Genomic DNA, 72,089 nt, shown 5'->3' with positions numbered 1-72,089 from the left:
AAGTTATAAATCTCTTTTCATTGTCTCTGAATATTTAGGGAAAGGCTAGTTGCATGTTAAGACTTAAGAAAACAGTTATATATAATCATAGGTCTCTTTGATTTTTATTTTTTTCCTTTTGTACGTCTCTAAATCCATCATTTGTATAGAAATGTTGGTATTTTATTGAAAATAAAATTCTAAACCAAAGTTTTTATTGAAAAAAACTCTAAAATAACTTTTTTATCCTACTAAATCTATCCAAACTTTATTGAAAATAAAACTCTAAAATAACTTTTTTATCCTACTAAATCTATCCAACTTTTTTAATCATATTCTACAAAAAATATATTCAAATAAATCCTATGTGTCATATTAAAAATTAATTGTCGCCTACGTGGCGCGACACTTGGTGAAAAGTTGAAACGCCAAGTATCGCTATCTCGTGGCCTAGCTAAAAGTTTAGTTTTATATATTAGTTACTAGTTTTGTTCTCTCGGACGATGCCCGGTTGTTTATTCAATTTTAATAACATAAACTTTTTACCTATATGTCAATTTTAAAATATATATACAAATAGTGTTAGATAAGTGGTGTATATCCCTTTTGATTTAGGATATTTTGACTTCGGATACCACTGATTTTTATATCATAAAAATATACTTCCTCTACAATATTGCAACGAGGATAAAATTACGCATCCCAAAGCACATTTTATATGTTAAATATTTATAATTATATAAGAGTGAAAATTATAAAAAGTTGATATTGCAAAAATATTTTACGAGGTGAATCTAACAAGATCCCACAAGACTATATTTTACTTTACGTATAAATCATAATATGTAGACAAACAAGTGTGATGAATAGTGAAAAATTCCAGTTGTTGCAATATTACTAGAATGGAGGAAGTACATTGTATATGAGAAAAATTTCTATTTTATTCGAATTTGCTACTCATGGGTTAATAATTACTTGATAATCATATTAAAATGTTTAGCTTATAAAAACATATCATTTTTTAAAAGTTATAATTAATTTATACATATCAAAGATTTTCACTGACTTAGTATCATGCGTGTCACACTGATTCTTATTTGTTGTCTACATGACGTGACACTTGGTGAAAAGCTAAATGCCAAGTTTCTATGTCTCATTTTAATTGATTAATATATATTATTAATAAAGCTTGTTTTGTACAACTTTTTAAAACAATCGGGTTGTTTATTGAATTTTAAGATTAAACTTGTTATCAAAAATATCTAGCTATGTTATTTGATTTTTAATTCATGGATTAATAATTAATTATTTGACAATCATACTTGTAAAATAAAATACTTCTTACATAGTACTACCGCTCATAAAGATATGGGTGGTTTCAGGAAAGAGTTTGTGCTATCTGTTAGTTCTTGAAAGTCACTCAAGTAGCATGGTAAGAGCAATTAGAAGAAATTAGTTTAGAGTGACACCTATTTTCATATTATTTGATAAAATTTCTAGGATAAGTTGGGATTTTAAGTATTACGTACTTTGAATTATACCAAAGTTTTTTACTTGGAAAGCTGGGTTTGGCAAAAGTGTAATGTAGGGCTGCAGGAGTAATAATGTACAACTATAAAGAACGGTTGTCTAAAGTTGTGATCTCTTTTCATTTCCTCTGAACATCTAGAGAAAGACTAGTTGCATGTTACAACTTAAGTGACCAATTATATATAATGACATGTCTATTTGAATTTTTTCTTACTTTTTTGGGGAAGGAGAATGGGGGTACATAAAATTGAAAATTCTAATTCATGCGATGCTCGGGTTATTTATTGAATTTTAAAATAAAACTTTTTATCTAAAATATATACTCCCTCTGTTCCTGAAATTTTGACTCACTTTGCATTTGCGCGGTCTCCAATGAACATCTTTGACCATGAATATCTTCAGTTATGTATAAGTGAAAATTATAAATAGTTGATATTTAAAAATTTTATAATAAAGGGAATCTAATAAGATCCCTCATATTAATTTATTTCTATTGTATTAATATGTGGTCAATGTTATTTTATTTTGACCGGATGAATAGTAAGTGAGTCGAACTTTCAAGAAAGGAGGTAGTATGTTATTTGAATTTTCTACTCATCGATTAATAATCACTTGATACTTGTCCGTATATGGGTATTTTATGGATTAATAATCACTTGACAATCTAAAAAAATTAAAAGTAATAATGAACAATTAAAAAGAACGATTGTCTAAAGTTGTGATCTCTTATCATTTGCTATGCACATCTAGGGAAAGGCTAGTTGCATGTTAAGACTTAAGAGAACGGCTATATATAATAACAAATCTCTTTGATTTTTTTTATAATTTTTTTTCCTTTTGTACCTCTCTGGATCTGCCATTTTGTGTAAAAATATTAGTATTTTATTGAAAATAAAACTCTAAAATAACTTTTTTATTCTACTAAATCCATTCAAATTTTATTGAAAATAAAACTCTAAAATAAACCTTTTTTTTTTTAATCATATTCTACAAAAAAATATATATTCAAATAAATTCTACTTGTCATATTAATAATTAATTGTTGCTTATTACATGGCGCAACACTAGGCGAAAAGTTAGATTGTCAAGTGTCGTTGTCTTGTGGTCTGGCTAAAAGTTTAGCTTTATATATTAGTTACTAGTTTTGTACCCGGGCAATGCCCATATGGATGATAAAATTTAAGTATAAACTTTTTGGCTTGAATGTTAAGTACGGTCATATAATCCTATCTGATAATGCAGGATATTTAGACATACGATATCATATCGTTTATTTATATAATAGTGTACTTTTTTTATAAATATATTTAATTTATCAAAAAGAATTATTCAAATAGTATAAAATAAGATATTCATATTATCAGATGTCTCCGAAGGGACTTATATCTATATTATTATTGACTTGAAATTATTTTTATCAAACTTAAATTATTTTACTGAACTAAAAGTATTTTTACTGATTAAAACTTATTTTTACTAGTTCTCTATTAATTTTTTAAATGAAGTAAATATATTATAAATGGATCTTATTTTAAGGAAGTTTTTAAAACGAATTTTATGGTGAAAATAAAACTGAGTTATAGGATACTTCCTCCGTTTCTTTTTAGTTGACATATTTCTTTAGTCATGTTTGCCAATGCACAACTTCAACCATTCATATCTTTAATTACTGATAAGCAAAAATTATGAAAATTTGATATTTTGAAAATATATATCGTGACGAATCTAAATGACTATATTTTTCATTACGTATAAAGCATAAAAAACGGTCAAAAAGAGTGTCTGAATAGTGCTAAAGTCAACACGTGTCAACTTAAAAAAAAACAGAGGTAGTATTTATTAAAAGTTAGTATGATTAATTTTGTATATATGAAATATTAGAAGTATATTGATAATAAAACTACATACAATAATTTTATCTTTAAAAAGTTATCCAAAATTCACTTACTTAGCATCCTATGTGTCACAATAAAACCTATTTGTTGCCTATATGGCTCGACACTTGGTGAAAAACTGAAATTCCAAGTGTCGTTGTCTCGTGGCCTGGCTACGAGACCAACTTTATTTATTAGTGACTAGTTTTGTGCCCGGGCGATGCCCAGATTGTTGATAAAATTTTTAAGATAAACTTTTGGTTTGAATGTTAAATATGGACATATAATATAATCCTTTTTAATAATGCAAGATATTTAGACATACGATATCATATAATAGTGTACTTTTTGTAGTTTTGTTTGTAAATAGATATCAATGTTATTATTGACTTGAAGTTATTGTTATTGAACTTAAATTATTTTTACTGAATTGAAAGTATTTTTACCAAACCAAATTTTTTTTACTAATTAAAACTGTACTTATTTTTACCGGTTCTCTATTGTTTTTTTTTTAACTAAATTAAATATATTATAAATATATTTTATTTAAAGAAATTTTTGAAACAAAATTTATGATGGAAATAAAACCGAGTTATATGATATTTATTAAAAGTTATGATTAATTTTGTATATATGAAATATTAGAAGTATAGTGATAATAAAATTCTATACAACATTTTTATATTAAAAAATCTTTTCAAGAATCGCTTACTTAGCATCATATGTGTCACAATAATACCTATTTATCGCTTACGCGGCACGACACTTGGCGAAAAATTGAAATGTCAAGTATTGCTGTCTCGTGTCCTGATTGCAACTTTACAGTACATATATGATCTTAATAATAAATTGACAATTGGATATCATGTTGATCAACCCATAACTAAACAAGTCAATGCCACGATCCAAGAGGCACAGACACCTTGCTAAGACAAATTGATGCCGATTTTTAGTGGTTTCCAACTAAAATTCCAATCTTAGATGAATGGTAGTTTAGATTTTGCACAATTTGGAGATAGAGGAACTAAATCAAAAGGATATGAAACAATTTAATTTAAGCAAGATCAAATTATAAATAAGATATGGAGTTATTATTCCTAGCCAAGGTTTAATAACAACTAAAATTGGTAGCCTTCTCGGCAAAATAATAAAATGCAATTCTCTTGCGGAAAACAATTCGTACGAATTGATCAAACTATAACTCAAAGTCAATTTATCTCTGATGAAAATGAATTATGGAACTTTCTAAAAACAAAAGATAAACTAATCTCTAAACTAAATCTATCAAAATAAAAGATAAATAACAATTAAATATTCTCGACAGGTTTTGTGTGTGGCTGGCCACACGGTGTGACCAGCTAACATACAAGTAACCCCTGACTAACCTAATTTTGTGCCCGGGCGATTCCTAAATGGTTGATAAGATTAAGGATAAAATTTTAGCATGAATATTAAATACGGTCATATAATCCCTTTTGATAATTTATATAGTAGTGTACTTTTTATAGTTTTGTTTGTAAATAGATATCTATGTTATTATTGACTTGAAATTATTTTTATTGAACTTAAATTATTTTTACTAGAGTGAAAGTATTTTTAGCAAACAAAAATTATTTTACTCATTAGAACTTATTTTTACATATTCTCTATTTTTTTGAATAAATTAATTATATCTATGTTATTATTAACTTAAAATTAATTTTATTGAACTTAAATTACTTTTACTGAACTGAAAGTATTTTTTACCAATATTCACTATTAATTTTTAAAATAAATTAATGTATTATAAATGGATCTTATTTTAAAGAACTTTTTAAAACGAATTTTATGATGGAAATAGAACCGAGTTATATGATATTTATTAAAAGTTATGATTAATTTTTTACATATGAAATATTAGAAATATATCGACAATAAAACTCTATACAATATTTTTATCTTAAAAAATCTATCAAAGATTTGCTTACTTAGCATCATATGTGTCATAATAATAACTTGTTTTCACCAACGTGGCGCGATACTTGGCGAATAACTGAAATGCCAAGTGTCGCTGTTTCGTTTCCTGGTTGCAAGACCAACTTTATTTATTACTAGATAAAAGCCCGTGCGATGCACGATTTTTCATACATATATCTCAAGAAAAGATATATCCTATATACTCTAAGTTTTTTTTTAATTATTTGATTTATTTTACAATTTAATAATTTCAGACCAAAAAAAAATAATAATAATAATAATTTAACTAAATTGATATTGCCAATTACAAAAGTATAATTTTTTTAATGTAATTTATAATGCAACTTAATTTATTATTGTATTGTATATTATTCATTGTTGTTAGTTATATGACAATAAAATGATATCTTTCAAAAAAAATAAAAATAAATAAATTGTTAATATGTTATTTCATTGATTACATATTAGGGTAAAATCTTTAATGTGAAAAGATAATAGTTTTTTATTTTTAAAATAATTTAAATCCTAAATCATTATTCGTTGCTTTTTACACTTGAAATTAAACTCTCAAATCTATATATCATTTTTTATATTTCTTGTGATCTCTTGATATCTATATATCATTTTGTATATTTCTTGTGATCTCTTGATATCTAACAAATTATCTGTCTTTTCAAATTTTTAGACATAAAATGTTTAAAGATGGTAAATTTTTTTTATTGCGTTATAAGTTTTAAATTTTTTTTATGAAAAAAACATCTTATTAATCGGGTATTTAGATAAAACCATTAATTTCATAAGATAATTTTTATTTTTATTTTTGAACGTTAAAAATAATAGTTATTAGATGTAATATTTCGATGTAAAAAAATTTGTATTAAAAAAAATTTCGATAGGATCACCAACTTTGTTCACACCGATAACTCTTCAATCTAATAGAAGTGGATAAATAGAACATGTTAGCAAAAATAAATTTTATATAAAATTAATCTTTGTAGTCTTATAAAATAAATTAAAATATTTACCAGAAAGTGAATAATTGTTGTGAAATTCATCTAAAAATTGTAATTATACAAAATTAATTCTATGCATTGGAATTTTTCATCGTCCCCAACTGCCCAAACAATAGTATTTTGGAAAATTGAATCATTTTTGTCGCTGACAATGCGTGCGATATTGCTTCTTATTTGTAACGACTGAAAAGTATCTAATGGAGTAAATTTTTCCTTCAATCAATTTTGAACAAAATTGTAGAACAAAGTTGACTTTAATTGAGGCATGAACGTAATCACCCTGTAATTAAAAATAAAAATTTAAGTTAATTTTATGACTTAATTAAGCTACCTAAATCACAAAAAATTTGTTTTAATCATAAAATTAATTGATAAAAACTAAAAGGTTCATTAAAAGATTAAATAATTGTAAACGATTTATAAAGATATAATACCTTCTCATCCAATAGGATCATCAGGCAAGAAACTTGTACTTTGATATTCCAAAGATTTTTGCTCGAATATAATTCTTTGATTAAATTAGATCTGCATGTAAAAACAAAATTCAGTAAACAAAACATAAACATATAATCATTAAGTATCCAAAATAAACACAATTTAAGCAATAATCACAAATATACATTTAAACATGAGTTTTAAAAATTAGGCTAAGAATTACCCAGCCATTAATGACCTAATAAAACTGACACAAAATTAATGACACAAAATTTGCTTGATTTGGTTTTGTATTGATACGAAATTTTGTTAGTGTCATATGATGCGTCAATTTATAATGGTAAATATCAAAAATTTAATTCAATTATAATTAAGTAATAATTTTTATTTCTTATCATAAACAATATCAAAATTTATCTTATAATAGTAGGTATATAAATCCTATATCTAAAGATGATTATTTTAAAAGATAATTTTTAGTTTTTTGAATAAATTAAATCCTAATAAAACAATATTCGTTGTTTTTACTTACGTAGCAAAATTCTTAAATCTCATTCGTCACTTTTGTTTAGGTGACAAACGAATTTTTTAATTCCAAAATAAAATAGAAATCTAATTTTTAATTGGTCAAAAATATACCTTTGCTTATGTGGCACGCCGAATGCTCTCCAAAAATTCCTACTTTATTTATATATATATATATTAGATTGACTAGTTTTGTGCCCGGACGACGGCCGGATTGTTGATAAAATTTTAGGATCGGATAAACTTTTTGGCTTGAATATTTATTAATACGATAATGTAATCCCTTTTGATAATGCAGGATATTTAGACATACGATACCCTATCGCTTATTTATAGAATAGTATACTTTTTGTAATTTTTTTTGTGTATAGATATCTATGTTATTATTGACTTGAAATTATTGTTATTGAACTTAAATTATTTTTATTGAGCTGAAAGTATTTTTACCAAACCAAAATTATTTTTACTGGTTAAAACTTATTTTTGTTGATTCTCTATTATTTGTTTTACTAAATTAAATATATTATAAATGGATCTTATTTTAAAGAACTTTTTGAAACGACTTTTATGATGGAAATAAAACCGAGTTATAGGATATTTATTAAAAGTTATGATTAATTTTTTATATATGAAATATTAGAAGTATATATAGTAATAATAAAACTGTATACAACATTTTTATCTTAAAAAATCTATTCAAAAATCACTTACTTAGCATCATATATGTCACAATAATACATATTTGTCGCCTATGTGGCGCGATACTTGACGAAAAATTGGAATGTCAAGTGACGCTGTCTTGTGGCCTGACTTTGAGACCAACTTTATTTATTAGTGATGTGATATGATATGATATGATATGATATGATATGATATGATGGCTTTGACTTACCTTAGCATGTTGCATGCATGAATTCCTCATAAACAAAGTAGGGACTGCTGTAGACTTCTAGAGTCTAGAGTGAGTATGTGGGACGGAGTAATTTCAATTTCGCACGGCCGTTCTCACTAATTGACATATTAAAATGTGCGTCGATAATAATTTCCAAAGATTCATTGCATGGCCTAGGACTTGGGTGAATGTAAGCCACAAATTCAAGCATCTCACCTTATTTTGACAATAATATTGCATACATTCCACTGTAATTGGCTAGAAATTGCCTACTCGTGGAAACGAATCGAAGTTACATTTTATAAATTTGGAAGAGTCAATTGTAAGTAAAATAACATTTGAAAGTCAACGGCTTAGATTGTATAGTAGTTTGCAACCATAAAACTTGATTTTGTGAGCTCATTCTATTTTCTAAATCCAACTCGTTCAATTATACTGTACATGACTTAATTACCTAAATTCTATTTTAATGACTCCATTTGTACATGTAAAAAGAATATATTATTATGCAATTTAATTTGTTTCACAAAAACTATATAGATTAAATAATACAGTACCAAAAATAAAATGTAAAATTATTAATTATCTACCAGCGTGAAACTTGAATCATATCAATAAAATGACGTATGTATAGTAGAATTTGCATATATTTGTTTGTTAAAAATTCATACATAGCAATAATAAATATAGAACTTCCAAAATTAAAGACAAAAGTGAGAAGGAAGAATTACTTTTATAATGAAATATCTAATGTAAAAATATCATATATGCCCCACCAACCAACGATCTCAACTTATCAATGGTCTATAGGTGACTAGAATAAAATAGAAATTTTAACAAATAGAAAATTATAAAGTCTACTTACACACAACTACAAAAACCAAATACAGAAATAAAGAAACTTGGAATATCCTATTGTATATCCTATCATTTGTATGAACGAATTTTTTATTCTCTCTGTTTCATACAGTTGCCCTGCATTCATGTTTAAGAAAGTTGTTAATATTGCGATTTTATTTTTTTATTTTTTTTATTTTTAATGATAAGCAAATACAAGTATTATTCATCTTATCCATAAATTCCACTTCTGATGGGCTCTTCTTACCTCAACTAACCCACTTTTTTATTATTATTTATCGTCATATATAAAAGACTAGTTTAAGTCCCGTACAATGCACGGTTGCTATTAAATTTTATAAAGGGTTGTTGTTGAATTTTTTAAAAAATTATGCTCGTAATACTAATTCAAAAATTAATATAACTTGAATTATATGCCTATACCAATGTCAAGATTATTGACACTTAGATTTGATTAAAAAAATAGATCTATGAGATTTTTAATTTAAAAAAAAAATTAAAAATCTAAGAATAGAACCCGCGTGTGGTGCGTTATTATTGATACGACTTTTAAGAGTAGAAAAATAAAGTATATATACATATACGAAGTATTCGTATATGTTAACAAAATGATTTTATTTTTAATTGAATTAAACATTATTGCAAAAACAACATAATTGGAAGAAAAAAAGTTGATAGTATTATTGTATAGGGTAGTATAGTTTAATAATATTTACCTAATATATGTTCATTTATTTTATTTTTAAGAAAATGCCTAATATAAAATACTGCGTATATGTTAAAATATACTTCGTATTAGTTTAGTGTATATGGAGAATTATTATTGTTAAGAATGTTATTGGAAAGAAGATATTTTGGATTATTATAAAATAATTTTCTTGAAGAAACTGAGGAAAAAAAAATGTAAAATGGGCGGGAAAATATTTAACTAGAAGATGACATGTGTCATTTCTAGCTAGTTTCGCTTTTAGTATATAGTTTTTGATGATTCGTATATGATCACCATTTCTTCCCCTTGATTTCTCTTTTTGATTCCTATATATTCAAACTACTACCTCCGATCAGTTTATTATTATTTATAACAAAGGAATTTTTTATGTCTCACAAATGATACCTATTTGTTGCAAATTATAAGAAACGGGAATAGTAGAAACAATATGACTAGACAAAGAGAATATTTATATTTTATTTTCTTCTCTCAAAAATTACTTGTAAATAAATAAAAACACTCACACTTCATTTACTTGAAAAGGCAATAATTCAAAAGTCCAATAAAGAAGATACCCTTATGAAAACAAGACAATTGGGGCGTTGACAAAAATAAATCTCATAAAACAAAAGTATAATATTAAAATGTGAATAGTAACCTATATAACATCATTTTCATCAAATGGCCCCCTCCATCACTATATAATATGTGATCGAATGAGTTGCATTTATAATGAAGCTAAGATATACCCCAGTTAATACCCTCAAAATTATTGTGTGCTATATCTTCTTCCAATTTCCTCTTTCTATTTAAGCTCCTCATCTTTCTTCCTTATCTCTTCAACCCTCATACATACTAAAAATCCACAATCTTAAAATAAGCACCTTGTTCTCTTATCATACATTTATATTCGTATTTCTTTGCCACTTTCAATTCCTCTACAACTTAACTCGTATCTTTTTCTAGGTGATCGATCATTATCCCACACATATAAGATTCCTGACCTAGAATTTGGACTCGAAATTTGTTTTAGTGTTCCCAAAACTTTTCCATCAACGGGTATCAATTTTTTTATTTTTTTTTTTTGGTTGGAGGAAGGAATATGAGTAACCCGACTAAGCCAAGACTTCAAGCCGTGTTCCATTTGGTTTCTTACTTGGGTGATGTATTCCAAAGTCTTTTATAACCCAAATTCATTTGTTTTTTTGAATCCAAGGTGTTTGATTTCTTTTTCTTTTTGTCACTTGACACACGTACGATTTTGTGATTTGTTACGAAAAAATAATGGAGGGATTGCAAGATAAGAGAAAGAAGGGGAGTGTGCTAAAAAAGACATGGGAAAGATGCAAGTCTATAGGTCATGGTCAAGTACTAGTAAGGGCACCTTCATCAAGTCTTCTTTCGATACCATCGTCACCCGATCGTAGTCGTATGGTGAAGAGCAAATCATGGTCAGCACTTTGCCCTTCGAGCCCTCTTAGCCCACGACTCGACAAATTATCTGGATCGAATAATAGGAATCCTCGGGTGAGCCCTTTATCACCCAAGGGTTGCTTATCGGTCTACGTGGGGCCCGATAAGCAAAGGTTTGTGATCAAAATTAGTTGCACAAACCATCCCCTCTTTAAGGTGTTGCTTGAACAGGCTGAATCTGAGTATGGGTTTCATGATGGCCCTATAATGCTTCCCTGTGAAGTTGACTTGTTCGTCAAAGTTTTATATGAGATGGAAGCAAATGATCCTGAGGATAGCACCAACAGCACACGGTGTAGGTTTCCTAGAAGAAGCAGCTCGTATCACCTTCTCACCACGTCTAGTAGACTAATTGCTTGAATCAATCACTATTCAATGTGTTCTTTGTTCGAGACTAATTGTCACGTTGATGGTGTTATTTGATCTAGTGACGTGAAAACTAGCTAATAAAGTTTCGACAGAGAGGTAGTAACTTTTTTTCTTTGGTGTTGATTTGGTGCCATAAGTTTATATTTTGGGTGACGACGTATCTAGTGTTAGATATCATTGTTGAGCAACCTTCAATGTACTAAGAACAAGATTATTAGAAAATGTGCAATTTATTAGCTATGTAATCAATCGTGGGATGCAAGTGTAAAATATTGGTAATTTGGTATTGCACAATTAAGTTATATAGTTATATATATACTTGGATTTATACATAGATACATATGCATAATATATATATTTTTTTCGGATTGTTTAATAATATCAAACATTATTATTGTCCTTGTTTTAACAATAATCTCATTCAAACTTTAATACAAAGCCCCATTCCATAGATAATAAAGGCCGTAGAATAGTAATTGTTGCTTCTATAAGAAATGTAATTAATAAATAATACTCCCTTCATCCCTTTATTAGATGCCTATTTCTAGCATTTATTACTCACATAATAAAGAGAAGTAGACATCTGATTAAGAGACGGAGGGAGTACAAGACAGCGCAAGAAAGAAGGTTAATTGAGCTATTAATATGGTCAAATGCATCAATTACATTCCTCATCGTCAAGCTCTTACAATTAATAAGTTCGTGCAATAGATTTATTGGATTGTCCATCTATGATATGATAAAGCAACTAAGAGCAAAATATAGGAAATAGTGAAAACAACATCTTAACAAATTAAAATCAAACTTCCCAAATTCAATCAAAAAAATCCTGACTTTACAAAGAAATATGGTACTCCGTATAGAAAAGTATTGATATCAAATCTTAGGTACCGCTAATATGTTACGCTTAACTACTACGAGCAAAATTCTATGTTCAACTCTATGCTTGAGTCACCACATCATCTATTTTTAAATTCCTTTAAATAGTGACAAATATTTAACAACTATAAAACATATTCATGGATTTCAACCAAAAGCTTGACCTAATGGTTGAAACTCAAGATCAATCTATATACTCTATCATTAACTTCACTTAACTCTATATTATCTAAACTTATACTAAATGTCACTAACATCATCTTAGTGTTTATTAAATATATGGAGTACGTAAGAGCTGGTAAAAAGTTACGTGCATGCAAGAATTTAATTAATATAGAAAAAGCGACACTTATAAACTAGGACTTTGGCCACAACTCACAAGGCTTGTGTTACTAACACTGTGTAATTGACTACTCGTAATTGTGTACTCCGTATGATGCATGTAGTGAACTAGTGATCTAAGTTATATATATATATATATATATATATATATATATATATATATATATATATATATATATATATATATATATATATATATGATAACAGCCAATTATAAGATGAAAATATTGTAGATTCTTTGTTTTTATATTTGTGAAATTGAAAGAACAACAAAACCTAGCTTATTCTTGTTCAAAAAAAAAAAAAAAAAAAAAAAAAGCTAACTTGGTCTAGAAATATAAAACTAACCAAAATATAACATGATGTTATAAGAGATGCAAGAAATATCAACAAATAACAATTAAGAAATTCTACGTGGTCCTTCACTTATGGTGAGCTAATTACGTGTGTCTATGGCCAGACGAGAGGTTGAGTTTATTGATCTAAAAGATAATACAAATCGAAGTACATATTACAAAGAGGCTCCCGTGATGATTGTTCGAAAGAGGATGATAGATTCAACTTTCAATTTGAAGCATAGTCCAACAGAACAAATGATGACAAAAAACCTATAGCTCCAAAAAATTTATACTTGTATTTTTTATATTGTGGATGTTTAACTCGGAAGTCGGAACTAATTAATTTGGTCACCAACTAATAATTATAAGTTAATAATTAAGGTGTTTGATGTGATAATTTTAGTGGTTAGTATGTTCTTTGTAGCCTGTGTGAGTGTATGGGTGTTTATAAATTTATAATAATATGAGAAGTCAATGAGCCGACTCATTTGTTAAAATAAGTACTACCTCCATTTTATACTTTTTACAACTTTGGGGTATTATTTGTTGGATATGAAATATTCCAAAGTTGTAAAAAACATGAAACGGAGGTAGTAGAATAAATTTATACACTTTGTATAAAGTAAGGAGTAAGTTATTTATTAATGCTATATAATATACTTCGTATAGTCCAAATAACTATCAATCAATCAAATACTACGTATAAATTACTATCTTTTTTCTTTGAAATTCTTCTCATTTATCGCCACATGTTTATTTTAATGCTATAAAAGATACTAAGTAAGATAGTTTAACTTTTGGTACTACACTTGCATTGTTTAAAATTGTTTCATTTGATTGTGTATGTTTTTAATGAACAATTTTAATCTTTCATGTTAGTAATCATTTGATATAATTTTAAATTTATACACTGAGACATATACACATATCTAATGATTTAACATGATTATGTTTTCTTTATACATATAGTACTTTTGTAGTTCTTTATATAAATCTCCAATAATAATCAAATTAAAGCATATAAACAATGTCATGAATACAAACTATTTGACACTGTAAATTTAAAATATTGAAAATATTAATTGGCAAATTAATGAATACAACAATTTCTAAAAACAATGATTAGATGTATAGAGAATTTTTAGCCTTTAATTATTGTTACTATCTAAGTACGCAGTACTAATCTAGAAAAAATAAATATAAAAAACAGTGATAGATCCCACGATTTCTACATCCTATGAACTGTAGTTGGACTATACTTGTTTGAATTATTGATTCACAAGGATAATTTTAAGTCACTGGTCCATTTTCAAATCTTAATATAATTGACGTATTGACATGTGGCATTATTAATATTTTGTTTTGTATATAATTGTACTAATTAAGTTGACATTTTTTTATGCACTTTATGTGGCCTATATTATTAGGACGGAGCACGGGGATACTTTACAATCGTTTTCTTTTTTATTTAAATATCTTTGGCGCAATTGTCCCTACGACAAAGTCACATTGATGTATACTTTGACAAGGGCCAAAATACATGATCAATTCTTGTTCATCTTACCAAACCAATATGCTCTTTTGATTGTTTCCATAATAGTTAAATAAATGGTCCTAATGAGATTTCATAATACACCAATTGCCTAGCACTCAAACAATTCATTAATAAATGGAAATTTTGTTAATTACTACCTTAAAAACAGAGGCTTTGTGAATTACTACTCCTAAAAAAAAAGTTGTTAATTACTACCCCTAAAACCGATTAATTCAAGTGATTGCTACCATTTTCCCTAATCAGGCGATTTAAGCTCTTAAAGATATCATTATCTGGCTAATTTATAATTAGTTACTTTTAAACCTTAATTACCTAACTAAACCCTAGAACCACCTCCACACCACCATTGCACCACCACCGCCCACCCACCACCCACAACCGAACCTACCTCCTCCAACTCCCCACCACGACAACACCCCTTTCTCGGTCCCCACCCTAAAACCACCATCCGCCCACCCTTAAACCACCTCCCTTTCACGAAACCCTCCTCCCTACCTACGGTGGCCCTGACCCCCTTCCCCTCGCCGAAAAACCTTGCTCGGCCTTCCCTAATCTGCCTCCACCCCCTTTCCCCATTAATCACCACCCTTAGGGTTTCAATTTTAGGGCTTTAGGGTTTTAATTTTGGGACTTTAGGGTGGTGATTAAGGGGAGAAGGGGGTGGAGGAGGCTTAGGGAGGGCCCAATAAGGTTCTCCGGCGAGGGGGAGGGGGTTAGGGCCGCCAACGGGTGGGGAGGGGGGATTTTTCGAGGGTGGGAGGGATGATTCGGGGTTTAAAGGTGGTGCAATGGGTGGTTTAGAGGTGGAGTGGATACCTGGGTGAGGGTAGGCTGCTTATCAGCTCGCCGGCAAGGGGATGATGGGGTAAGGGGCTGCCGGAGATGGTGGGGATGGGGTAAGGGGGTTGTCGAAGGTGGTGCAGTGGTGGTTTAGAGGTGGTGTTAGGGTTTATTTAATTAATTATGGCTTAAAAACATCTAATTACAATTTTGCTAGACAATGATGTCATTAAGAGTTTAAATCACCTAATTAGGGGCTGATTAGGGAAAAGGGTAGCAATCACCGAATTAATCAGTTTTAGGGGTAGTAATTAACAACTTTTTTTTTTAAGGGTAGTAATTTACAAAACCTTTATTTTTGAGGTAGTAGTTAACAAAATTTCCTTAATAAATATACGTTCATAAATGACGATGAGTGACTCGTTAGTTTGATAGTAAGTTGTACATTAAACAAATACTTCATCCATTCTTTAGTTGACACCATTTGACTTTTGTACTACTCACAAACTCAACTTTAATTAGTTTTTGTGATTTATAGCTATGATAAAATATAGTCACGTGGGATCTTGTTTGAATCATTTCAATGTATATTTTATTAATATCCACTTTTTTTTAATATTACAATGTCGATAATTGAAAATATTAATCGCTAAAATAGTGCGTTGACAAGTGTGATAATAGAAAAGTGTCAACTAAAAAAATGCGGGTAGTATAAGACATGTAAATATAAAGACAAAGGGGTTATTCAAGCGCACATTAATTTGTATAGATTAGTGTCATCATCAAAAATAATATTATATAAACTTTATTATATATTAAAAAGCGTTCCTAAAAACATTTATGTGTCACGTAGCACCCTCGCCACATCATCATTCAACTATGAGCATATTCTAATGAAAAATGTTTATCATGAGATTTGAACTCCCAACCACTAAAATATGCATTAGAAGTCTTACCATCTCATCTATTTGTTTAATCATGCTTTTATGTTCAATTCATTAACACATATATGGATTGGAGATCTGAACATTTAACAGTTGCGATTTTAAAAAAATTCGATTCTATAATCTGCTAATAATACTCATCTAGGTCATGCGTACAAGAAAAATTAACTGTTGTTATAAATCAATTTTATTTTTTTATTTTATTTTATTATTTTGACATTAATTATGTCTTTATTTTCATTATATTATAAATTATAAACGACGGACATGTTTTTATAATTAGTCATTGTTGTTTCATAACTAATTTATTCAAAGGTTTTATATTATGAAAAACTATTCTAAATAAACAAATAATGAATAAATAAATAATAAAGAATAAACCTATCTATTAAATTACAAGTGTTCAAGGTAACAACTCGGAGCATTGCCCGGGCCACACACTAGTTTCTATGTTTAAAACGTATTTTTATTTAGATTGATTCATTTAATGAGTCATGGCTATTACTTGTCAATATGCTCATATGTATGAAAAAAACATGCATATTCATATGCGAAGATTTGTGTCAATGTTTTGTAGCTTCAATCAGTGGTGGATCTAAGAGGATACATAGAGGTACAGTTATACCTCATTTCCATAAAATGAAAAAAATGTAATAAAACAAGCCAATTTTATTAAATAACTGGTCTTTTAGGTGCTATCAGAGAATCAACATAATAAAAATGAAAGAAAATGGTGATATGTATAATCGTTATTGTTTGTGATAATTATGCCAAAGTGTACTTTCGGCTTTATTTGTTTTGTGATTTTTAATTTATAAAGTACTCTCGACCTCTGACCCTTTTAGCAGTCCCTTTTGTTGGTTATCTTTCAATTTTTTTGTTTCCAATACATATTTTTTTTTTTTTACATATTTACCTTCATATTTATTTATAAGTGTGCCTACCTATGTGGGTTTTAACTTTGAAGTATTTTTTAGCTTGATCCCAGGAAGCCCAAATTTTCCTGGGGCATCCTTTATCATGATTCTTACATCTTACCCTAACTCTGTCCCTGTCATTTCTAAAGTATGGCACATCTCTTCCTGATTGTATGGAATAGTCACCCAAAGCTTTCCTAAACATTGCTGCATTTATATATATAAGATTGTCCCACATAAAAATCAAGCTCTGCGTCATCGATCTCTTACTCTGTTGTGTCTCCTCCTGACAACCTCTCCAGTGTCAGGTGCAATCAAATACCCACAATCTTCATCATCATCTTCCCCCTCACTATAGCTACCATTGTCACTCCCTAATTCCCATTCATCACCAACATTTAGTGTTTCTTTCCCTTTTGATTCAGCAACCCTCTGTAGCATATATACTTAACTCTTCCTCATATGATAACTGATCAAGTTTATCCCGCGTAATCCTATTCCTTGCATTAACATACTCTATGTCATCCTCATCAGTTCCCTCACTGTCATAATCTACCTTATTCACAACATTACTCCTAGGATTAGACTTACCAACCATCCCACTAGTCAACATATTCAAGAAAGAACCCCCACCTAAATCAACACTACCACACTCATGCTCAGTGTACACATGAATGACCATGTACTCTAACAGCAAACAAAGAAATGGATCAAATGTACTCCTCTCAAATCCCAAATACCTAACTCCATCCTTTAATGTTTTCCTTGGATCCAAAAAATGCAGCTTTACTATGTTAGTGTATGCCAAAGACTCAATCAATTCCTTGACAAAAGTATCATCTACATCCATTGGAAGGCCATCAAACACTCTTACTCTACCCCCAATGTAACTCATTTCACTACCATCTAACCATTCCCCACCACGGGGAACTATTATGCATGGACTGAGGTCAGACATTTGCTTTTTTGTCAATGCACCAATAAAACAAAACATTTTACCATGCACACCACATATATTGATCAAAACTACTGTACAAAGTGATTAAATGGATCAAGCTACATATCAAGAGATCATAAGCATATAAACAAAGTGAAATATTTAAACAAGAGAACATAAAAGTACTTGTCATTGATCATTCATTCACAAAATATTAGTTCCATACATTCATTTAGGCCTCTACTAAGAAGCCATTACTTAGCAGTTACATTGTCATGGTAGTGACAAATTACAAAAACCTACTCCAAATTTGTCACTCCAATACTACTATACCATGACAATCATCTAAAAACCAACTAAAATAACTTAAAATCTTTACAAAAAGAGTAGCACAACTCCAAAAACCTACTAGCTACTCACTAATCCCTCCCCTCCACCTACAACCAGCCTACTCTTCCTTGAACAACAGGGGGAATCCATCAAAATAGATGGTCATGTCCTTGTTGATCCAGACATGAAAGTCACGACCATCATTGAAGACGAGGTCGTTGAGGATCCACGTGTTCATAGAAGCCCTAGGGCCTAAGAAGGGTAGGGTGAGTGAGAAGTTGTGGAGATGCCACCACAGCTTCCACTTCACGCAGGTGCGCTGCACAGCAAGTCTTGCACCCCAATCAAGCTTGGGGAAGAGGTGGGTGACGAGGAGATCATGCTAGCTCCATAGAGAGTGCGCGTCAACCAGTGCTTCCATACCTAGGTCAAGGACACATGTCAGAGTATAATCAACTAAGGACAAACTCAAGTTCAAACCCACCATCAAAGGCCCCTGTTCTACCCTTCTCTTAAAACCCTAAGCATAATTCAAAATTCAAAACCCTAACAACAAAAACCACCAAAAAAACAACAAAAGCAACAACAAAAACCCTTCCATAAAGTCGCTATCACATAATCTGAGTTAGATTCACAAAAACAAAACCAAAATTCTCAAAATTTATTTTACCCAAACATGCTCTGCCATTAAATTGAACAAGACAAACAAAGTACAAGAACAAGAATATACCTTCTTCAGAGTACAATCTTCGTGCTTTTGCGGCTGGGCTCTCAACAGTAGGCCACGACATTAAATTCATTGTTGTTCTTCAAAGGGAAAACTTCAAAGGGTTTTTTTTTTCTTTTTTTTTAGCTCTGTTTTTTGGCGGAATATGGAAAGATGAAGAAAGCTGCTATAGGATTCTTTGTTATAAAGGCTAATGCCTTTCCCGCGCTTCGGGTATTGTGAAATGTAATGATGGCTTCTCGTTTACCAAGGTGAACTCCCGGTGGTTCCTCAGTTTTGATTAGATACTCTAATTTAAAAAAAAAAATCAAAAGTTTAGGGAGTTTACCTGGGGTAACCGGTTACCACCGGATAAATTACCTCTGATGACCGGATGAGTGAGTAACTTGCAAGCTTTGTAAGTTTAGGGAGTGAAGTGCAACAATTAGCTAAGTTTAGGGAGTGAGTGTGTAGTTTACTCCCATAAATTAACAGATCTTACAGGACGTTTTTCCAAAGTAAGCCAATTTTGGAAAATATTCACCAAAATGGTTGCGTGGCAAAGTATTTACCAAACTAAGCTTCCAGGCTAAAAAGCTGTCTCGATTAGCGTTTTATGCCTGGTTTTTTTTTATAAAAAAAATCAACTTAAAAACGCTGTCCCAAACAGCGTTTTTAAGTGTTGAGTTTTTTTTTTAAGTTTCTTTGTTATTTCAGAAATTGTAAATATTTTAAAAATAAAAGACATAAAACGCTGTCCCAGACAGCGTTTTATGTACAAAGTTTGTTGTACCTAAAATGCTGTCTTAGACAGCGTCTTATGTTCAACATAAAACGCTGTCTGTTAATTGTGAGTTTTTAATAAAGTTAAAAAAAAAAAAACACACATAAACGCTGACTGAGACAGCGTTTTTGGCTTTTTTTTTTTCCTTTAAATGAAACGCTGTCTCAGTCAGCGTCTTTTGCGTTTTTTTTATTTTTGTGTTCGCAGGTTCTGTTCTTACTCTCATTCTCACTCTCACTCACTCTCACTCTCACTCCTTCGTAGAAGCGTCAATGCCCCACCACGGTGAACCACCGGCCTCGAAGCGCCGCTGCCGTCCCTATTTCCCTCACTCATCCACATTTACTGCTACCGGACGTCGGTGCTGCTGCCGCGAGACGGTGTTGCTGCTGTCCCTATTTCCCTCACTCACCCACTCAAAATCCTAGTAAACCCTAAGTTCAAACTATTGTAATGTTGACAATTGCTATTAGTTGTTGAGATTGTATAAGATTCTTGCTAATTATTTATGAAAATGTGGAAATTTTTTGATAATTTTGTATGGCAATGTAGTACTTTGTTGATGAAATTGTTCATGAAACTGTTGAAATAGTTGAAATTGTTGATGAAATTGTTTATGAAATTGTTGAAATTGTTGATAGTAATGTAGTACATTGTTGATGAAATTGTTCATCAAATTGTTGATTGTAATGTGGTACTTATTTGTGAATAGTTAAAATTAGTGATGGTATTATGTGAAATATAATTGTTGATAATTATAGATTATTGGTAAGAAGACGATTATTTCATTATTGATAATTTATCTACCATTTCATATTAGTTTATTGTTTAAAATAGTAGTTTGTTAGTAATCGTTTTGCGTTGCATCCTAAACTAAGAGTTTATAAATGGAGTTAATGCCTAGTTTGTGGGCAACTTTTTTGACCTCGCTATAAATTTCAATTATGTTAATATGTGTTTTGGTTATGTAGAATATGGCTGGACAAAATGTAGCGTTGTTATGTCGGTGGGGAGGTGAAATTTTGTGTAATGGATCAAATGTTGAGTACAGTGGAGGAAATATGGAACTTATAACACTTGAACCGAACATGACTGTGAGTGATCTGATGAATGAGGTTCACAGTTGTATTGGCTCAAACCCAATGACTATTGAACTGAACCTTAAAATGAGGTGTGATACTGGTCATGGGGTTCAAGTGTTACCTGTCTCTACGAACAGACATTTGAAAGGTTTGAGGAGCATGGTTGGAATGAAGGGTTTTCCCAATGAGATATATGTAGAAACAGGGCCTATATGTACCCAACAAAGTACTCGGGCAGAACAACAAGCTACATATGTCTCTGATTACAACACCGCGTCCTTCCAAGAGCCCGCAAACCACATTCCATCGAATGCATATGGGATGGGATCTTTCACTCGAATGATGCAGGACGACCAATTTCACTTGCCTTTTAGTTCTCGTATAGCTTCACCAGTACATGCGGGGGGATGTGTGACAGTGTTCGGCCAGCCTGGTCCGTCGTCATAGAACACCGTGGCATCTTCACCGATGCAATTGCATAGCTATTCTCCTATGCAAGGTGATCAGGCATCACCGTTTTGAGAAGAGCCAAATCATTTTGATGATGTTGTGAATAATGAATTGTCGATGTATGATGTGTATGCGGAAATGGATGACGAGGACGAGAACGGAGAGGAGGATGATGAACCTGCACAGATGGAAGATGGTGAGCCGTTGGTTAGAACTCCCATACCTTGGTTCAGTGAGGTACCCGAGAACTATGAAGTTGACCAGTATTGGGCCGAATCGGGTAGCCACACCTCTTTTGTTCCCGGGGGAGAATTTGAGAAGGGAATGTATTTTGAGAGCAAGAAACTACTTCAAGAAATGGTGAAGATGTATTCTATTCAGAGGAATCAATTCTGCACCACAGTGACCTCGAATGATGGTGTCCTACATCTGCGATGCAAGAAGAAATGTGGTTGGATGCTACGGGGTACTAAATCGAGTGAGCACTCGCGTGGTTTTACCATAGTCACGTACAAGGCCCGCACCGAGAGACATGTGTCACTGAAGTACTATCTACTGATCACCCACACTTGGATTCGTCCGTAATAGCCGAGTATGTGAAGTCCTTTGTGCGGAAAGATCCCTCGTTGAAAATGGAATTCATACAGGAACTGATCTTGAAGAAATTTCATTTCAATATCCCGTATCGACGAGCGTGGTATGCCAAGGAGAAAGCTATAGCTGAGATATTTGGGGATTGGGAGAGTTCATACGGCAGACTTCCCCACTTCATGCAAGCACTCCTACGGTCAAACCCGGGAACATGTGTCGTATGGAAACACAAAGCTTTAGTGGATGGTGTATACTACAGCAACATGGAAGTGTTTGAATGAGTGTTTTGGGCCTTTGGTCCTTGTATCGATGGCTTTAAACATTGTATGCATGTTATCTGTATCGATGGGACGCACTTGTACGGGAAGTATGAAGGAACACTGTTGGTTGCTATGAGTGTTGATGCAAGCTTCCAAGTATTTCCTATTGCATTTGCGGTGGTTGAAGGGGAAAACACTTCCAGCTGGGCTTGGTTCCTAGGTTGTATTCGAGATCGTGTCACGCAACGGGATGGCCTCTGTGTTATTTTTGATCGGCATCCTAGGATCATTGCAACAATGAATGATCCTAATGTTGGATTCACCCATCCCCGAGCGTATCACAGATTTTGTGTCCGCCACATAGCTTCTAACTTGAAGACTCACGTGCGAAGTAACGACATGAGAGACATGTTCAAGGCTGCTGCGTACCAAAGGCAAGAAAGAAAACTTCAAGCTAATATGTGTTTCATTGGTGAGGCCTGTACCAAGGCCATCGAGTACATTGCTCAAGTCTCGTTCCCTATGTGGTCTCTGTTTCACGACAATGGTCGCAGGTATAGTATATGTACTACTAACTTCTCGGAGACATTCAACAATGTGCTGAAGGGAGCTTGGTTTCTACCGATTATGTCCCTTGTCGAGTTAACCTTCCACAGAGTTAACAAGTATTTCACTTTGAGAAGGGAGTCTTCCGAGGCTACGTCTGATCAGGGACTTCCATACCCCCCAAAGGTCACTGCCATCGTGGAGAAGAACACCGCTAAAGCCATATATCATAGAGTGGATGCCTATAACCGCCGATTTAATATTTAACAAGTGACAACAGAGAGGGGAGAGGGAGTTAGTAGTAAAGGAGGCCACAAGCATACGGTGAACTGGCAGTTGAGAACGTGTACGTGCAACAAACCGAAGATATTCCACCTCCCATGTTCTCATTTGCTAGCAGTCTGTGCTACATACTCACTATCAGAGCGGCCTTGGGTGGACTCTCTGTTGCAGTCGGCCGCCTACATGAACACCTATGCACCACAGTTTTGGCCTATCCCCTGCGAGACAACCTGGGCACAGTGGGCACAGTACGTAGGCCCTAAACTCATTTCGGATGGCACAATGATATGTGGAAAAGGTCGTCCAAGGTTGAAGCGTATACGCAATGAGATGGATGACAGCAACCGGCCCCCAACCAAATGCAGCCGTTGTCACCAACAAGGTCACAACCGCACTACTTGTCCATCTAGACCAACATAGGACCTAAGTGTATATGTGTTATTTGATATAGTAGTATGTAGTGGTGTTATTTTGATGAAACAGTTATAATTTTCTACATTATGTATTATTGTGTTCATTTGGATGAATTTTATTTTGTACGTTGGATGTTCGAAATTTTCTGTTTATGCCTTTCAATTGAAGTTAGTATTCAATATATTGTGTTGGTGTTTGGTGTGTAACATTTTCAATGAACAAATATCATGGACGTACGGGATAGGACACCCGGACCTGTTGACCCTCCTATCCTGACACTACAGGACACCCATCGGAGCGTTGACATATGGAACCTGACGGTAATATGTCATCTGATACTTTGTTGGATTCTTTGATGTACTATCTTTTGTTACTTAAAAATGCCCCTGTGTTTTTTCAGGGTGACGTAGCGAAGCCAGTACAGTGCAGGCACTATAGGACCCCCTGGGTTGTCCATGATCGCTGCCTTGAGTACGTGACGTACGCTGGCTTTGGCGGTGTACATCGCTTGGGATTCAGAGAGATCGACCGACAACTTGTCACGGCGCTAGTGGAGAGATGGAGGCAGGAGACGCACTCCTTCCATCTACCAGTTGGGGAGGCGACTGTGACATTGCGGGACGTGGCAATACTGACGCGCCTTCCAGTACAGGGGACTGCGGTGACGGGATCTGCGATAGTCGATCCCGTTGGATTGGTTGTGCGGGTTCTCGGGGTGCAGCCGGGTCCCAACGATGTTAGGGGCTCCGGCTTGAGGACTGTCTGGTTACGAGATACTTTCCAGGCCTTGTTTGCGGACGCCGATGACGCCACAGTACAGAGACACGCTCGAGCGTACTTGTTCTTCCTCATATCCGGCGTGTTGTTCGGGAACAAGAGTGGGAGCCACTTGCAGCTTATTTACCTACAGTTGTTAGACCACGACTGGGAGCATATCTGTGGATACAGCTGGGGTAGTGCCTCTTTGGTGGTGTTGTATCGCCAGCTTTGCAGAGCCTCACGGAGTGGTGCGCTCGAGATTGGTGGACCTCTGTTTGTGCTTCAGGAATACAACGTACATTATCACAAGCCAATTATGCAATGACTAATGTCATATTTAACATAGTTTTGTGTTTTGCTATTGAAGCTATGGGCTTGGGAGCACATCCACGTAGGAAGACTAGGTAGGCCTGCTGTACATCGTCCGGGGCAGCAGGATCAGGATGACCAGTATGAGCCGTACATCGCTCCGCCTCGCCCTGCAGCTAATGAGGCTTACGGTTGCAGGTTGGTAACAATTGTCATTTTTCCCCATATACGGTTTCATTTTGCAAACATACATACCAAATTTTTTGCCACAGGTGGATGGTCCCTTGACTCACATAGGCACATGCGGCGACGGGTCTCCCATACTACCAAGACGCCCTTGATCGACTTACTGAGGATCAGGTACAAACTCTGAGGACATTTGTAATCATTTATGTACTGTGTATACTGATTGTGGACTAACTTATTTAGGATATGTTATTGCAGATTACATGGGATCCGTATGTACTGGAGTTGGTAGATGTCATGCCTGCACATCTACTGGAGCATCAGGGAGAGTGGCGTTCCAAGGTCCCCCTGATCTGTTTCGAGGTTGTGGAGAGTCACATACCTAACCGCGTCATGCGACAATTCGGACTACACCGGCCTATTCCCCAACATTGTGACACTGTCATGCGCCTTCACGACATTGACCGTCGGGGAAAGACGGAGACAAACTGGGCACTAGAGCATTGGCAGTATCTTCAACTATGGGAGCAGCGGTTGGGTCATGTCATTCAGGGTTATCCCATGCAGGGCGTTATGGATCATGACGATCCGTACATGGTGTGGTACAGGCTTATCACACGCCGTTTCATCAACCCCAGCTACACACCACCGTCCACACATTACCATCCAGCATATGACGTCATTAGCGGATATGTGAGTTTCTTTTACCCCACTTATCATCCTCATTTTTTAATTTTTTTTAATATCATGTAACTGACTGATCGATGATTACTGCAGGCGACGGATATGGTGGCGATGTATGATGCACTGTCCCTCGCCCTTACAGACGGACCCACCAGAGCCCAGGTCGAGCGGATGCGAGATATGTCCGTGACTTCCTTACACAGACATGGTCATGGTTATCTCATCCAACAGCGGGACGGTGATGATGGTCACTCCGTCCATTCGCGGTTCGACCCCGGCCAGACTAGCGGTGGAGGTGATCCTACGTCGCACACAGAGGCAGAGGAGTACATCTTCCACAGTTCTGCACCCACCAGAACCCAGGAGGACGCATCGTCCAGCCAGCTCACTCCCCCACCGCCCCGGAACCCATTCACCACCATTCACCATTACAGTCGGCGTCGTCCAAGACGAAGGGAAGACATTGAGGCTAGGGAAGGGTTAGACCAAATTGATGAGTAGTGATAGTATTGTATCATTTTTTTGTTCTACACAAACATTTCCTGAAATGCTGTATATAACGATTGCATTATTAATATAAGACATGCTGGTTGAATGAACCTGTTTGTGTTTTGAAGTTTTGTTTGCTTATGTATCCAAATCGGATTTATGTCAGTCAAAATAGATCCTTTTGGGCTAATGTATATTAAACAACAGATATTTGGAATCCATAGTCGAAAATGGGGAAGAAAGGATGGCCCGTGGTGGTTAATGTGGTTGTTCATGGTGGTTTTAGTGTTGTTGGTTGTGGTGGGTGGTTATCGACGGTTGTTGAATGGTTGGGGTTGGTGGTGGAGGTGGTTGAAGTGTTGTTGGAGGTCAAAAGTGGTGGAAGATGGTGGTCGACGGTGGGGGTTGGTGGTGTGGGTGGTGGTGGACTGTGGTGGCTAAATCATGGCAGGGGGTGGGGGCTGAAGAAAGTGGCAAAAGGCTGAATCTGCTGGTGTATTGCAGACCAGCAGAGAAACGTTGTCCCAAACAGCGTTTTATGTTGAACATAAGACGCTGTCTGAGACAACGTTTTAGGTGCAACAAACTTTGTACATAAAACGCTGTCCCAGACAACGTTTTATGTCTTTTATATTTTAAAAATATTTACAATTGCTGAAATAACAAAGAAACTTAAAAAAAAAAAAAGTCAACACTTAAAAACGCTGTCTGGGACAACGTTTTTAAGTTGATTTTTTTTATTTTTAAAAACCAGGCATAAAACGCTGACCGAGACAGCGTTTTAGCTTGGAAGCTTAGTTTGGTAAATACTTTTGCCACGCAACCATTTTGGTGAATATTTCCCAAAATTAGCTTAGTTTGGAAAAACGTCCGATCTTACATATTAACAAAAATCAAAGGCCCAGCCTTCCACGAGTAGGAGCTCAACAAGCCCATTTCATCTTCAATCATTCCTTACAAAAAGAATAAAAATTTCTACCGCCAAAAATTAAAGTATGATTAATTTGTAATAAAGCTTAGTTTTCAGCTAAAAATTTGCTATCCCACTTAAAAACCCAAAGAAACTCAAAAACACACTCAACTCAACAATGGAGTCAACAACGAAGATCACCATTCTTCACAACGCATTGATCGTAACCATGGATTCCGAGCTCCGAGTTTTCGAAAATGGCGCCATTGTCTTCGACGGCGATAAAATCACCGACATCGGAAAATCCGACAATATTCTCCGCCGCCACCGTGCTTCCGACGTCACTCTCCACGACCTGAACGGCCAATTCGTTCTCCCGGGTTGTTATTCTCATCTTTCTCTCTCCTCTGACCAATTATTTTGAATGTGTTTGGGAACTTTCTCAATTTAGGGTTTTATTTGTTAGTATGTTAATGAAAAGTGATGATTGATTGATAATTAGGGTTTGTGAACACGCATGTTCATACATCGCAGCAGCTAGGAAGAGGGATTGCAGATGATGTTGATTTGATTACTTGGTTGCACGGTCGAATTTGGCCTTATGAGTCTCATATGACTGAGGAAGATTCATTCATTTCTACTTTGCTTTGTGGAATTGAGCTCATTCACTCTGGGGTACGTCTCTACAATGCTCGTATTTACTTCAATTCTAGTTTTCGCTTATACTAAGGTTTATATGAAGCTTATATCTTAACTTTTCGAAATTTATCCGGATTTATTTTAGTTGTGAATTGAACTCAGGTAGCCCTTATTGTAATTTATCGGCCCTTATACTAACTTTTATTAAAGAAGACATGAACATTTGACACTGAGGATTTACCATAATACCTGCAAAGAGGCTCCCATAGTAGGTACTATGTAGGTTAGGGGGAGGGAAATGGGAGGGTCATATGTACGCAACCTTGCATCGAGTGATAGAAAAGAATATATCTTTAGTTTCCTTTATTTTGATGGGCAACGAATATCTCTTACTTGACAAGAAATTAGATGCTGATAAACTACTCTCCAAATTCAAACAATAGTGTATCATGAGCACATATATAATATACACACAAAGTTAGTGAATATATAATCTTTTGTTGTCCTTGTAATGCAAAGTAGTCGTTTGAGATTTACTCCATAATTTTTTTATTCTTTGACCTTTCATATTAGCCTTTGATAAAGGAGATTGTGATCACATATTAATCCAATTGGGGTAAAGTTGATTGGGAATAAGGAGAGTAGCCCGCCCCAACTATATTGTCAATATTTATACTTGAGTTGTGAAATCCATGTGTGAGTTACCATGTACTCCGTATTCCTTAAGAAATGGAAAGTGGATATATGCGTCTGGTAAGTTACTTTTAAATTTTGCCAATTGTTACTTGGGTTTATACGTAGTAAAACTCTTCTCTTTTATGTTGGCCATGGGAGGGTTCAATGTAACACAAATTGAATTAATGGGTATGCTTGCCTTTAAGCTATAAAGTATTAATGGGATATAGTCCAGTTAATATCTTTCATTTCATTCTTTGGGAAAGATTGATGTTTAGCTGTGTTTTATGCCCTACCTATCTACCATGCTAGATGGGTATGTATGATGCAACATTCATTTGTAAATCTTATAGAGTTGGGATAGGGGGTGATGTGTTAGCTTGGAATTATTTCTTAAATAAGAAGTTACTTTGAGACTTCTATTAATCATGCACTGCCCTCCATATTGTATTTTGCTTGAGTTCATGATTGCTGAATTCTGCATAAAAGAAAAATTATAAACTCAGGTGCTAGCATACTCTTTGCCATAGTTCAAATGTTTTTATTTTCATTTTCTTAGACTGTGCAAACATCCTGAAGGGTCTGATTGTTTTCTGGAACCAGGTGACTTGTTTTGCAGAAGCAGGGGGCCAGTATGTCTCTGGAATGGCTAAAGCAGTAGAGTTGCTTGGCTTGCGTGCATGTTTAACTAAATCAATTATGGATTTTGGTGAGGGTCTGCCAGATTTGTGGAGTTCTCAAACTACTGATCAATGTATTCAGGTTGGCCTACTAGCACAACTTCGAGATAGATTATCCAGTCAGATGCACCAAATTTAATGTTTTTGTTTAAGGTCTCAGTCTCAGAAAGAACTCTATGAGAAGCACCATGATACTGCTGAGGGACGGATCAGGGTATGGCTTGGAATTCGACAAATTTTGAACTCAACTGATCGCTTGCTCTTGGAGACCCGGGATCTGGCTAGGGAATTGAACACTGGAATTCACATGGTACTATTCCATTCAGTTCGTTGCACCCTTTTCTCGTTTCTCTTAAGATATAACTCTTTTTGTCTCATATCTTAATATTGTTATGCTTTCTTACCAAAATAATTAAAATTACCATAATATTAGATAGTTTTAAAATAGGTATTATCGATTGTGTAAAGTACAACTTTTATTTTGTAGAAGGTAATGATGCACTTTGGCAGGGGCGTGGCAAAGAAATTTGGGGCCCTGTGCGATGATATAAAATTGGGCCTTTTTATAATTAATCGTAAAAATAAAGATTACTCCTAACAACAATAAAAGACTTAAAAAATAAGAAAATAATAACCATAGTCATATTGGCTATTAGGACTACATATAAGAAGGCAAGAAGCTTAAAAAATTACTTGTATATTATAGGAATAAGTATACTTTAATTTTATCGATCCACAAATTTTTGTCAAGAATTCTTAAATTTATACGAAGTACGGAGTACCATTTTAAAAATTTAATGCTTATATGTAGCACTTAAAGGCCACACATATGTACCTATACGAAGTACGAAGTACCATTTTAAAAATTTAATGCTTATATGTACCTATAAAATTAATTTGCATAACTTACCAAGAAACAAGGAATTACTTGTTTAGAGTTCTTGAATTTGCAAAAATTAAAACTATGAAGTAGAAATATAAGAATTAGGAATTTAGGATTACCTTTAACAAAAAAAAAAAAAAAAAAAAAAAAAAGAAAAAAAAAAGAAAAAAAGAAGAAATTAGGAATATTCAATACAAAGAGCCATATACTAAGTAGAGGAGCGAGAAAGAAAATAAAGAGGAAAGTTGGAGTCTTGAAAAGAGAAGCTAGCTAACAAATAAAAAAAAAAATGCATTCAATAGGTTTCGAACTCCGCACCTTATCTATAAAACCTGTTGTATCATACCGCTAAACCACAAGCATTCTTGCATTACAATACACAGCTTAATAAGTACTCCCTATGTCCCATAATACTTCGGATGTTGGATGGACACGTAGTTTAACAAAACTACAAGTGGGTCCATTAGAAACATTTGTTTATTATATAAAGAATTCTCTTTTGTATGTTTTATATTGTAAGAAAACAAAAAGTGGGGGTAGTAAGGAGAGAGAAAATGTAGGATTTAATTGAGTTTTGGGGTTTGTGGTCCCAAAGAGAGTATAAGAAAATATATTTTTTTTATTAGTGGTCCCATTCCATATTTAGTAACGTGTCAAGTATTTTGGGACGGATGAAGATGGTAACTGTGTCAAGTATTATGGGACGGAGGGAGTATATATCTAATTTTAGGGCCCCTATTTTTTGGGGGTCTTGTGTGGTTGCCCAAGTTGTACTCCCTCGGCACCGCCCTTGCACTTTGGTGCTAAAAAATGCTAAGGATGGGATTAGCCAAGGCATTACGCCTTAGTGTGGGGCATTGGATGGTGCTTCCAAGCCAAAGGCACGACCATGTTATAGGCATGAGGCATGGGCAAGGGCACGAGACATGCGCGTAAGGATAAGGCATAAAAACACCCTATCCTTAAAAAACACCTAATTTTTGCCTTTTTGGCAATGGAGGTTAGTGTCTTGGCTTGCCTTATGGCCAAAGCAAGGTAGTGCAAGGTTTAGGAAGGCAAGGCAGTGTGTAAGGCCTAGGAAGTCCTAAAGGTATCATTAGACATGATTGCATAGGGTGGGCTAAGACATAAATGAAATGGCTTTAGACATCAAGTAGGCCTCAACGTGTACTCTTGGAACCCCAAGAATAACTTTGATGCATAAACTTATTGGGTCTAAAAACGTTCTAGCCAAATTTAAAGACTATATACACGGTATTAGACCAATTTCGGAGGTTATAAGACCCATTGTCGAAAACTCTCGTAATCATAGGGGATGTATTTCAGGGTCATATAATGCTTTTTTGAACCATATACGGCCATTTATTGGTCACATGAAGGCCCGTGGTGGCCTTGAATTAATAAAAGGAGGTGTATATGTAAATGGTTAAATTGATAGTTTAAAAGTAAAGCGGATGTATCCAACCCACCCAAATGGCCTCGCGTAGGATCCATGAAAAGCACCCTAACTTGTTTACTTTCAAAAAGTAGGAAATTGCCAAAACTAAAGGCTATACATGCTTTTAAACCAATTTCGGAGGTTTTGGGCCATTATGTCCAAAACTATTGGGATGGTAGGGGATGCATCTATCTCACGGTCATATAATGTTGTTTGGAATCATATATGACCTATGCTACTCGGACTCGGGTACCCATGTTTGACACGAGTACGTTTCGTAGTGTACGACTCGGCTATTTTATGAAAAATTTCCATGATTTTGAATTAGAATAAAGTGTCTAAGTGTCTTACCTATGTCTGAGTGTCGAGGGTCCGACATGAGTAGTCGAGGTGAGAAGAAGAGTCCGAGTAACATAGTATATGACAATTGGTCGCCTATTCAGCCACATAAAGGCTCATGGTGATCTTGAGTTAGTTAAGAGAGGCGTGTATGTAAACATTTAAAAGAGCAATTTAATGGAAAAATAGATTAACCACCCAAATGGCCTTCTAAGGTGTCATGAGGTCTATGGAAAGAACTCTGATCTTTTTTCATTCCAGTCCGAAAAAGTAAAAATTTGTTCAAATTTGAAGGTTATAACACACAAATCCGAACCAATTTCAAAGGTGTCCGAACGGTATCAACCACTCAAATGAACTCCTAGAGAGTCATGACACCCTGACCTACTGCTTTTTCGAGTTCAAAAAAGTTGAATAATTGTCCAAAACTAAAGGCTATAATCCACGCTTTTTGGGAAATTTTTCCAAATTGAAATGGATGAGTGGGGTATCCCCCGGGGTATTGGTTTGGAACCATAACAAGCCTACCAATAGGCATTTAGGTGTATAAAGTCTTGATGATGAATTTGGTTCATCTATGTGGTTATTTCGAAGTTATGTTACGTTGGTAGTGAAGAGCTGCAAGATATAGTTATTTGTACAACAAACTTGGTAACCCAGGTCCTATTAAGGTGTATGGAGTCCTTCATCTTCATTAGTGTTGTTGATTATTTCTAAATTCATTGCTTACGATAACATGATAATATGGGTTGTTTACATTATAACCCCTCTCTTTTTATTTAAATGATACACTTTCCATAAACCTCACTTTTTTTTTTTTTTTTTTTTTTTAAAGTGACACAATTATTCATTCTGGAAACATTATACCATTTTTAATCATATTTCTCTCTCCTTTGGTCCCCACTACTACATTTTAAGTTATTTCTCTCTCCTCGTGGTCCCCACTTTTACATTCTTTTTCATTTCTCTCATCTCACATTCTAATATTTAATTTTCCCAGCAAACCACCCTAACCTATATATCATATACGAAGTATATTTCTCCTAAAACACCGCGTGGAAACTAGTGTTTAACGGAGGGAGTATTATTGTACTATTATACTATGAACAGTTTTTTGAAATTGTCAAATAAGAAATAGTTTACAAATAGGTATTGTCGATTGTGTAAAGTACAAATTTTCTTCTGTAAAGATATTAGGAAAGTTCTATTGCTGTATCCTTAAATCTCATGCCTCCCTGTTCTTATGTGGTTATTGAGATGAATTGTAGTTTGAATGAATTTGGCTCTTTGACGGACAACAACCTAAGCTTGTTCTTTATATCCCATAATTCATGTTTGGGTACTTTATATTGTAATCTCAAGTCTAAAAGCCTAAACCTGTAAACATGTGATGAAATTATTTTTAGATTTCCTACTACATACATGCTATAGAGGGCATTTTGAAATTTGGATTTTCTGTTGAGAACAGGATCCTGTTTGATAGTGCTGGCAAGTAACTTGAACTAATTCAGATTTCCTTCCACTAGTTTGTTGTTTTGTTAATAATAATTTGAACAAAGGCAACTGTTTTATGCTTGATTTTTCTGTCACTATATCTTCTGATTATCTTGATGTATATATATATATTTTCTAATAGCATATTGCTGAGATTTCATATGAGAATCAATTTGTCGTTGACTCAAGAAAAGTTGATCACGGAACAGTGACTCATTTGAAGAAGATAGACTTCCTCCAAAGTAATCTACTGGCAGCTCACTGTGTTTGGGTCAATGATAATGAGGTAATCTTTCCTTGCATCTTTTTACTTTTCTCTTATCTGCAATTACTTGTAAGAGGGATAAAGTGTTATTGAACATATCCAAATCTTATTATGGATTGTAAAGGTGCTGCAAAAGTTGTCTGGGATTGCTTGGTTAACTTGTTTCATCACTTATTGGAAATTGAATTCAACTTGTTACTATTTACTAAGATACATCTCACATTACCTAATCTGATGTTGAGGTTCAAAGCTGCCTAAAGTTACTGCTGCTCTTCCAAAGCTTTGCATTTGCTTACACTGTGTAAGTGCCTTTGATAACCCTGTCAAATATGTTTCAATTCCTTTGAAATAAGGTTGTTTGCATAGAAACATTAAGTTGTGGTAGATCCGTATAGATGAGATCTCTAAGAGTCTGAATTAACGATAAACACCTCACCTCTTTGCCAGGAATTTGAGTATCATGCTTTCTTCTCTAGGGAAAACTGTGCACATCAGATAGTGCTAGTATGTGACTACTGTTTCTTGTCACCTAACAGATCGGTTATCTCTCAAGGGCTGGGGTGAAAGTATCTCATTGTCCAGCTGCAGCAATGCGGATGCTTGGATTTGCACCTGTTAGGAAAATGATTGATGCTGGAGTTTGTGTCTCTCTTGGAACGGATGGAGCTCCATCAAACAATAGGATGAGCATTGGTATACCTGAATGGTTGAATAGTTTTTTCATTTATAGTGTTATGGTGTTTTACCTTTGGAGACGACATTTTGTGGTGTATGATTAAGCATGGGTAATCTGTTAAATATACAAAAATGGTTACAGATTCGTTTTGTATGGTTTGTTTGGGGGGTGGGAGCTGAGAAAAGGTTGCTTTGGTGAAATAGAATGATGGCTATCTTGTGGACTGTGTGGCTAGATATTTCATAACGAGTTTATCACGTGTGATGTGTTGTGGGATAAACTCCTTATTAGCTTCTTTTAGGGCTAAGGCGGTTGGGACCCTCCCAAAGTATTATATAGGGAGATTATATTAAGCTAAATTATTTGGTTTTAAGTTACTCTAAGATACCTTGTCCTCTTTTAGTACTTTGTAATATGCAATTCTAATAAATAGTTTTTTTATTTAAAATAATAATAATAATAATAATAAATTTCCTCTTTATATAAGCTTGATTTTTCCTATTTTTAATTTGTTGATTAATTATATTGAGAACTCACTACTTATAATGGACAAAGTTTTGAGGATTTAAACTGTTCGTCTCGTAAATTAGAGATAGATTTTCTCAGTATTGAGCTGCATCTTCTTTTAGAGTTTTAGCATACTATGTCGATAAATGGCGGTGGAAATTTTGTTGGAATGGAAGGCCAGGAGTCAAAGCTCCTATTTCAAGTTGAAGCAAAAGATCGCGCACAAATTGACAAAATTTTAGGAATTGCTTCTGATTAGAATTGTCGTTAATTTATTAACAGAATTTAGTTTCAGAGCAACGTATTGTTGCAACCAGAGAGGATTATGTAGGAACATATAACTTATAACTTCTTACTGTTGAAATATAATGACTTAGGTACGTATCTTTTTCTGCAGCATTGTATTATTTCTTATTTGGTCTCAGCAGTATTCAATTTTGATGGCTAAAGTTTTATTATATATTTTTTTAATTTCAATTTTTATGGTGAACGGAATGAATATCATGATGCTCATGGCAAAAAATAATTCCTTGTTGATTCCTGTGTAGTTGATGAAATGTACCTAGCTTCACTGATAAATAAAGGCCATGAAGTTTTTACAACTGGAACGACAGATCCTACTGCTCTGTCTGCTGAAGTTGTTTTCAGAATGGCAACTATAGATGGTGCTAAAACTGTGCTATGGGACAATGAGATAGGATCACTTGAAGTTGGCAAAAAGGTTTGTTTGACAGCTTTATATATTCCATCCTGTGCCCCTATACTTTTTGAGCTTGAATTGAGCTTTCACGTTCTTTGCCACTATCCTCTCATTCTCTCTCCCTCTCTGTTGGGACTGGAGTAGAGCCACAATTGGTGAGTCATTTCTGACATATAGATTATTTCTTAGGAGTGTCCATCTTATGCTGGTTTGACCGTTTGAGAGTCTAGTCTGTGTTATCTTAAGTAGTTGATAACACTGATATATATGTTTCTTTTTGGAGCTTTTAATGATCAATATTTTTTTCCTCCTAACTTGTAGGCTGACATTGTCATTATTGATCCTTGCTCTTGGACTATGGCTCCAATTCATGACTGGTAAATAAATTGATATAATTTTCCTTATAATTATTATGGTGCAAGTGATATTTCTCTCTCAACTTTTCAATTTTCCCCATTACTTCTCGACTAATGATAGAATGTAAATAGTTGTTTTGGTGTCATAGTCTTAGTTTAGGCTCTAAGAGTCTAGACAGCTACCACAATTTTTAATTGATGCTGGCTGTTGTTCAGGATACTGTAGTTTTAATTAAATGTGAAATAAGCGATCCTTAATCAAGTGATTTTGTTGACCTATGTGCTTTTGTCATTAACCAAGATTAGATTTCCAAATTAGTAGCTGTAGGGCCTTTCTAGACATGCATTTCTATACTACATGTAGATCTCCAGCAACACATACACCCACCTAAATGTAGTAGAAGGAGAGATGAAGGCTAAGATGCAGAGAGATCGAGTAAATCCCTACATCAGGCTGTCTAGCCAGAATTGGTATTATGCAAGATGGAATGTAGTGTGAAATACTTGTGTAAGCATCTGTCTTGGGGTATCATTGTGTGTAGTAGTAAAAGGCGTTACATGTTGAACTGTGAAACCCCATATGAATTGCACGTTGTAAATTTTTCTACTTGGAGAGATAGTTACCAACTTATAAGCTTGAGGAATTACTACTCCCATCAATCAATTGGTTTTTGGGATGGAACCTCATCTTAGGCTTGAATTCCACATTACATAGTAATTCTTTTATATTTTTTGCAGCATATCTAGCCTTGTGTACAGCATGCGAACTGAAAATATTATTTCTGTTATATGCAATGGAAAGTGGATCATGAAGGACAAGAAGATCTTGAATGTGGACGAGGTAATTCTTTTATTTGCTGTTCATTCTCTTCCGTGTTGTCTTTGTGTGTGTGCTTGTGTCAAATCTCTTAATTGAAAGCTGTTTTACATAGAGACATGCAGTTGCCTGTGGAAATTGTCTGCTAGATTTTACAAGTCACAAATCATGTGAAATAATGCATTATAAACTTTCTGAGCATGCTTCTTGATGCTTTGATCGCATGGCAATTTTCATTCATTCCTTGCAAATGAAATTTCCTTTCGTTACTTCTGCTTCACTGTCAAATACCTTGGCCTATATTTACCGTTGTTGATCCTTTGAAATCTTCTCATCTTTAATCATAGTCGACTTTATTTTGATCTAGATCGATCAGTCTTATTGTTATATGATCTATACTAATATTATAGCATTACAGTATCCTGATTAATGGCTTCTTGGCATGTCTTTCTAAAATGTTTTACTGGATATATGAGGTGGTTTTATTTGTAAACAACGTGGTTTTTTTTTATTATTATTATGATCATACTTCCGCTATTATTATGATCGTATTTCCTCCGTTCTTTTTTACTTGATCCGCTTTGACTTTTACACTATTCACCACTCCTCCTTTGACCGTCTTTTGTGAATAAGTACTATCATAATATATTCATGTGGGGTTTTTTTGAATTCGTCTCAATAAGTACTATCATAATATATATAACTTTTATAATATTTACTTATGAAAAATTAAAGTTATTGATCGTTAAAGTTTTGCATTGACAAGCATAATAAATAAACAGGTCAAGTAAAAAAGAATAGAGGAAGTATTATTTATGAAATTTGGGTTTATACTACTTGTCACAGAAAGAAATCATTTTACAAGCAAAGAAAGCTTCAAAAGAACTTTTGGAGAGGGCTGGCATTAGTATTCCAACAAGAATGAAGATGATCTGATCTATCCTTCAAGAAACTCTCTGATCTTGCAATATTTAAGGGAACGGATGAAGTAATTTTTTTATTTTTTTTTTATCTGATTGTCTGATTTGACTAAACTTTAATGTTAAATGTTCATTAATCCATAAGAAAAAATATGTATCGAATGAGGCCTTATTAGATTTGTATTAATGTAAAATGTTATTTTTAATATGCAATTTTCATAACATGTTTCATCAAGAAATCAAAGATATTTAGCAATGAAAATCAACTTAAAACGATAATTTAGATGTACACTTATTTTTGTTGATCTGAACTTATTTTATTTTTTTATTTGACCCTTAAATGAAATGAACAAAAATATAGCCTAACTTTAATTAAACAACCAAGTGGGAACTCAGGGAGGCAAAAAATTATTTGACATTTTGCCGCACTTTAAAAATATTTGTTGTATTTTGTTTTTTTTTTACCAAAATTAGGGGGTGATTAATGACAATGTGTTTGATAACTGAAAAGACAAACTACCAGCAAATACAAATTTATAACCTTAATAAACTTTACAATAAAAAAAAACTGTCCAGAGATTCGCGCTTTTATAATAAATATAGTATTTTTGTACTTTGCCTCTTCCTCATGTTTTACTGCCGAAACCAATCGCCACCACAAGAAACGACCACCACCACCATTTTCCTCCTTCATCTGCTTTCTCCAATCCACAATCAAAAACCGATTACCATCTTCTTCTTCTTCCTGCGGACCAACCTCAAATGGAATGGGGCATTGGACTTGTGAATTGTAAGGCTTGTGACCCACAAGCCCTATTATATGACATCATTAAATTACAAATATATAATGATATCTTAAATTTTGATTTAATAAAACATAAATTTTTATATGCAATCAATCGCATAATATGACAGTAGTTTACTGATAAGGTAGCTTTGAAGAAGAAGGATTATTCAAATGAACAAATTGAGTTAGTGTATTGTTTATTCACCTAATTTTCATTATCTTATCAGCTTATTTTATTTGAAAATACTTGAAATTTCATGAATATATGATAAACTCTCATCATACTTGGTCATACGCAACACTAACGGTAGAATGCATATTAATTTTCACAAAAGTTCAAAAAAAGCCGGTTTACAATAATAGTTATTGAATGGCGATATTGTAGCCATTACCTCTCTTATTTTTCCTGCATTTATTTTGCCTCACTTTGCATCACATTGACATATTTTCAGATTTGTACTAATCTTCTTTTGATTAGTCATCTTAGATCTACCTAATTTCAATCTTTTCATTGTATATATTGAGCTCGAAAATCTGAAAATTAGTAGAAGAATCTTTGAATTTCAGCTCAAAATTCGGTTTCAATTGAGTTTTTTGAGCTCCATTAATGGCGGTTTCAACGATTGCGCTGTATGCGAGTCCACTGAGTAGCGTGTGTTCTACACCGCATCCATGTTCAATCAATTCTCATTCATCTTCTTATGATTTCGATCTCAGCGGTAGATCTCCTTCAACGAGCTCGCAATCATCATCTTCAAGCTCTCAACGACCGATAATAGGCGGTTTATCATGTCTTCTGAAACACTCTCCTACTTCAATAAATATGGGTCACTATTGTTAATTTTGTGTTTATTTTAGTTGATTTTGATACTCTGTTTTGCATACGTAGTTTAATTACTTTTGTTAAAAAAAAAATGGTCATTTTTGTGAAAAAAAAAGGGTCACTTTTGTGAAAAAAAAAAGGTTACTTTTGTTGAAAAAAATGTCACTTTTGTAAAAAAAAAGGTCACTTTTGTGAAAAAAAAAAAAGGTTACTTTTGTTGAAAAAAATGTCACTTTTGTAAAAAAAAGGTCACTTTTGTGAAAAAAAAAAAAAAAAGTTACTTTTGTTGAAAAAAAGGGTCACTTTTATAAAAAAAAAAAAAAAAAAAAAAAAAAGGCCACTTTTGTGAATAAAAAAGGGTCACTTTTGTGAATAAAAGGGGTCACTTTTGTGAATAAAAGGGGTTACTTTTGTGAAGAAAAAAAAAATCACTTTTGTGAAAAAAGGGTCACTTTTGTGAAAAAGGGGGTCACTTTTGTGAATAAAAAGGGTCACTTTTGTGAAAAAAATGGTCACTTTTATACGAAAAAGGGTCACTTTTCTCAAAATGTTCGATGTACAATAAAATTATTGTAAAACGGGGGCATGCAAAAGGGATTGATTAATTTTTATCTGATATTATATATATATATATATATATATATAAAGGGGAGTTTTTAGTAATTTTAGAGCGTTACGTGTAGGATTATGCCATGTAGGATTATTATTTTAAAGCGTCACGTAGGATTAAAATTAAAGGTTTAAATTTATTATAAAAATAAAATATTATCTTTTAAAATTGAAAATTTTAGATAAGAGAAAAGAAACAATTTATTTTATTTCGTATATATAAAAAAAATACTATTAAACTTAAAAAATGAAATTCACGTTCACAATTTTTTTTTTTTAAAAAAAAAATGAATTAGATAAAATAAAAATAATGAAATATGAGAAGTGATTATAATAAAATATTTTTTTACAAAAAAATATTAATAAAAATAATATGAAATAACGTTCAATTATAAAAAAAAAATATCAGTTTTGGATTAGATAAAAAAAAATAAGAAAAAATCATTGAAACTAAAAATTATCCTTTTTCTTTTTCCGGCAAAAAAAATGTTCATCATTTATTCGGCTAAAAGATTAAGTTTTACGTTAATAAAATTTATCATATCTAATAAACTTTATCAACACTTTAGATCCAATATTTTTTCAATCCTATATGAACTCATCTAATATTTCACACAATTAAACGTAAAACTTTTGCAGGCAAAGAAGCATATTTTAGAATTTGAATACCGTGAAAGTCTTAAATGCGATGAACATTGATCATAATTAAGAAGTCAGTCATAACTCATAAGTGTTAATATTACAAGAATGTTAATTTTATAATTCAAACGGGCGGGTTTAATTACGCAACTTATCAATCGGTACGATCAATATGATTGATTTTCAAAATGGAAACCTGCAAGATTTAAAAATTTGTTTGTATATGTGTGAACTTTAATTGTATAAGATTAAAAAGATAGTAATATTATGTATTAATATTCGTGCATTGCACGAGTTTTTGATTATAACCAATTAAATAAGAGATTTGTAATTTCTTTTAGAATTAAATAATTCAAATGTCACATAAGCAAAACTGACGAATAAGATTTTAAAGTTTAAATTAATTAAACATAAAAATATTATTTTTTGAGATTATAAATTTTATGTATCAAAAAAATATTTGTTTAAAAATACAAACAAATATAATATCATATATTCATATTGTATCAACGATATTTTTTTTTTATTTTTTTGAATAGTTGTATCAACAATATCTTTTTCTCTTAGACTCTTGGATTTTTTTTAAAAAAATCTATCATTATATTTTCCTAATCTATCCTACTCATATTCTTAAGTGCTGCGTTAATCAATAGTATATCGCTAACGCATTAATTATTTAGAAAAGTCTAGATGATAAACAAAAATAAATCGTCCGAATCTTCTAGAATTTCCTAGATTAACCTAGATTTTTATCCTTAATCCATGCACCCTTCACCCTCCCCTTTCCATATAAAAACCCCGTTATCACTTCCTCACAAAGTCAAAGAAAACCTGGAATATCTCAGGAAAACAAAAAACCCAGCAAAAACAAACCAAAAAAATCTCACCTGTTTGAAAAAAAATAAAAAAAATTAACGATGGAGCCTCCGTTCTACAATATTCACTACCAAACTCCTACGCCACCACAATTCCGCCGTATTCCGGTGAATATGCGTCCAACCGCCGCCGCTCAAACGGCGCCGTCTCGGCCGCGTAAGGTGATTTCTATCCCTATTCACGACGAGAATTCCTTGAGAAAAAGGTCCGATTCTGCACTCAGGATCCAGAAAGTGTTTCGCGGGTTTCGGGTCAGGAAGACTGTCGGGAAGATTCTGGAACTGAAGGGAGAGGTTGATGCCGTGGAGAAGAAGCTACTGGAGAGAGAAACTATGGCGGCGATTAAGAGGGATAGGATGGAGAGGTTGAAGGTTAATGAGAGTTTGATGGTTTTGTTGTTTAAGCTTGATTCTGTTCGAGGGTTTAATGATGAAATTAGGGTTTTAAGGAAGATGGTTATTCGGAAGGCGATTTGGTGGCAGGAATTGATTTATTCTGCAATTGATGAAATTGCTGATGATAATTGTAAGGAAGATGGCGAAGTTGTTGAGAAATCTGATGCAGTTGTTGAGGATGCGACGGAGAATTTTGATGATTCGAGTGTGATGAATGTTGATAATACGCCGAGAGTAATCGATGAAACCCTAGAAAAATCTGAGGAAGTTCTTGAAGAAGCTGATGATTTTACTGAGAGTTTGAGTAAAATGCAAGTTGAAGATTCGGAGAAATTGGAGGAGGAATCTGAGGTTGCTGTTGATGCAATGCAGGTTGAGACTGTTACTGGTTCTGAGGAGACTTGGGAATGTGTTTCTGGAGAAACAGAGGAGCAGAAGTCGGACGTCGTCGAGGCGGCTAAAGAAGATGATCATGGATATGCTAAGGAGGATTGCGAAGATGGGAGCAATTCGGCCGTGGTAGAGAAGGGAACGCCGCCCCCGAAGGAGGATTGGTTCGTCGTTGGTGGTGATGAGGAGGAGAAAAGGAAGAAAGATAAGTTGCTGGAGAAAATGGCAGCGGATAATGAGAGATTGGTGGCAATGGTGGCCGATTTGTGTCAGAAAAACGTCGTTCAAAGTCGATTGATCTGTTCGTTGTCTCAGAGAGTTGAGCAATTGGAGAAGGCTATGAGTGAGAGATTGAGGAAGAAGAAAAAGAAGAGTAATGCTACTACTCAAATTTAAGCTATTTTGTTGATACTAGTCTAGTTTAACTATTAAGTAGATTATTGGAATGACTTTTTAATTGTTTAGTTAATTTTTTGCCAAGATTTAAGATAGTTTTTGCACATTTGGGTGATTGTTAGGTAGTGGTATGAACAAAATTTGGTGGATGATTTGATTGAATGAAAGAATTTGGTTTTTAGTTCAATCTCTTTTGTGCTATTGTGAATTGTTTGAAGTAGAATTTGATTTAAAGATTATTTTTTGCAATATATCAATATAAATAAACAATTAAATTATGAGGGGAAATCACCCCATTAACAATAATTTTAAATAGCCAATGTTTACTAAAAAGAATACAATAGTGTGCAATTAAAAAAATCAATTGTATTTCCAAGCTCTTGAATTATCTTTTGTACAAGTGAACTTTGCCATATTAATTGTATATCTGCCGCAGAAGATTTGTTTTCTGACTCTCTTTCTTCAATAATACGGAGTAGATTTATATGTACGGAATACTATTTTAGAATGTCTGAATAATGGCTTGTGTATGCCATACCTCAATCATGAGCATATGTTTAACAACGAAAACTTTACCTGCAAACATATCTTGTTCTTCACCAAACCTAACCTAGCACCAGTAGCAATCCAATAACCGGGATTATCTTGAGGCCCTCTATATGTTTGAGTAGTATCTACAAACCGGAGACACTTCTGGTTTTGAACAGGAACTGGTGGTCCAGTGGGATAAAGACTAGAATCGACTATTACCATTTGCTCTTTTTCTGCCTCTAAGCTCCCTGAACTTGATGGACTACTATACCTCGTCAACTTTTGTGATGTTGATTCTGATGAACCTTGACACCACTCTGACTGAACTATCTCGAAATTCAACACCTTGGAGAATAGAAGTCGGAGATGGAGAACTTGCTTTGAGCCATGCTTTTTAGTATAAAGCTGAGCTCCAGTGACAATAAATACCACTTTTTCCTGCTCACTGGTCCAGGATGGATCGTACTTAGCCGGTGCTGTGCATACGTGTGAGAACTTTTTCTGAACTGGTTCAGAATACCTGTCATCTGCTATCTCATCTGATCCTCTCCAAAATAAGCCACTGTCGATTTTGTTTTGTAGCATTAGTGGCATGCTTGATAGATGTTCAAGATGTATTGCCAACCTGAAATGTTTCAGCTTTATGAATATAGTTTCCAAAGCTTAGCTACCAATCCTATTAGTCCACTATTAACATGCTAATTTCAGGCTAACCTGTCGCATTTCATGCCCTCAAGGTATAATCGCATCTCTGTAACAGGTTTGCTCTCAACATTAACCTGGTAATTTCAATACCATTAATCGAAATGATCACAATGTACATGTCATACAAAAATTGTATCTTCTTAAGCAGCAAATGTTAGCTGCAAGATCATTAAGTTAATACCTTTGATGTATTTACGTGCAATTTTGGACCCATGATGTTGAAATGAAGAGTAGATGATGGAAGCGAAATATTTGTTGTTGGGGCTAATGGAAGATCGCTGTGTAAAGGCGCCCATATCCTGGCTGATTGGAAGTCCAGAAAATACTGTAAATCAGCAATTGGGGGTTTATCTGCACAGATTAAACCATATAAGTTCAGAATAAATCAGGAAAGGATTGCTAGATCAAAATAATAAGGCCTAAGTGTCTTTTTGAGTATATTACGATAAAGAGAATGATTTTCCTGTCTTTTTGTCTAATATTGCGTTTTCAAGCATTTGCTTCTACTACTATGTCCAAGTATCCAAGGATTTGAGTCAATAGACATCAAATCGTTGGTACTTTGAATTCAAAATAAAAGTATATGTTGATTAAGAAACTTTTTCATGACCCCTTAACATAGAAGAAATCCTGTGTGATCAGTTCAGAAATCAACTTACAACGAAGGTATAGATTGATAGCATGTGACAGGAAACCTTTCCCAGAAACACTTTTAAGTAGCGAAGTTATAGGGATAAAGCTAAAGTTAATTGCATCAGGCATCAATGGAACTGTTGGAAGCCATTCAATATGGCTGCTGAATGATGGATCACCCCCTCTTTTCGCACATATCACACTGATACCCTGCAATGGATGAGGCAAGGGTCATTCCGTTCCAAGACAAATCAAACAAAGTTTTTAAGTGAGTACGACCAAAAGTTCCTGTCAAGAGGATAGAAAATTGATGATTTGAGATACTTGCATTTTGAATTAAGTTATGCCCTATAAGTCAGAGACAAGGCTAAGAACCAAAGAAGGGATGCGAAAGAAGGAGCAGGGGAAGCCATGCTTGAGGCCACAATTGTTCTGAGATGAAGTAGCAACAAGCTGCTGGGAACGAAACAACACAGGTAGAGAAGCTAGCGCTTTCAAGCAAGTTGATACCACCAGGCACCAACTATTCAACCAGTACCAGCAGCACACACCTGCCTTGCTCATTTTTGATAGATTACTGTCAGGATATTGCTACCAATGTTTATTGTATACTTCCAGATTTTTATGCGTTACAATCAGGAAAATTACCAATTTGGAATTAATTTTGTACTAACTGATTATTATAGAAAGAGCTCTTCCACTATGAAATTGTTGTGATATTATTTAGCCACAGTTGCTTTTTCCACTGTAAAAACTTAGCATAATAGGAGTATGTAGTACTCATCAATATAATGCATGACTTGGAAAACTTTACTTACATCTTTTGAGGTAATAGCAGAAAGGCTATCAGAAAGAGCTGCCTGCTGCTGATAGATATTGAATGCTGACGGTACCTGTTAATCAAAATTAACTAATCTTGTAAGTACATGATCGATTATGATGTAAAAGAACTAACACGAGTCATTGGTAATTTTAGTAAGTAGCAAAAGATTGAAAATGGTTAACCTTTCGTCTTGGCTCTTTAGTTTTGCGGTTTTTAGGAGCAATGGGGCAAGTGCCTGTAAACAGCTGGTCTCCCAGCTCATACAAGTGCTTCCTGAGTTCTGATGATTCAAGCTTCGATGTTTTATCTTGCTTCACCAAAACCATGTCCTGCCCACCAATGCTTATTCCCACAATGACATGAGTCCCATACTTTTCAATAAACCTGCTTAAGGCCAAAGTTTATTACAATACATTATTGACTGATGAGCTAAAAAGAATGAACAGAAGGTGCTTACCATTTATCAGGAGTATAGGAAAATGTATTATCTTGATATAGTTTCCGTACATATTAATTCATATATGACTGCATTTAGGAAATTGAACATCATAGTAATATTCCAAGATAGAATTATGTTGAGCTGTATAGTTATTCAATGTTTCCTTCTATTTTATTTTTCATAGTTTTTAACACATGCTTTGAGGTTATAAATATCACTTTTTTTTAAGCTTGTACAATTTTAAAGAGTAGTTGACATTATTATTGAAACAAATTCAACAAAATTTCACACAAATATATATGAAGTATCATATTATACATACTTGTATATTTATTCAAGTTAAATTACTAATAATCCAACGAGCTAGAGATACTCTTTTTAAAAATAATAATAAAATTATATATCATATTATACATGTATATTTATCTCTTAATTATACAAGTAGGAATATTTTATAATCACCAAAAATTATTTACCAAAAAAAAACAAAAGAATCAATAGAATTACACAGTATCAGATAGGCGGCTTGGCCAAGGGCTATATAATCTCAATCTGGTAATCAGAAATTGTATACATGACAAGAAAAACATCAAGCAAGACAGAGAACATGACAAGAAAATCATCAAGCAAGACAAAGACAAGGGGGTCGTGGTGGATATTGAAGTTTATCGTGACGTTGGGGGACATAGAACAACAGGCTTGGTTGCCGAAGCTGGGGCTAATGCAGACCAACGCTGTATTCTGGTTTGATCCGGATTGCAGGTACTCTATCAAGATTGATAAGCTTGCAAATGGGAACTACAATAAGCTCTTACTTAGGCTTATATTTTGACCATCGAAACCTATCTGACCAGTAAATCTCTGTTACCTACTGTGGAAACGATTTTGTTTCTCACAGTGGCACTTTCGTAAATAAAATGTACCACCGTGACTAAAGTGGTACAATTTTATCATCCATTTCGTAAATAAAATGTACCACCGTGACTAAAGTGGTACATTTTATTTACGAAACTGCCACTGTGAGAAACAAAATCGTTTCTCACTGTGAGTAATGGGGGCACCTTCCTATCTGACCCAACGTCGTTGTCTAAGCTCAACATATATAGAAATCTATTGAACCATGGGCTTATATCAATAGATACATAATGATTCAACAGATTTTAATATCAATAGATACATTATTATTCAATCGATACATAATGATTCAATAGATTTTAATATCAATAGATTTTAATATGATTCAGATTTTTGGGTCATATTTCAAAGATAAAGGCATGTTACATATATGCATCAAGCATCATCATGCATTCATGCACATGACAGGCTCAACTAATTCATTAATCTAGTTCATGAAGTTAGTTGTTGCATTATCAGCATCAACTAATATGACAAGTCTCATCGTTCAATTTCTTCTCACTAATGATTGTAACACAACAACCGCTGATAATAAAACAATCCAATGTTATGTGTTTCTTTTTCCCCCTCTTTTATTTGGTAAGTAAAACCCCGAAATAATGTTACTATGCGTGTAAGCCTATAAGGAGATCGGGTTTTTTTTTTTTTTTGCTAATTAATATCGGGTTAAACAGACTTACCATCCCTATTATATACAAGTATAACATGTAACAGATTATAAAAGCATGATACATGTTTATTATAAATATTTAGCTCAATGGTGACCAAGTCAATCCTTTTTGGTGATCCTCATTATTCTGATTTTATATATAGTTTGACATTAAGCAAAAATTGGAAATATTGAAAGTCAATACACTGAACTCCAATTACATTGACCATATTCCTTTCTAACTTGAAGTATTTATAAGCTTCAATATAATATACCAGACCAAAAAGATGACCAAGCCAAGAAGTAGCATGAAATAATTTTTATTGGTAAAAGTCCTTGAATCTTTCTGTCTTCCTTAATACAGTACAGATTATTGCCTAGACTATTCTTTCCAATTATATCCTTCCTTCGTTTCTTTTTAGTTGACACGTTTCTTTAGTCACGTTTGTCAATGCACAACTTCAACCATTCATAACTTTAATTACCGATAAGCAAAAATTATGAAAATCTGATATTTTGAAAATATATATATCGTGACGAATCTAACAAGATCCCACATGACTATATTTTTCATTACGTATAAAGTACAAAACACGGTTAAAAGGGAGTGTGTGAATAATGCTAAAGGTCAAAATGTGTCAACTAAAACAAACGGAGGTAGTATTAAATAATAAAAATATATGTTGTGTGAAGTTTGTTCCAATACAACCGCGTTGGTCAACTTTAACTTCTTAATCAAACCAAATAAAAAAATCTTGATTAATTGTAGACTAAACACTTCTTGCAAGTTAAATGAACAAATAATTAGATGTTACTCTATACTCCAATCATTTTTGTTCGTATCACTTCAGCTATTTTTGTCTCACACTTATTTTATTATGAAATTGGAGAATCTATTATTACATACTCTGTACTTCTTTAGGGATTATTAATAGTATATACGTAGTGTTTAAAAGCCTTGAATATTTCATATCTTATCTACCTTTTGTTTTTTAATAATATTTCAGATCTTGAAAAGAAAAAAAAAAAATAAGAATGGCCTTTTAGACAGGAAGACAAATTCAGGAGTACTAATTGTCAAAAGTTAGCGTTAATTTTTACCAAAAACAGACTGAAAATAACATTTTAAAGGCTGACAATTATTCACCAGATGTCCAAATGTATACAGCTAAATGACCAAAATCTAGCACAGAGTCAAAGCAGTTAGGTTATTTTTAAAATAAGAATGATAGAAATCCATATGCTGTTTATGACTTTTCGATCAATACTACATGTTACTTAGCGTTATTTATTGGTATTGAATAATGTTTTTATGTAATTAATAAACATTCAAACAATATACGATTACAATTAAGCTGCCAAAAGCCGTATTTAACCTTCTATTAAAAACCGTCAAACCAAAATATTTAGTGAACTATATTTACTATATATAGCTAGTTACACATCTTAAATTACGTTTCTTAAAAGATATGCACTTTTTTTTTATTATTACATTAGCATTCAAAACTGACAAGTCTCACTAGATGATATTCATCATATATTATGGTCAATCATCAATTAAATTCATACACTACTATTATTTGTCAATTTGAAAAATCATGGCACTATACATCATTATCCTATATACCTATCTCTTGCATCATTTATACATGAAAGACAATTCTCATAAATAATCTAATAACGTTGTTACATAGTTTAACTATCTTTTCTTTTTGTTTTGAATGTTCCCAACTTCTAACTAACATGTTAAGATCACCAAATTAAAGTAAAATCGGTTTGAAAAATACAAAAAGTCGCTATCATTCTAATTATATTACATTTTACTTTGCAATACTTAAATTTAAAAACCATAGAATAGTATCAGTCGTTGAAGATGCTAATTCATGGTACACGTTGTAACACATAGTATTTCATTATTTCAGGTTGATCGATGATTGAATTTTCTAACAGTATATACTGATTATTAGAAAAATCCCATTTCTTTTTCACATTACAATTTGACAGCCCTAAGTAAAGCCCCTAACCACGCAAACTATTAAAAAATGAAAAAGACTTGCTGATTTCGGCCCCCTAACTACGTGTTTCCAAAGGAACCTTTTCACATTGTAAATTTATAATCGTTTTTTGTCTTTGAGCAAATATCATATTCGTGGAACACACACCAGAAATTATTAATCAAGTTGTGAAAGCATTAGTTAAGTCTTTGCTACGGAGATTTTGATACATTTTCTGCCCCTTGTAATACAGGGATTTCGATACATTTTCTGCCCCTAGTGATTCGCTACAATGGTGACAGTTTGCATCCGTAACATAAATAGCTAATATCATCGTGCACTAAAATATAATTGCTCTTTTAGTTCAAAATTAATTAGTGTCACAACTCATTTTATTATTCCAACCTCTTATAATCATTTTTCATCAAAAAAAAACCCTCAATCATAGTTGAGCAACTAATTATTTCATCATCATTCATCACTTAATTTATATAATCGTATATTGAAAATAAACTTTATTGCAATCTATCCGTCACTAAAATAATAATATCAATTCCAATAGGAAGTGCGTGTTTTATTAGCTTCTCTATCTTAATATGAGGATTAATAATTTAAGCTCAACCAAGCAAATCATGGTAAACTTATGTTTCTTTTATAGGGACATCTATGTTAAACGGATAATCAAATGAAAATAATTAACTTAGACCAAAAATTTGTTCCACCAAAATAGAAAAGTGAGTAGAACTTAAGAAAACAGAGGGAGTAAATACGGAAAAACTCAAACCTTGCAATGGCAGGAGGATCCCAAGTGGAAGGAACATCATTGAGGACTTCATCAGAAAGTTGCAAAGGATAACGATCGATATGCATATCGAACAAAACTATAGAGTAACCATCAAGCCCCAGTAACTTTACATTAGCTGCATTTTTAGCCCATGAACCACTTTCAAACTTGAACATTGAATTGAACAAACCCGATGGGATCTTCCCAGAAATCGCCGATATCCTATTGAAGAACTCCGACATCTGTAATTACATTCAACAAAACTAAGCTAGCTAGTTATCGGACAATGATACATTGACCCTAAACACAAAATGTTACCTTTAGGACGATAAGTAAAAGTGTGTAACCCTCAACGACAATCAAATATTTTTTTTATAGGTAAAAAAAAAACTAACAATAATCTCTATTCTGTAACATGAATTTGACTTATTTACCATAGATGATTATATTTTCATAATATTTTCTCAAAGTAAGATTATATATCGTGTAAAAAATCAAAGTGATGTATCTTTTGACAAATATATATATATACGAAACAGAGAATAGTACGTAATATATACCTGATTGAAGTCAAGGATATCGGATTGATGGCGAGTATGATCACCCTTATCACATTTGATATCAATGGAAACGGGTTGTTTTAAAGTGCCAAAACCAGGGACAAAAAGCTGCTTCTTTTGATCTTCATTGAGTAAAACAATCCTTTGATTTCCTTTGCAATATCTGAGACGAAAATCTGATGTTAAATCGAAGCCTTTTCCAAGACTAGCTATTGATTTGTCTATAATACCCCCATCAGTCGTCATTATATGCATCCTTAAACTTTCTATATTTGAGCTATTATTATTATTTTCTATCATTTTGAAATAAATTAAACTTAATATTTATGAAGATGGGTGTTTTTAGTTGGGATGAGGAGAGAGAAAAATAAATGAATGAATGAACGAATGATGTGAAAATAATTCATCAGGGTATAAATAGTCTCTTGAGTCTTGATACCATGAATTTTTTAATTAACTTTTATTTTTTAATAAGAGTGGAATTTTGTTGATAATATATAGTTGACCAAATATAAAGAAGCAAACTGGTTGGTTCTTGACTTTCTTTTTTTCTTTTTTTTTTTTTAAAATCAAGAATTTAGGATGTTATATTTTGAAAGTTTCCCTACATTCTGGTTCTTTGGAAGTTTGTAGAGAGTCATGGTCATGGTCAAGTCCTCTCTAATATCACTCCTCATTGATGAATGATGTTGTTTGTTACTTAATGTTATGTACGGAATATTACTTTTACCAAGTTCATCAAGGTAAGGATGCAAAAATCTTTTAAAAATTAAAAAAATTATTTCAACAATATATTTGCATTTTAAAATTATATTTTATTTAATGCGGGTTGTTAATTAAAACACTAGCTAAAATGATCTAATAATCAAGTGTCAAGTTGCGTTATTAAACTTTGTATCATTTTGTAAGACTTGATCTTTGAATCTTTGACGTCATTTATATCTTCTATTGATATTGATGCATGCAAACATGTAAATAAATCATTAGCACCTTATTGCTTTGGGTTAATAGTAGCGGAATGTTAGATTATTGTTGGGGGCACTACCTTTTGGGAAGGCCTCTATAATGTAATTAATCTATGAAAGCCTAATTAAACAACAAATATTTTCAAAGATAAATCAAAGTTGAGATATCTTTAACATTTAACTCAAAAAGGCAAAGACAAACTAAAATTTATGTACAATTAGATAAGTTCATAATCGGATAATTTAGGGAGTGGAGATAGAAATCACCTCCATCGTAGACATAACTTTCTTTATATCATTAGTAGTAAAGCCATGAATTGAAATTAAACTAATAATTAATCTAAACCTAGATGCTACAAGCTAGAGCTAAAGACTAAACATTAAAGTTGACTAGGTTAAACCCCATGCATGCATAGTAACGCTGTAATGCACCATTTTTGATTAATTACAATTTAAAATATTAATAAAATTATAAAAACAATTTCCATTCAAGTCACCATATATGCAAGTCAAGATAAAAAATTTGTAAGGAAAAGTATTTAAACAATATATATAATATTTAAAAAGAGCACTTTAATATTTTAGAAATCTTAGTTTTTTTTTTTTTTTTTTTTTTTTGAAACAATAGAAATCTTAGTTTAGATTATTTTATTAAAAACACACTTTAGATACATTCCATTTAATAATAATGAAACTTTTTAGGCAAGCGGTTTAGGAGGAAAATTTTCTAATATATATATATATATATATATATATATATATATATATATATATATATATATATATATATATATATATATATATTTTGAAGGGTTTCTAATATATTGTTGTCAATTAACCTACCTTTGTGGTATACTGGTATCTAAATTAGTAATATGTTATATACTCCCTCCGTGTTTTAATAAATGTTACACTTATCAAATACGGTCGTGTTTTAATAAATGTTACACAAATTTTTTTTGGCAAAAAGCTACATTTTAATACTATATCTCTCTCCTCTCATGATCCCCACCCAAACCCACTATTATATTTTTTATTATTTCCCCTCTCTCACATTCATTACTTTTCAATAAATTATTAACCACACTATCTTTCTTTTACAATTTTTTAATACTCCAACTACCCCACTTATCTCTTATTTTATTTAAGTCAATTAAATTATCTAAAACTATGTGACGGTCAAAGTGTAACACTTATTAAAACACGGAGGCCAGGAGTATATGTCCTTTACTTCCAACCTTGACTCAATTCAGTGGGGATTTAACTTCCTTTTCAAACTGCTATATATCATCATACATGTTTTAGGTTTCACGCTCCTTGGATTTAACTTACATTTACCAATCGTCCTCAATTTCCTTTTGGCACTAGTGATTTGTTTTTTTTTTGAAACATTGTGAAACGTTTTACAACTCAAAATTTTAACATGTACCGAGTACTTATAAAACAAATTAACAAGTGATAAATTAAATGATGATAGTACTGACTTGTGGTGGTTGACTTGGTTGTTGATTAAGTGGTGAAGGTGATCAAAACTATTCCATGATGAAAAAACATTAATCCCTCGTTAATGTTAATTGACTTTTTTTTTTAATTCTTAAAAATAGTGTGCGAACATTTATACCCCTAAAAATATTTGTTTACATATTTTCTCTCATTATTGTTGTAAGGACTCTCTAGACATGACTAACTACGACGAGCACATTAACAACCCTGGTATTAGCAATCCTAGTGTTATCAAAAGTATAATTAATATAATTTTGCCTTTAATAAGGTATCATGTAGTTACTGATGTGGCATGTTTATGAGGGTAGTATTTTGAGGTTTGCTCTCCTCTCATTAGTCCCCACTTCTAAATAATTGTATAGATTGTATTGAAGTAAATCTATGTACACTCATCAAAAACTTTCCGTGATGACGCGAAGACTAGTCACACCGGCCATAGTTTTCCGTATGCTCACAAACTCTCGTGATGTTGCTTTTAGACCAATCACACACTCAATGGGGAAGAAGAGGAGAAGTGGATGACGAATTGACGATGAACGAAAGAAATACAAAATTAATTTTTGGAGCAAAGCATACTCTTCTTAAAGCAATTTAAAGATTTACTATTTATAGAGTGTCATAAAAGGCAACAAGAACATTGGTCAATGGTCACAGCTTGTCAAATAGGACAGAAAAGAGAAACACAAACCAATGTATTTAAGGAATATTTATAAATAATTTAATTTGTGCGGAAATTAGTGTGTGCATTCATTGCCAAGTTTGAATTATTTCCTCTGTTTCTAATTGTGTTGACCCATTTTTTATTTTGATTATGTCCCTTAAAAATTATTTTTTTCCAAATGTAGTAACATGTCTTCATTACTATACCTGATCACTTGCATACACTCATAAAAGTGAAAACGACAAATAATACATCCTTATCCAATTGCAATTTTTGTTAAACCATATTTTACCTATGAGGCAAATAAGTAGAGACTGAGGAAATATTACATAAACTGATACATATATATTAAACTACCACTAGTAAAGTAGTCATTGTACATTGTGGCATGCTTAAGGTTGATTATGCTATGTCCATAATACCAAGTGGAGCTTATGTCTGACTTGAACGATATAGACCTAAAACATTACTATGTGTATGTATGTAACTCATGAATATTTTTGCCAATATAGTCTTTAAATGTTGTGGATATTTGAGATAATGTTACATAATACTCGATAAATAATGCATTTTTATTTAGAAAAAAAATAAATCTAATTAATTGTAGTGGCTAAAGTAGGCGGTTTATATATACTGCAAATCTTATCCCCTCAAATAATTTACAATACTAGGTTGGTCTTAGACCCTGTTCGACAATATATAGTTGTAGAGGTGACTGTGAACTATGGTAGTAGTAGTTGTTAACTAGTTGTTAGATGTAAAAATCAATCAATAACATAATACTAAAACAAACATCAGGAATGACACGTGTCAATTCCTGATGTAATTTTTTTTTTCCAAAAACACGACTTTCCTTTTTTGCTAAAATATTCTTTGAGAAGTTTAGTATAATATAACTATCATAATATTATTCCAAATCTTTTATAGGCATCTTTTATAATAAATATTTTCCTTTATACCTATTACTTCATATCCCATATCTTTTAATAATAGGACAATATATCATAATAAATATTACTCTGTATGTCATCTTTAATACATCATATATTTTATTCCTTTAATTGATTAATATATTTTAAATAAGATAATTTTGTATCAATATTTACAATGATGACTCTATTAAATAATAAATTCGTACAACACAAAATTATTATTATTAGTATTATTATAATAAAACGGACATTTTGATTTTTTTTTTTTTAAATACCATAATTGGTTTCTCGCCTAATTCTAATACGAATGAAAAACAAAACAAAGGGAGTTTAACAACATAGCGTAACATTATGAACAATTTATCTATGCATGTAATCATGTAAGAAAATTTGACTAATTAAAATTTAATTTTTTCTTATTTGTATCTCCAATACTTTTATATATTATCATATATTTGGAAAAAAAAATTAACCAAATATCATTAAATCAGAGTTATAATTCCTGCAAATTAGGTGTATGTAATACATATATTGTTTAGGTCCAATTCATTACAATTGGGTCGGTCCACAAATGTTTTAATTACAAAAGCCCAAAGCAAGGTTCAACTCTCCAAACAAATGTCAAGTCAGTCAAGGTGGCAAGCCCACTTGGTCTAAGGTCCATTCATCCATTGAGCAAAGGTATAAAAGCCTACAATTGTCTCTCTCTACATTCATTAAGTAAAAGCCTCAAGCAATTAATACTCTTTCATAACTTTCTCTCTCTAACACTGTACTGACTTCGGCATCGGAGGGGCCTTCCTCGGCACAACCCCCGAGGCTAGTTTACGTGTGTTTGCTGTGTAGGAAACCCTTAGCCCAGTCATAACTTGGACCGAGATCAGTCTTCAGCCCCAGAGAAGGGCCTTGCCGAAGGTCCTATTATTTTCACCCGAAACAATTTGGCGTCATCTGTGGGGAGTGACATTCAAAAGCAAGCCAAAAATCAACCAATCTTAGCAAAAATGACTAAGAGCGGAAAGAGTACTAAGAAGAACGATCTTTCCTCTTCGAGGAAAGGTCCAATTACGGTGAGAAGGAATCCACCTATTCCACCATCACCAGAACCTTATTCTTCTTCTTCGAAAGCTCCCTCTTCCCCGGAAAGGGTAGCGCCGAAGAGGTCACCATCCCATCATACTCGCCAACCGACTAGCTCATATCGGCCGATTCAGTCCAATGCAAAGGGTCCCCTCGAAGTTTCCATTCTCGGTCTCAACCGAGAACAACTCCTCAAACGGGGCCCTCTACAGAGGAAGTGGCACGTGCTGTCGTGGTCTTCATGGACCTCATGAAAGCCCAAGGAGGCAACTTTCCACCACCCTGTGACCACTCACCTCTTCCGCCAAGAAACATGAGAAGGAGGATCGGCCAAGAGGAAAGTGGACGAGCTCCATCCTTCAAGGAAATCGGGGATAAATGGGAGGAGGACACTTGGAGGACCGAACGGGAGAGGAAAAAGAACCCTCAGTTCTTCGAAAATACCGAAACTCGGGACTCCCAAAGTTACAAAAGCAGCAATACCACCTCCACGTGGCAAGAGCCTGCTCGCCTAAATGTTCACGAACGTCTTGGCCCAAGGGAGGTGAGCGTGCATAGTCGCCTCACTTACCTCGAGGGAACTGAGCCTTGTCTAGAGTCGTCTCAGCCGAGGACAAAAACCACTTCAACCTCTTTGAGAGGGAGGAGCGAGGTCCCGTCGGTTAGACATTAGGGAAATGCTGTGATGGTTCCCACCATCTCACCCTTCCAAAGCTGGATTTTGGAAGAACATGTGCCCACAGTGAAAATTCCGGCACACATAACTTATGATGGTACTTAGGACCCGAAGGACCACATTGCCTCTTACGAGGGGCACATGTACCTGAACCCCAGGTCCGAAGCGACCTGGTGCAAATATTTCCCGACCACCCTTAAAGGTGTTGCACAAGCGTGGATCACCAAGGGAGTAAGGGAAGGCTCTATTACCGATTGGAAAGACCTTTCCAACAAGTTTTCCAACAAGTTCAAGAGCAAGTTTTCAACGGCGAATCGCCAGGAGAAGACAACTGCAGAACTGATGAGTCTGCAGCAAGGGGAGGACGAGAGCCTCCGAGACTATTTTACTCGCTTTAGCAACGAGTCGTCCAGAATCACAAGTCTGGACCAAGGGCTAGCCGTTTTCGCACTGCAAAACGGCTTGCATGCAGGAAAGTTCCTAACTTCATGGTCATGCATCCCCCGTAGACCTTGGAGGAAGCTCTGGATGCCTCGGATAAATACATCCAGGCTGAAGAATAGAACAAAACTAAATCCCAGTCTCAATCCGGGGTTGGGAAGACAAAAGGATAGCAGTCCGAAAACCAGGGCTAGAGGAAAGGGAAGGCGAAAGCCTTAGAACCATCCTTGGCTCCTAAGTCGAAGAAAGAAAAAACCCCATTCATGGGGAGATACGAATCATACACTCCTCTCGCCCTTCCACGTGTTAAGATTTATAGCATAACGAAGGACGAGCAGAAGTACAAGAAGCCGAGGCCACTACCATCGTGGCATCGACAGAAAAACAAGGACCAATGGTGTGAATTCCATGAATATCTTAGACATCACACCGAGGACTGTATCCAGCTGAGGGATTAGATCGAGGATATGGTCCGAAAAGGTTACTTGAAAAATATCTCGCGGACCGCCGCGAAGAGAAAAGACCCGAGAAAGATTCTCGACAAGAACTGGATTTCCCCTAGAAAAAGAACAAGCTGCAAGGCAAAGACAATCCTGACATCCTTGTCATTTCTAGAGGAACATACTCTCAAAAAGCAATAAAACGCGACTTGAGGGGCTTGACCCATCAAGTAAATCATGCTGACATCCAAGCACCCCAGTCTCCGTTGCTGAACTTCACGTTCACAAGACTGCCGAGGGGTGGCATACCCCATGATGACCCATTGGTAATCATTACGAGCATCGCGAACCACAACGTCTGGCGAACTCTCGTCGACGGTGGAAGTGGTGCGTATATCCTCTTTCGGGAGGCATTCAACCAGATGAAGTTGGAGACCAAGCACCTGACTCCAGTACCCTACCCGTTAACTGGATTCAATGGTTCTTCAACATATCTTGACGGGAAAATTTCTCTTCCTATCACCATCGGCAAAGACCAAGCAACTCAGAATATCATGGCCTAGTTTTTGGTCGTGGACGTTCCGTCAGTGTATAACGTGATTATAGGGAGACCCATAATTCACGAGATCCAAGGAGTCATCTCGACGTACCATCAGATGATGATATATGTCTCGAACGAGGGACGCTCCGACATAATTCAGGGCAGCCAAAAGGAGGCCCGAAGATGTAACTACCTCAAGCTATCCAAAAGTCGCCGCGACGACAGGGATGATGAGGAAGAAAGAGAAAAGGACTGATGCACAAAGAAGCCTAAAGGCTTAAGTGCTTCGGCCCAAGGCACCGAAACACAAGAAAAATCTTCGGGGAAAGAAAAAGTTGGTTCCTCATTTGAGCCGAAAGACTCAGAGCACCAGCCGAGGTCTGGGAAGCCTGCTGGTATTGATAGCAAACTAGATTGTGAAGAGTCCAGTGCCAAAGCAATGGAGCTGGACCAGCAGACTGAGTCAATAGAGTTGACCGAAGGAGATCCTGAAAATGTGTCAGCATCGGGCTCGGACTCCATCCGAACGTCCGTGTTAAGCTTATCCAACTCCTTCGGGACAACCAAGATGTGTTCGTTTTCTCGACAGCAGACATGGCCGATATTGACCCGAACTTCATCTCTCACAAGCTTAATGTCGACCCCACTTGTCGACCGGTTAAGCAAAAGAAGCGGAATTACTCCGCAAATAAGAATTGAGACATCGCAGCCGAAGTAAAAAAACTCCTGGATGTAGGTTTCATTGAACCCTATCAGTATCCGAAATGGCTGGCCAATGTGGTGATGGTTCAGAAGGCAAATGGCACCTGAAGGATGTGGGTTGACTTCACGAACCTAAATAGGGCCTGTCCGAAGGATTTTTATCCCTTGCCGAGGATCGATCAGCTAGTCGACTCGACAAGTGGGAATGCCTTGCTTAGTTTCATGGACACATTCTCGGGATATCATCAGATTTTCATGCATCCCGATGATAGAGCAAAAACGGCCTTCGTTACGAGTGTCGGGGTGTATAATTACAAAATGATGCCCTTCGGATAGAAAAATGCGGGGGCAACATACCAAAGGCTGGTTGACCAGGTTTTCGCCGAGCAAAAAGGCCGCAACATGGAAGTCTATGTTAACGATTCAATCGTCAAAAGTAAAGAGGACAAAAACCATGTCGCATACCTGACCGAGACCTTCACCGCCCTAAGGAAACACCAAATGAAGCTGAATCCGAAGAAGTGTGTCTTCAGAGTGTAGTCAGAGAACTTCCTCGGCTTCATGGTCAGCAAAAGGAGGATTGATGCCAATCTCGCCAAGGTGCAGGTAGCGCTTGACCTTCCCGAGCCGAGAACAAAGAGAGACGTTCAGCGTCTCACTAGGAGAATGGATGCTCTGTCCAGGTTCATTTCTAGAGCCTCATTCAAGGGGTTATCCTTCTTCAAAGCGCTGAAACTCCTAAAAACCAAAGAGCTCATCTAGGAAGATGAGCAAAAAGAAGCCTTTAAGCAAATCCGTGAACATCTAGCTCAACTCCAGATGCTGGCACACCCAGCCGAAGAAGAAACTTTGTACTTATATGTGGCAGTTAGCTCGACCACTATAAGTGTGGTTTTGCTGAGGGAAGAAGAAAAAATTCAGCAGCCGGTCTAATTCGTCAGTCACACTCCGACGGATGCCGAGACTCGCTACCCCCTACTCGAGAAAGTTGCAAATGCAGTAGTGGTAGCCGCTCGGAAGCTGAGGCCCTACTTTGACTGCCATCAAATAGTGGTCCTAACTGATTAGCCGCTGGAAAAAGTCCTCGGCAAAGTTGAAAAATCTGGTAGGCTAGCAAAGTGGGCCTTCGAGCTCACTGAGTTCAGCATCAGTTACCATCCGAGAACAGCCATCAAGGCTCAAGCCCTAGCGGACTTCCTCGCCGAGTGTTCTAACCAAGAGACATTGGACGAGGAAAAGAAAATTTGGACTATTTTCACGGATGGATCCTCCACCATAAATGGTTCGAGGGTAGGGGTAGTCATAACCTCGCTCGAAGGCAAGTCCTTTGAATATGCACTGAAATTCTCATTCAAAGCTTCAAATAATGAAGTAGCAATTGCTGTTTTAGAGTTGTGCATAGCATTGGAAGCCGAGCATGTATGTTTAAAGACAGACTCTCAGCTCGTCGCAAATCAGATCCGAGGTGAATATGAGGCCAAAAAGCCCTCAATGATAGCTTACCTTGCAAAAATCAAAACAGTTATTGTGAAGCTGAGAACCCTTGAAGTCGAGCTGATCCCAAGGGGTTAGAACGCACAAGTCGACACACTCTCCAAACTTGCAAGTTAAACTCTAACTGAGCTGAACCGATCTGTATATGTAGAGAAATAAGTGTGGACCAAGAGCGCCGAGAAACAAGTGTGGACCAAGAACCTGAGGTTTGTTGCGTCACACACGAGCTGAGCTGGATGGACCCCATCCTAGCTTACAAGCTTCGAGGATAAATTCCCGAAGACAGAAACTTAGCCTCCAAACTGAAGAGAATCAGCTTAAGGTTCATCGCCTTCAGAGGAGAGCTGCTGAAAAAGTCCTCAGCCCCACTACTAAAGTGTGTGGGACCACAGACGCTGACTACATGCTTCGGGAGATCCACCTCGGCATCTGTGAAAACTACAATAGGGGAAGGGTTGTAGCCCACAAGGCATTGAGAGCAGGGTATTATTGGCCCACCATGATCTTGGATGTTAAGGAGCTGGTTAGGAAATGCGAAAAATGTCAAAAATTCGCATCGGTCATCCATCAGCCAACCAGAGATCTTCAACCGATCTTGAACCCACTTCCATTTGCGCAATGGGGGCTGGATATCTTGGGGCCATTTCCCGATGCTCCACACTTGAAAAGATGGCTGATAGTCGGCATTGATTATTTCAGCAAATGGATCAAGGCTGAAGCAGCCGCGAACATCACAGAGCAAACTGTCAGGAAATTCATCTGGCAAAATAATATCACTCGCTTCGGGATTCCGAAGGTCCTTGTCTTCGATCACGGGAGGCAATTTGATAATTTTCCGCTAAGGTGGTACACTGATCAGTTCGGCATCAAGTTGGCCTATTCAGCAGTGTGTCATCCACAAAGCAATGGTCAAGCCGAAGCTACAAACAAGCAGATTCTTAACGCTCTCAAGTAGAGAGTTGAAGATCAAAAGTCCAAGTGGATAGAGGAGCTTCCAGGGACCCTCTGTTCACTTCGGACAACTGAAAAAGAGGCTACGGGACATTCACCTTTTGATCAGCTGGTGTATGGATCCAAGGTCGTTCTTCTAGTGCAAATTGGCACAGAAAGTTTGCGGGTAAATCTCTTATTGGTCGAAGAAAATTAGCAACTCATGTAAGAATCCCTTGACTTTCTAGACGAGGTCAAAGATTCGGCCCGAGACAGAATGGCTGCATACAAACAAAGAATCAACAGATTCTACAATCGAAGAGTCAATGCAAGACCTCTCAAAATTGGGGATCTGGTTCTTCGGAATGCTGCAGCTATGCAAAAAAGCCGCATTCATAGGAAACTCTCAGCCACTTGGGAGGGACCCTATAAAATTTATGATGAACTTCAGCCAAGAACGTACCAACTTTGGCAGTTGGATGGAACTAAGCTGAAAAATAACTTGTACTTAAGATATATCATGTGTAAGCCCTTCGGGGAAGTACAATCTATGTAAGTGCATCTTTTTAATTAATGAAAGGCCCTTGGGCAACCATTTCTATAAATTTGGCAAGTTTCTATTTTTCTATCTTCTACATTTTTTGAAAAAAGAGGTTTCCCTTCGGCACTGTCTGAAGTATAGCTCACCAAAGGCATTGTACTTCGGATTGCCGTCAAACCTGCCAAGCAGGGAACAATGATTTTACCCCCGAAGTATTTCCCCCCAACGACAATGTACTTCGGATGAATCAGTTCCCTGGCATTGTGCTTCGGATGAGTTATATCCAATAAAATATAGCCTAAAAAATAGGAACAATGATTTCACCATCGAAGTATCGCCTATCAGCGGCATTGTACTTTGGATGAATCAGTCCCGGGAACAACGATTGCACCCCCGAAGTATCGCCCTCCAACGGCAATGTACTTCGGATGAATCAGTTCCCTGGTATTATGTTTTGGATGGTCATTCCCTTGGATGAATTATAAGGATCAGGAGAATATTTCTCTCGGAGTCTAAGACTACTGAGCAACGAAATCAGATCCTTCAAAAATAAAGTAGAAGAGAAATGAAAAGAGCAGAAACTTCAAAATTTGAATTATTACAAAATTTTTGCTAGGGCAAAGCCTCGGCTATACCAAAAAAGTTGAAGCAAGCACCTCAAAAACCTGAAGATCACAACTTCATATTTCTAAGGGGGGAAAAAAGCACTCAGCTAGACAATTCCGAGCCGAAGCTCAGTACTTAGCATTTTTTTGCAAAAAAGCAAGAAGACAAGGTAAGAAAAAGAGCAAGGCATAAGAAATGAAGGCAAAGCAGTTCATTAATAGTTCAAAGATGCTCGGATCTCCGAGACACATCAAAAAGTAAGAGTTTCAAAGTTAAACACAAAGAAATTCTACATCGACAGCAGCCCACAAGCGAAAAACACAACTGTCGAACTAAGTATAACTACTTAAGACAAGGCCAGCTGAAGCAAATATCAAGGCAAGCAGATGCAACAGAGATAAACAATTAAGTGCAAGTTGATCTGCATGACTCTGAGGATGACTGCCTGAATTCCTATGCTTCAGCATCAGCAGGATTAGGCTGAGTAACTAGGCCCTTAGAAGTCCCAGCACCAGCTGAAAAGGAAGCAGGTTAAGGCTTTTTCTTCTTGGCTTCTTCAGCTTCCCTCTCAGCTCGAGCCTCACCTTCAGCCTGACGAGTGAGGAAAACAACCTCAGCATCATGGGCTATGTGTAGATTCGGATGGTTGGGATCCATCGACCACTGTTCAGCTGCATCCCAGTTAATGCTCGGATCAGCATGAAAAGCCAGTCGCCGAGTTACCTGGAAGCCATTGTTAAAACCCTCGTCGTATTGATCTTGGGTATAGATTCTGACTTGCAACAGCTTCTAGGCAACCTCAAGATCAGCCTGAGCCCTAGCAACCCCTTCAGCCTGCACTTCTAGCTGCCTCCGGACGCCATTCAGCTCAGCCTAGGCCTTGGAAAGTTCGGCATCTTTGCCTTCCAATTTAAGCCCGGCCTTAGAAAGTTCTGCATCCTTTGCCTTCAGCTGACCCCTCAGTCGCTGAATCTCATCCTCTAGTTCATATTGCCTATGCTTGGCTTCAGCCTCAGCGAGCACTCTCATTAAAGTCCTCGGCCAGCTTCTGCCGAGCCTCACCTTCCTTCTGCATCTTCCGCTCGATCCGAGCTTTGAAGCTAGGAATATCCACAGCCCCAAACTCCTGGATCAAGGCCTGACCCTCGAGGGAAGATGGACTGTTCCATTTCCTGGTAGAAGTCGCGAAAGCTAGTAGCCATTGCGTCCATCTAAGCGCGGCATGCAGCGGATTCTTCTTCTGCTTTCTAGCTCTTTAGCTCAGCAAGCTGAGCTCGGCATTCAGCTTCTTCGGCCTTTCCTACTTTAGTCTTCAACTCCTCGTTCATTTCCACAGTTATAAAGTGGTTATGAACGACCTGCAGAAAGGTAGAGCAATGATCAACCAAAATAAATAAAAAACAGAAGAAGAATTCTAAGGATCAAGAGAATGTTGCTCCTGAAGTCCAAGACTTTTGAACAACGTACTCGTTGATTTTTCAAAAAAAAAAGAGAAAAGAAAACGAAGAAAGCTGAAATATAAATGAAGAAGGTAAAGTGCCGATAGGTTTACCCGCATTAGCATCCTCTGGTTTTCCATGAAGGGGTCTAGAACCCTGACAAATGGCTCGAAGGCCCTAATTACAGCACCAATGGTCCAAACCCTGGCCCTCTTTAGCTCTGACATGTTGGTGAGGTCATCGAAGTAATTCATTGCAGAGCTGTGCTGGGACACCATAATATACCGAGCATGGGCAGGAACATAAACTAGGGGGGTAGATTTGAACCCCATTTCAGCGGACTGGAAAGTCCTGAAGGATCCAGCAGCAGAGGAAGAGGGTATATCAGTGTGCCTAGTCTCCTTAGCCCTCTGTTCTTCCTCGGTATCCTCAGCACCGAAGTCGTGAAGGTCCTCAACTATAACCCTGTCCTTAGGGAGAACAAGCAAGGTCTCGGCCTCCTTCTGGACCTCACCAGCAAAATCCTCGGCCACGTGCCGAGGAGAGGAAGGAGCTGCATCTGAAATGTCGACCACTTGAACCTCTGGAGGAGTCTTTGTTTGGACTTCTTCCTCAACATGAGCCTCGGCAAGAGGAGGAATCTTCTCTTTAATCACCTCGGGTTGGTCCTCACCTAACCGAGGTCTTTTGGTAGCAGGCTCGGCAGTTTGAAACTGCCCAAGGTTGATAACGACTCTTCTCCTCCTTTGACCAATCATTTCTTCGTCTGAAGATGATTCATTCGAAGTTGACTCTACTTGAGCAGCTCGGATGGCTCTCCTTTGTTCTCTTTTTCTTCGTCGGACTACAAAAGAAAGAACAAGGGGGCAAAGAGTCACATAAGTTCAAAAAAAAAAACAACAAACAAATAAAGAAAGAAGAAGCAAATTCAGACAAGTCCAAAGGCTCACCAAAGTCTTCAACAGACGAGCGTCTTCGGTATCTTCTTCTTCTTTAGCTTCCTTTACTCTCGACTCAGCAGTAGGAGTAGAAGGCCCAGCTCCGCTTCTGAAGGCCTCAACGGCAATAGTTGCAGCTGCTTGCTTTTTGGCTGGGTGGAGAAAGTAGGGGTTGACCTTCTCAAACCAAGGTCTCTGCGCCTGATACTCAACATCGCTGACCACCTGAAGCCTCTTCTGGTGCAGGGAAAGGGCCCGATCCTTGGAATTAGTGATTTTGGGGGTGTTGATGATCGGGTTCCTCTCCTGACTGATCCCTAGCACTTCGTAATCAACGCTCGAGTTCTCTTCGTACAACTCTGGAAAAACAAAGAATAACGGTTAGCTTGGCCGTGAGAAATAAGCATCAGAAAGCAAAAAATAATGAAAAATAATAAAGTTTTCGACCGGCCTTGGTATTTTCGGCAAAGGCCGACAACAACAAGTATATTCTCCTAGAAAATATAGTGGCAGCAAGACAACAAGATAGTAGGCATATTTGCCATTCGGCCTGTGGCCCCAGGCATGTGGCTCTTGCCGAAGAGCTTCTATCTGTTTCAGATCGGCATCAGAAAACTCATCAGGCCCGATGCTGAACAGCTTAGGATCGAGCTTCCTCAAGTATCGAGGCCCGCCGAAGAAATTTGGATGATCCTCGTCTGTCAGCGCCCGAACCCAGATTCATTGGCCTCTCCAGTCTTTATCCGAAGTATCATTCGGATAGGTAAAGAGGAACCCCCTCTCATCTTCAATTTGCCACCAACTAGAGCCATGTCATTTGTTGGACTGCTTATTAAGCATCACCTTGTGCATGCAGCGGAAGCAGTGCACACTCGGCTCAAGCCCGTAAAACAGGCAGACCCAAAGATAGGTCATTATCCTTCAGATACTGATGGGGGTCAGCTGAGAGAACGATATGTTGTACCCATTCAGCACCTTGATTACAAAGGAATGGATGGGAAACCGAAGCCCGTACTGCAGCTGCCGAGTATAAACCTCAATATATCCAGGTGGAGGGGCGATGAATACTGTCCTCGGCAGTAGGCATTCAACACCAGTACCCATCCTTTTCCATTATGCCGTAGAATATTTTGAGTTGTTCAGCGAAGCGATAGTTGGTGTTATTTTTGACCCACCATGAATAAGGTTCAGTTGTCATGATGCCCACATTCTCGTCCACATCAGTCCACTGTCTTTCCTCGGGAGTCAATGGCCTAGATGTCGAGGCCATGCCTCGGCTTGAGGTGTTAGCGCACTCCGAGACCCTAGGGGGCATACTGGAGATCAGCATTGCCCTAATTGCGACCCCACTCGGGGCACCAGCATCTTCAGCCCTGACATTAGGGTTCTGGCCACTGAGAAGCGGCATCATTGCCAAAAGGCGATTCCACCTCGGAATCTATTGCGGCACCTCTTCCTCCTCTTCCTCAATAGCTGGTTCAGCCTCCATAAGCCTCTTTCCCTGGTCACCGGCCATTTTTGAATAGTGGAAGTGCGAGAAAACAGAAAAAAGGGGGGTACTTGAAAAAGCAAAGAAAACCGAAGAAACTTCGAAGAAAATTACCTTTGTCAAATGCGGAATTTGCTGATCTTTGAATTTGGGACCACAAATTCTATCTTAAAACTTCGGATTGCTGAGTATAAGCGGAAAAAGGAAATTGGGTTAGTAGCAAAGATTAGCGAGAAGCAAGTGTGAATGCGTGAAAGGAAATGAAGAGAACTGTGGGACGAGTGGCTTAAATACCTTCCAGAAACGGGAATCTCAAGGATCCGTGCCACTAAACTCCCCACTAATTCCACTTCAATGTTCAGCTGTTCACATTCTCCTCTCATTAATTGTCCACTAATCCATCCAACTTCCCCATTAATTCAAAAAATAACCGTTATTACCTCAATAACCACCAAATTTAAATGCTAATTAAACCATTTACTTCCCTCCATTTTGCAAGTCAAAACTCGATCCGTCATGCTTCCAAATCGGGTCTGGGGAGCAATTTGTTTGGGTCCAATTCGTTACAATTGGGCCGATCCACAAATGTTTTAATTACAAAAGCCCAAAGCAAGGTTCAACTCTCCAAACAAATGCCAAGTCAGTCAAGGCTCACTCAAGGTGGCAAGCCTACTTGGTCTAAGGTCCATTCATCCATTGAGCAAAGGTATAAAAGCCTTCAATTGTCTCTCTCTACATTCATTCAGTTAAAGCCTCAAGCAATTAATACTCTTGCATAGCTTTCTCCCTCTAACACTATATTGACTTCGACATCGGAAGGGCCTTCCTCGGCACAACCCCCGAGGCCAGTTTACGTGTGTTTGTTGTGCAGGAAACCCTCGGCCCAGTCATAACTTGGACCGAGATCAGTCTTCAGCCCCAGAGAAGGGCCTTGCCGAAGGTCCTATTATTTTCACCCGAAACATATATAATTTTAAATACTTATTTGGTTAATAAAAAGAAAATTGACACTAATTTATCATTGAATTTTTAAAACACCTATATGGTTGTCTAATATGTAATTTAAATATACTCATTTGTCTAATTGATTCTTTTGTTATATTGCATTTCATTATATATACAAAATAAGAAGAGAATAAATATGTTATAGTTGTATTTTATCTATTTTATTTTAAATACAATAGTTTTTCTTTTATTGAATAAATGTAGTATAATTACCGTGCATGACACATAACCTATTCTAGTAAATAATTAACTATGAGTGTTGGGTAAAATAGCTGTTGACTAGCTATTAGAGGTAAAATTCTAAAAACATAGAAGAAACATTCCTACCGCTACCTTCAATCTTTAAATTTTCACAAAAGCTAATTCAACCATTAAACTCTAATGCTACCATTATATTGCCAAACACTCATATTTTTTTATTAAGTAATGGTTTGAACAAGTCAAACCACTAAAAGCTACCAAAAACTACTCAAAACTGGCGAACACACCCTTAATCTTGCTTATTAAAAAAATAAATAAAAAAATAATGTAGTAAAAGTATGTTAATTATATGGTATAAGCACGCAAGTCTCATGCCTAGTTCTTTGAGCAAAAATGTTATTACTTTGTTACGTTATCTCATATCAAGGCCTGTTCGTTTCACCCTATTTTTGCTGAAGTGAAATTTATTTTATTGAAGTGAAATTATTTTTGCTGAACTTAAATTACTTACTGAACTGAAATTAATTTTACTGAACTGAAATTATTTTTGCTGAACTCAAATTATTTTTACCGATTTTCTATTATATTTCTTCTTTATAGTTATAGAATTTTACTGAACTGAACTTATTTTCACTGAACTGAAATAATTTTACTGAACTGAACTTATTTTTGCTGAACTGAACTTATTTTTGTTGAACTGAAATTATTTTTACTTAATATTATTTTTTTAAGGTGAAGTGAACAAGGTCAAAGTCTCCTTTTAGAAATTTTACCATAAGCGAATACGATACTTACACTCTCAAAAAAGTATAATATGCAAACATAATGCGCATCATGATCTGGTTTTAAAAATAAAATGAAAATATCTATTAACTCTTTCCACGCTAAGAAGGTGGAGATGAATAGATGATGACCACCTTGTAGGGCTTTAAGTCCTGTTTGGCAAAAGTAGCGGTAGCAAGTAGCTTTTAGCGGTCGAGTAGCGGGTAGCTGTTAAGGTAGGGAGTAGCTGTCAATTAGTAGTGGGTAGAGGTTAGCTGTTAGGTAACGGTTGATAGTATGAGTGTTTGGCAAAAGTAGCGGTTGCAATACTAAAATATATCAAAATTCATATAAATATTGATTAAAAAGTAATAAAAATTTGTCAAACGCTACCCGCTACTTCTATACGCTACTATTTTTAACGTTTGAGAAAAGCTACCTAAACGTTACCTCTATCGCTAATTGCTACTAGAATCACTACTTTGCCAAACAGTTTAAGATTTTTTCTAGTAGTGTTTTGACTAGTTAAAACGCTAATCACTACATAAAACGCTACCACCAAATAGAGCCTTAGTGACTAGCAACGATAGATAGATATAATCGGGCTAGCTAAATTTATGCGGTGGATTGGTCCAAAATTGTATGACTATTAGACTACAAACAACAATAACAATGATATCATGAAAATCTTATTAAAAAAACCTCCAACAAAATCAAATTATCGATTTAGCAAAGCAAGTAAAATACTCCCAATACCAAAATATTTTCGATTTTGATTTGGCCGTTCTGACCACCCATACCCCTCTCGGCTCCTCACCCCTTTCTCGTCCTCTCTCTCTTCTCCTCCTTTGCGCTCTTCGTTCTTTCTCTCTCCTCTGCAAACAAACGCTCTCAACACTCTTCCAAACCCTAATCTTTCTCCTTCGTTCGTTCTCTCAAATCTTCTTCCCCTATTTTTCTCCTCGAATCTCTTTGTTGTTGCCTCGAATTTATCGAATCTCAGCTTTCGATTTCGATCTCAATCCCTAACTATGGCCGACCGTAAGATTGATCTGCCTGATGATCTCCTTTTACCGACTCCCAAAGGTAAACCTTAACATTCCCCTCTTTTCGTCGTCAATTTTGATTTTCGATGTTTTCTAGATGTGATTTTTGTATTCGTTTCGAGTTTGTATTGTATATGTCAAATTAGGGCTTATCGATCTGAAGAACAATGAGTTTCTCCTTTTATCTTTGATTTTTGTTTCATTGCTATAGTTTTGGATCAGATTTTTAATCCTTGTTATTTTTTGTAATCTATCTGATTCGATGCTTTTTATTTTTTGATTTTTTATTGCTTTTCCAAAAGTTGCTTGTTTAGCTGAATGCTGTTGCTTGTGTAAGCATGTGTATTCCGTGGATTTCTATTTGTAGCCCTGAAATTTCTGGATTTGTTTTACTTGACAGTGTCTCGTATTTGATTTGTTTCTGAAATTAGTATATATGTAACTCAATTTATTTGATAGTAGAATGCAGTTTGAAGTTAGCTAATATTGTAATGATTGCTTATATGTTTGTTGGGGATTGGGGATTGTTGTGTGAAGTTAATGATTTTATATTTGATACACCAAGCAAATTTGCCAGCTTGTTTTTCGGGTGATTGTGAGATTTTATGAGTTTTAACGTGTCTAATATGCTTACCATGTGTCTTGAAGCCTCTCTAGAATATGATGATGAAAAGGTCTCTATGGGATTCCTTGATGAGGTTAAAGGTATAGTTCATGGTTGTGATGGGTTTGGATTTAATTTACTCACGATCAAGCTTCTTGTTTCTTTTTTTTTCTTTTCTTTTTTTTTCCGTACCTCGTGTTTTAAGTAGTGTTTTTGAAATCCATGCAGATCAAGCAGCGTCCGAGAACAGCATTCCTTTGTCCCCGCAATGGCTTTATGCTAAACCCAGCGATGCTAAGCCGGTATGGTTTTTGTTTATCATAAAGATCCAAGTTTTCCTCATTTCTTGTTTGAAAAGGGCATTGTGGCATCTCTATGTTTTGTCACAGAGGCATCTTGTTTCATTGCAGGATAAAGTGATTTTTGCTAATCGTGGATTTGTTTCTGTCCTATGACTCAAATTATTCTCAATTTAATTGCATCCATTTTTTTAAAAGTTGACTTGTATTGTTGTTTTGACGGTGTAATGTTATTTTCTTGTCTTTGATTGGGCACTTAAGTTAATTTTACTTATATGAGAACAAGATACACCTTTGTCATGTAGGTTTACAAAGTTTACCTTAACAATGAGCTTATCTTACAACCTTTTGTGGCTGGCGTTGCCTAGTCCTAGTGACTGGGTATTCTTACTGGTTTGGGATCAAAAAGTTGCTAGACTGTTGATTGTTGGTGTAGTACTTTGCTATGGGAAAGACTAGTTTTGGTCAATTTTGGTTGGAAATTTTGTGGATACTCTTTGCCTTTTTGGATGGCAAATTAATTTCAACTATGATCACAAGACTCTAGTTAAGGGGTTTGATCTGAAGTCAAAGATGCTTTTCTTCTATTAACAGGAATATGTTGTTTCATCTACTCTTAACAGGATATGCGTGGCCCAAACACTCTTTCTCTTGGAAACTCCATGGATCCATCTCAGAAGGATTGTGACAAGAAGGACTGGAGGAAACTTGCTGCTGAGAATGAAAGCACTAGGCGTTGGCGTGAGGAAGAAAGGGAAACTGGGTTACTTGGTAGAAGGGATCGCAGGAAAACTGATCGCCGCGCTGAAAATGTTTCTGTGAGGGAAAATACAGAGGCAAGAAACTCACCCTCTTCTGAGCGTTGGCATGATGCGACCAATCGCAATTCTGCCCATGAAACAAGGCGTGATAGCAAATGGTCTTCTAGGTGGGGTCCTGATGACAAGGATAAGGATTCACGACCAGAGAGGAAAACAGATATTGAAAAGGAAGACACTCATAATGATGGTCAATCCACTGGGAGTGGCAATCGGGATGCTGAATCGCGTGATAAGTGGAGGCCTCGCCATAGAATGGAGCCTTCTTCTAATGCACCTACTCCATTCCGTGCTGCTCCTGGATTTGGCCCTGATAAAGGAAAGGTGGATGGTGCTAACATGGGATTTACTGTTGGAAGAGGGAGGTCAAATGGTGTACCTATTGTGAAGCCTGCACTGGGAAGTACAAGTGGCACTGTCAAAGTTGATAAGAATGAGCACATTCTTGGGAAACCAAATCTTGTGGCAGAGCAGTTTCATTACCCCAGGGCTAAAATTCTTGACATTTACCGCTCACAAAAGCTCAGTGGAACTTCTTTTTCCAAGCCTGATTTCATGGAAGAAGTGCCCTCCTTAACTCAGGGGGAGGCTGTTGAGCCATTGGCTTTTGTTGCACCAGATGCTGAGGAAGAGGTGAGAACTATAATTTATTTCTTTTAAATCCTTTAATGAATTATGGGTTATTATTCTATGCTGTTTATTATAACAGTCCCTTCTCATGAGAAATGTATGCATAGGTTTTTTTAGGAGTCTTGAATACGTCATACTGCTGGATGCTATTATTGATATTATATGCTTTAAACAGGCACTACTTAAAGATATATGGAAGGGAAAAGTTACTGGCAGTGGGGCTTCAAACAGTCCATACAGACAGGGCAAGTTTTCTGAGGTTGCAACAGGTAATTCATTCACAATCACTTTTATTGTTATGGAAAAGGAACTGCATGAACTATCTTTTCCTGATGGTATTAATATGTTTTTCCCAGGTATTGGCAACATGGATCCTCTTGATGAAGACCAGGATGCCCCTCCTCCAATTGCTGGGGAGGCTATCAGTTTCCACAATTCAGCAAGTGGTAAACCTCGTCAGGCTGATGGTGAGGATCCTCACTTTCATCTTTGTGTTTATGTATCTTTCAAAAGAATATTGTTTGAATGTCATTTCTAAGTGTAATATTGCTACATGTTTCAGGGAAAAATGCTAAATATGCTGTAGAATTGAAAGGCTGGAGCATGGAATCCGAGGGACCAATGTCAGCAGTCTCGAAAATTGCTGATGCAGCACAAACTGATGATGAAAATTACCAAATCACTCCCCTCAAAGCTGCTGAGATTGACCGTGCTACTTTTGATATTAGTTCTAACCTTCCCGATGATTCCAACTCATTGTTTTTGTCAGAATCTCTTGAAGATAGTCGGGGTAACAGTTTGCTGTATGCTCAGAGTGAGAGAAATGGTAATCGTGTCAGTGATGGTGTACCACCTGAGGAGTTAAGCTTATACTACCGTGATCCTCAGGGAGAGGTACAGGGTCCATTTCTTGGTGTTGACA

General features: G+C 35.3%; 7 protein-coding genes across 12 annotated transcripts in view; 6 read left to right on the top strand and 1 right to left on the bottom strand.

Annotated features, from left to right (window-relative positions):
* The first annotated feature begins 11,055 nt into the window (after positions 1-11,055).
* On the top strand, positions 11,056-11,604 carry LOC110713929 (auxin-responsive protein SAUR72-like). Its single transcript, XM_021892382.1, has one exon. The coding sequence runs from the start codon at positions 11,056-11,058 to the stop codon at positions 11,602-11,604; it is 549 nt and encodes a 182-aa protein (XP_021748074.1).
* A 10,970-nt stretch (positions 11,605-22,574) lies between these two features.
* Positions 22,575-23,321, top strand: LOC110713921. The gene has a single exon (XM_021892370.1). The coding sequence runs from the start codon at positions 22,575-22,577 to the stop codon at positions 23,319-23,321; it is 747 nt and encodes a 248-aa protein (XP_021748062.1).
* Positions 23,322-27,027: 3,706 nt separating this feature from the next.
* On the top strand, positions 27,028-37,770 carry LOC110711467 (5-methylthioadenosine/S-adenosylhomocysteine deaminase-like). 2 transcript variants are annotated; one of them, XM_021889847.1, is made up of 10 exons: positions 27,031-27,467; positions 27,590-27,762; positions 29,005-29,163; positions 29,242-29,391; positions 33,378-33,521; positions 34,037-34,193; positions 35,232-35,404; positions 35,705-35,760; positions 36,478-36,580; positions 37,403-37,770. In XM_021889847.1, the coding sequence occupies exons 1-10, from the start codon at positions 27,266-27,268 to the stop codon at positions 37,490-37,492; spliced, it is 1,407 nt and encodes a 468-aa protein (XP_021745539.1). In that variant the 5' UTR covers positions 27,031-27,265; the 3' UTR covers positions 37,493-37,770. The 2 variants fall into 2 exon arrangements, 1 of the variants encoding a protein (XP_021745539.1); XR_002509368.1 differs by lacking the exon at positions 37,403-37,770 and having other exon boundaries at positions 27,028-27,467; positions 35,232-35,538; positions 36,478-36,505.
* Positions 37,771-41,156: 3,386 nt separating this feature from the next.
* Positions 41,157-42,578, top strand: LOC110711461. Its single transcript, XM_021889842.1, has one exon. It carries the CDS (start codon positions 41,252-41,254, stop codon positions 42,389-42,391), a length of 1,140 nt encoding a protein of 379 aa, XP_021745534.1. The 5' UTR covers positions 41,157-41,251; the 3' UTR covers positions 42,392-42,578.
* Positions 42,579-42,652: 74 nt separating this feature from the next.
* On the bottom strand, positions 42,653-51,106 carry LOC110711454 (MACPF domain-containing protein At1g14780-like). The gene is made up of 8 exons (XM_021889830.1): positions 50,425-51,106; positions 49,865-50,106; positions 45,266-45,467; positions 45,079-45,153; positions 44,287-44,470; positions 43,809-43,978; positions 43,637-43,701; positions 42,653-43,547 (listed from the first exon to the last, which is right to left on the bottom strand). The coding sequence occupies exons 1-8, from the start codon at positions 50,722-50,724 to the stop codon at positions 42,935-42,937; spliced, it is 1,851 nt and encodes a 616-aa protein (XP_021745522.1). The 5' UTR covers positions 50,725-51,106; the 3' UTR covers positions 42,653-42,934.
* A 4,772-nt stretch (positions 51,107-55,878) lies between these two features.
* On the top strand, positions 55,879-60,814 carry LOC110713912. Its single transcript, XM_021892358.1, has 3 exons — positions 55,879-56,109; positions 59,434-59,932; positions 60,087-60,814. The coding sequence occupies exons 1-3, from the start codon at positions 55,879-55,881 to the stop codon at positions 60,812-60,814; spliced, it is 1,458 nt and encodes a 485-aa protein (XP_021748050.1).
* Positions 60,815-68,441: 7,627 nt separating this feature from the next.
* LOC110711417 overlaps positions 68,442-72,089 on the top strand; it is a 9,802-nt gene continuing 6,154 nt past the window's right edge. For 2 of the 5 annotated variants that reach the window (XR_002509361.1, XM_021889798.1), the window contains exons 1-5: positions 69,528-69,722; positions 70,343-71,170; positions 71,343-71,436; positions 71,524-71,634; positions 71,730-72,089. The exon at positions 71,730-72,089 is cut by the window's right edge and continues 354 nt beyond it. Coding sequence is in view for 4 of the 5 variants with exons in the window: in XM_021889798.1 (XP_021745490.1) it covers positions 69,531-69,722; positions 70,343-71,170; positions 71,343-71,436; positions 71,524-71,634; positions 71,730-72,089 (1,585 nt within the window). In the remaining variant the exon portion in view is untranslated. The other 3 variants (XM_021889813.1, XM_021889806.1, XM_021889816.1) reach the window with 3 other exon arrangements.

The sequence above is a fragment of the Chenopodium quinoa genome, unplaced genomic scaffold (assembly GCF_001683475.1).
Source record: "Chenopodium quinoa cultivar QQ74 unplaced genomic scaffold, ASM168347v1, whole genome shotgun sequence".
Lineage (NCBI taxonomy): Eukaryota > Viridiplantae > Streptophyta > Magnoliopsida > Caryophyllales > Amaranthaceae > Chenopodium > Chenopodium quinoa.
The sequence above is the reverse complement of the archived record's forward strand: the minus strand, read 5'-3'. Positions and strand labels throughout refer to the sequence as shown.

What these genes read in the sequence shown, in the direction of transcription:
- LOC110713929 (XM_021892382.1), top strand. Translation starts at nt 11,056, where the DNA reads ATGGAGGGATTGCAAGATAAGAGAAAGAAGGGGAGTGTGCTAAAAAAG.
- LOC110713921 (XM_021892370.1), top strand. Translation starts at nt 22,575, where the DNA reads ATGCATGTTATCTGTATCGATGGGACGCACTTGTACGGGAAGTATGAA.
- LOC110711467 (XM_021889847.1), top strand. Translation starts at nt 27,266, where the DNA reads ATGGAGTCAACAACGAAGATCACCATTCTTCACAACGCATTGATCGTA. An exon ending in CACTTGAAGTTGGCAAAAAG is followed by an intron (nt 35,405 to 35,704) that starts GTTTGTTTGACA and finishes CCTAACTTGTAG; the next exon opens with GCTGACATTGTCATTATTGA. An exon ending in AGATCTTGAATGTGGACGAG is followed by an intron (nt 36,581 to 37,402) that starts GTAATTCTTTTA and finishes TACTTGTCACAG; the next exon opens with AAAGAAATCATTTTACAAGC.
- LOC110711461 (XM_021889842.1), top strand. Translation starts at nt 41,252, where the DNA reads ATGGAGCCTCCGTTCTACAATATTCACTACCAAACTCCTACGCCACCA.
- LOC110711454 (XM_021889830.1), bottom strand. Translation starts at nt 50,724, where the DNA reads ATGATAGAAAATAATAATAATAGCTCAAATATAGAAAGTTTAAGGATG. An exon ending in ATATCCTTGACTTCAATCAG is followed by an intron (nt 50,107 to 50,424) that starts GTATATATTACG and finishes ATGTAATTACAG; the next exon opens with ATGTCGGAGTTCTTCAATAG. An exon ending in TATCAATCTATACCTTCGTT is followed by an intron (nt 43,979 to 44,286) that starts GTAAGTTGATTT and finishes TAATCTGTGCAG; the next exon opens with ATAAACCCCCAATTGCTGAT.
- LOC110713912 (XM_021892358.1), top strand. Translation starts at nt 55,879, where the DNA reads ATGAGAAGGAGGATCGGCCAAGAGGAAAGTGGACGAGCTCCATCCTTC. An exon ending in AACGTCTTGGCCCAAGGGAG is followed by an intron (nt 56,110 to 59,433) that starts GTGAGCGTGCAT and finishes CTAACTGATTAG; the next exon opens with CCGCTGGAAAAAGTCCTCGG. An exon ending in AGTCGAGCTGATCCCAAGGG is followed by an intron (nt 59,933 to 60,086) that starts GTTAGAACGCAC and finishes GTCACACACGAG; the next exon opens with CTGAGCTGGATGGACCCCAT.